Source organism: Populus alba, chromosome 1 (genome assembly GCF_005239225.2).
Source record: "Populus alba chromosome 1, ASM523922v2, whole genome shotgun sequence".
NCBI lineage: Eukaryota > Viridiplantae > Streptophyta > Magnoliopsida > Malpighiales > Salicaceae > Populus > Populus alba.
The window spans coordinates 20,327,622-20,399,710 of record NC_133284.1 but is presented as its reverse complement, the minus strand read 5'-3'; the positions used below and the strand labels follow the sequence as shown (position 1 = coordinate 20,399,710).

General features: G+C 32.1%; 4 protein-coding genes across 5 annotated transcripts; 2 read left to right on the top strand and 2 right to left on the bottom strand.

Moving 5' to 3' along the window:
- Positions 1 to 25,284: 25,284 nt before the first annotated feature.
- Positions 25,285 to 26,872, bottom strand: LOC118042570 (embryo-specific protein ATS3B). Its single transcript, XM_035050274.2, has 3 exons — positions 26,480 to 26,872; positions 26,080 to 26,190; positions 25,285 to 25,646 (listed from the first exon to the last, which is right to left on the bottom strand). The coding sequence occupies exons 1-3, from the start codon at positions 26,606 to 26,608 to the stop codon at positions 25,386 to 25,388; spliced, it is 501 nt and encodes a 166-aa protein (XP_034906165.1). The 5' UTR covers positions 26,609 to 26,872; the 3' UTR covers positions 25,285 to 25,385.
- An 11,404-nt stretch (positions 26,873 to 38,276) lies between these two features.
- LOC118042571 (uncharacterized) lies at positions 38,277 to 43,631 on the top strand. Of its 2 annotated transcripts, XM_035050276.2 has the most exons (9): positions 38,277 to 39,032; positions 39,246 to 39,396; positions 39,573 to 39,650; positions 39,929 to 40,292; positions 40,477 to 40,589; positions 40,777 to 40,941; positions 41,119 to 41,258; positions 43,103 to 43,195; positions 43,281 to 43,631. In XM_035050276.2, the coding sequence occupies exons 1-9, from the start codon at positions 38,941 to 38,943 to the stop codon at positions 43,438 to 43,440; spliced, it is 1,356 nt and encodes a 451-aa protein (XP_034906167.1). In that variant the 5' UTR covers positions 38,277 to 38,940; the 3' UTR covers positions 43,441 to 43,631. The 2 variants fall into 2 exon arrangements, with proteins under 2 accessions (XP_034906167.1, XP_034906168.1); XM_035050277.2 differs by lacking the exon at positions 39,246 to 39,396 and having other exon boundaries at positions 38,284 to 39,032.
- Positions 43,632 to 54,194: 10,563 nt separating this feature from the next.
- LOC118042572 (protein root UVB sensitive 1, chloroplastic) lies at positions 54,195 to 57,985 on the top strand. Its single transcript, XM_035050278.2, has 7 exons — positions 54,195 to 54,916; positions 54,982 to 55,257; positions 55,430 to 55,486; positions 55,670 to 55,868; positions 56,360 to 56,475; positions 56,568 to 56,744; positions 57,388 to 57,985. Exons 1-7 carry the CDS (start codon positions 54,278 to 54,280, stop codon positions 57,670 to 57,672), a joined length of 1,749 nt encoding a protein of 582 aa, XP_034906169.1. The 5' UTR covers positions 54,195 to 54,277; the 3' UTR covers positions 57,673 to 57,985.
- Positions 57,986 to 61,098: 3,113 nt separating this feature from the next.
- Positions 61,099 to 65,235, bottom strand: LOC118042573 (uncharacterized). Its single transcript, XM_035050279.2, has 5 exons — positions 65,059 to 65,235; positions 63,948 to 64,061; positions 62,455 to 62,534; positions 61,876 to 62,000; positions 61,099 to 61,391 (listed from the first exon to the last, which is right to left on the bottom strand). The coding sequence occupies exons 1-5, from the start codon at positions 65,109 to 65,111 to the stop codon at positions 61,320 to 61,322; spliced, it is 444 nt and encodes a 147-aa protein (XP_034906170.1). The 5' UTR covers positions 65,112 to 65,235; the 3' UTR covers positions 61,099 to 61,319.
- Between the last annotated feature and the right edge of the window lie 6,854 nt (positions 65,236 to 72,089).

The following is a 72,089-nucleotide window of genomic DNA, read 5'->3' as shown; positions in this document are numbered from 1 at the left end:
CTGTTTGAGATGGAGCTCCGATGGACGAAGGAGAACATCCTTCTCTTGCGCCACTAGATACATGTAAAGGAGCATTTTTCCACTTACCGAGCTGGTTAAAAACTACTCCAGCATGACAAAATTCATGAATTAAGTGTGTTGTTGATTCTAAATCCATGTTCAAGTTGCGAGTTGAAAACATCAGAATATAAAGCAATGGAGAGCATTTTTCTCGGAATAGCAACGATGAATGATTGATTTAATTTCTATTCACAGTATTCTAATTTTTCACAAGACTGCAACATCTGGATTGATAAATGGGTCCAGAATAGAACACACACCCCCTCGGGCTCTGGCGTCCTTCTATTCTACCACAAGAACTACGGATATTTTTACAATAAATATGCTGTAATAAACCCCCACCGATTACCTTCCCTGACATTAAGGATCCGTACGGTGCAGATAATGATCGATCATCTTTATGCCAAGGAGTGCTGTAAGATCCCACATCGGCAGGTGAGGGGTGTGTTGCTGGCCTTATAAGTGGTGCTAGTTGCCAACTTGTTATACGCGTTTTGGGACGTCAGGCTCAGAAGTGGGCTCGCGTCACCAGGAACAAAACTGTGAGGGCGGTAAGGCCCAAAACGGACAATATATGGCAAGTTGGGCCGGGCCATTACATTTGGTATCAGAGCACTTGGTATGGATCCTGAGGATCATTAATAAATGTGTTGTTGTGATGAATTTCAGGATGGTACGCACCCGACAAGTGACACGAACTGAGCCGCCCTCCTTAGAAAGGAGGGGCATGAACCGAGGTGCCCAAGGTTGGCAAGACGAAGATCCCTTGGATGATACGGCATCTCATGCTCCGATAATACCACCCGAAACCTTGCAGGGGGAAGATACGGTGGCGGGGGAAGGCCCGAGGCCTAATCAGACAGAGGGAACACCCCCAGTCGCAACTAAGCAGCGAGAAAGATCAGAAGCACAACCATCTACTGTTCCAACTGGTGTGCCCCCATAATATGTAGATGCAGGACTCCTTGTACAAATAGTTAAAGCAGTGATGGAAGACATGGCTAGTTCAGCGGCACAAACAACTCCCACCACGCAGATTCCACCAACAGCCTCTATGACTAACATGACCATGGATAATGTGGTGCCACTGGTGCGACTAGTCAAAAGTATGAGGGAAATGGGCCTCGAACCGTATATGGGGGAACAAGATGCAGAGATAGCTGGAAGATGGATTAGGAAGGTAGAAAAGACAATGATTCAAATAAGCATACCCGAGGGTTTGAGGGTAAATTGTGCAACCCAGTTACTGTCTGATAGAGCCATGACATGGTGGGAAACAGTTCAGCTGAGGCGTGCGACTAAGACACTAACTTGGAATGACTTCAAGATAGAGTTTGAGAATCAGTTTTATTCCAAGTATCATCGCAAGGTCAAAGAACAAGAGTTCTTGGCATTAAGACAGGGTGATATGTTAGTATTGGAGTACGAAAGGAGATTCCATGACCTCTCATTGTTCGCCCCATATTATGTGCCGACAGAGGAACATATGATTGAAAAGTTGAGAGATGGTTTATGACAGGATTTGAGACAAGGATTGATCGTCTTGCGATTTAAATCGGTGAGGGAGTTGATTGAGGCTGCACAAGCTCTGGAGGCGTGTATTGGAGAAAGCCAAGGGGGTATCAGGGTATAAGCAAAAAGAGAGATGGGGACTATTTTAGTGGCAGACCACCGCACCCGAAGAAAGGAAAAAGTGGAGTGTTTGAGCAGTACGGAAAAAAAGGGAGTTTGATATTACCGCCTCACCAGCAGTCAAGTGGGAGAGTGATGGTTGGACAGTTGCACTCGAGGGCAAACTCTTCTACTGGGGCCGGTGACCGCAAGGGTGTGGACTATCCTTTTTGTGTAAAGTGTGGACAAAAACACCTTGGGGACTACTCAGTTTCCCCTGGACGATGTTTTGTGTGCAAAGGAGAGGGTCATAGGTGGAGGAATTGCCAGTATCTTAGTCAAGGGTGTCATTACTGTGGTGGAAGAGGTCATTATAAGAGGGACTGCCCCAAAAGGAACACCAGACAAGTACAGAGCTACAGATAGCCCAGTTAGAGCCACCAACAGTCAGTCACCGTTAATAGGCTAGTGAGATCTTCTCAATCAGGGGCAAACTCCAGTCGAGGGAAGTCGAGGGCACAAAATGATCGGACCTCGGGGAGGGTCTTCCACCTGACACAAGAGGAGGCCAGGACTGCATCAGATGTGGTGTCAGGTACACTACTATTGAATGGTTTTAATGTGCATGTGTTGTTTGATCCGGGTGCCACCCACTCATTCATTGCTAAGAAAATTGTCACTAAATTGAGAAAGGAAGTAAAAATGGTAGAGAAGGGGTTTGTAATTGGAACTCTAATGGGAAACATGGTTGAAACAAATATTGTATATGTGGATGTAGGGGTTAGTTTATCCGGGTATGAAACAGAAGTAGACTTGATTCCCTTAGAGCTGCATGATTTTGACATAATACTAGGCATGAACTGGTTAAGTAAATACAAAGCACTAATAGATTGTTATGCTAAAACTGTTACTTTCCAAACACCTAAGGGCGAGAAAATGACTTTTGAAGGAGAGAGAGTTCTCAAACTGAAAGCTTTAATATCGGTGGTAACAACCCAAAAACTTTTAAGAAAGGGATGTATGAGATACCTCGTATACATCTTAAACTCTGATGATGAAGGTCTACGATTGAAGGATATTCCTGTGGTGAAGGATTTCCCAGATGTGTTTCCCGAAAAACTACCAGGACTACCCCCGGAGCGAGAGGTAGAGGTGTCTGACACTCTTCCTGGAGTCCCACCCATAGCCCAACAACCATATCGGATGGCTCCAGCAGAACTGAACGAATTAAAGACCCAATTACAGGAATTATTAGACAAAGGGTTCATACGGCCCAGTAATTCTCCTTGGGGAGCACCGGTCCTATTTGTAAGAAAAAAAGATGGAACCCATAGACTTTGTATTGACTATCGACAGTTGAACAAAATAACAATGAAAAACAAGTATCCGTTACCTCGGATAGATGATTTGTTCGACCAATTAAAAGGAGCGAGGGCATTTTCAAAGATAGATTTGAGATTAGGATACTACCAGATGAAGATTAAAGAAGCGGATGTAGCAAAGACCGCATTTAGAACTCGTTACGGACACTATGAATTTTTGGTGCTGCCATTCGGGTTGACGAACGCCCCAGCTCTCTTCATGGATTTGATGAATCGGGTTTTCCAACCATACCTGGATAAGTTTGTGGTGGTATTCATTGATGATATACTGGTGTACTCGAATTCTTTCGAGGAGCTCGAAGAACACTTGAGACAAACCTTACAAACCTTGAGAGATCACCGGCTATATGCAAAACTGAGTAAATGTGAATTCTGGCTGAAAAGAGTGACGTTTCTGAGACATGTCATTTCAGTTGAAGATGTTTTTGTTGACCCCCAAAAAGTCGAAGCAGTCTTGAAATGGGAAAGACCGACTTCGGTCACTAAAATACGTAGCTTCCTAGGACTTGCAGGATACTATCGGAGATTTATCGAAGGTTTTTCCCTGATTGCAACCCCTTTGACCCAGCTAACTAGGAAGGATAAGAAATGGGTGTGGTCGGAAAAATGTGAGGCAAGCTTCCAAGAATTGAAGAGGAGGCTCACCACTACTCCAGTGTTAACCCTTCCCTCAGGGACCGAGGGTTTTGTGGTATATAGTGATGCCTCGGGGAAGGGATTGGGGTGTGTTTTGATGCAACATGGGAAGGTGATCGCCTATGCATCAAGGCAATTAAATACTCATGAGGTGAACTACCCGGTGCACGACCTGGAGTTGGCAGCTGTAGTATTTGCCTTGAGGATATGGAGACACTATTTGTATAGGTCTTGAACTTAAATTTTTACTGATCATAAGAGCCTGAAGTATCTGATGTCGCAAAAGGAGTTGAACATGCGACAAAGAAGATGGATAGAGCTCATTAAGGATTATGATTGCGCCATAGAATACCACCCGAGGAAAGCAAACGTGGTTGCAGATGCCCTCAGTAGCAAAAATAAAGCCTCCTTGGGAAGCTTAACAGTAGGAAAGGAGCGGCAATTGGCAGAATTAATAGAGTTGGGTGCAGATTTGGGAATTGATGCAGGAGGTGGGTTAGTAGCCCAATTAGTGGTGCGACCAACGTATCGAGAACAAATACTACATGCCCAATTCCATGACAAGGTGGGGTCCAAGATTAGAAAGAATGTGGAGGCCAGGGTAGAAATGAAATTCCGAGTAGCGGATGATGGATCCTTGATGATGGGACAACGGTTGTACGTGCCTAATGACGAAACAGTCAAACGAATGGTTCTACAAGAAGCACATGAGTCCAAGTTCTCCATACATCCTGGCAGCACTAAGATGTATCGAGACCTGAAACACCTCTATTGGTGTCCTAATATGAAAAGGGAAATAACTGAGTATGTGTCAAAGTGTGGGATATGTCAACAAGTCAAGGTTGAACACCAAAGGCCTGTGGGACCATTACAACCATTACAAATTCCAGAATGGAAGTGGCAGATGATCACCATGGATTTCGTGTCAGGATTTCCCAAAGGGAGGAAAGGAAATGATGCGATATGGGTCATCGTAGATCGGTTGACGAAATCCGCACTATTCTTGCCTATAAAGATGACCAACTTGGTGGACAAGCTTGCCAAAATCTACATAAATGAGGTGGTACGACTTCATGGGATTCCGGTGTCCATTGTATCGGATCGAGATCCCAGGTTCACCTCTCAACTTTGGCCGAGCATACAACATGCCTTGGGGACATGAGCACTACGTTTCACCCTCAAACGAATGGCCAATCAGAAAGAGTCATCCAAGTCTTGGAAGACCTATTACGGGCTTGTGTGCTAGAATTTGGAGGAAACTGGGAGGAACACATGGCATTGGTGGAGTTCACGTATAACAATAGTCACCAAGCCACAATAGGGATGGCCCCATATGAAGCCTTGTATGGCAGGAGGTGCAGAACTCCTTTGTGTTGGGAGGAAATTGGGGACCGAAAGTTATATGGCGCAGAGTTGGTCCAAGTCACCATGGAGAAAATGAGAACTATCAGGGATCGCATCAAAGCCGCATAGGATAGACAGAAGAAGTATGCCGATGTGAGGAGAAGACCTCTCGAGTTCAGTTCGGGGGACCAGGTGTTCCTGAAGGTAGCTCCATGGAAGAACATGTTACAGTTTGGATTAAAAGGGAAGTTAACTCCCCGCTTCATCGGACCCTTCAAAATCTTACAACGAGTAGGACCAGTAGCCTACAAGGTGGATTTGCCCCCACAGCTAGCCAAGGTCCATAATGTGTTTCATGTCTCCTTGTTAAGGAAGGCTGACGTGGACCCCGCCCGAGTTCTACCCCAGGTCCTAGTAGAAGTCAAGGAAGACTTAACACTGGAATTGAGGCCCGTAAGGATACTAGATCAAGAAGTGAAGGAGTTACGGAGCAAAAAGATCCCCATTGTCAGAATCTTATGGCGAAATGCTTAAGTAGAAGAGGAAACTTGGGAGAGGGAGGCTGAGATGAGGAAAAAGTACCCCAATTTATTTGAACTACCAGGTATGGAGTGTGAAACTTCTGAAATTTCGAGGACGAAATTCATATTTAGGAGGGGAGAATGTAAACACCGAAAGGAAAATATATATGTGTGTGTGTGTGTGTGTGTGTGTGTGCGGAAATCGGCAGCGACGCAGTTTTCGCTGCCGATTCTGGATTTGGCAGCGACGCAACCTTCATTACCGATACAAAAATCGGTAGTGACACAGTTTTTTGCTGCCCATTTCTTGATCAGCAGTGACACAGTTTCTGCTGTCGATTTCTGGATCGGCAGCGACGCAGTTTGCGCTGCCGAAGCAGAAATCGGCAGCGATGTAGTTTTCGCTACCGATTTCTCAATCAACAAGTGACGCAGAGCTGGGAGGGAGGGGTAAAACCGGTTTTAGATAAACCAAAACAAGGATAAGAACACACCTAAACCAACCCCCAAATAACCCATTTCTTTTGATGGGGAGTATAAATACAAGGAGAAGAGAGAGAATGATCCATCTTCTTCCCAAACCAGCAGCTGCATGCCGTCCTTCCCTTCCCCTTTCACAACAGAAACTTAAATCAAACCAGTAGAGAATGCTTTGTGAACTTGTGAGGGAGAGATGAAACCTTGAGAGAGGAGTGGGCAGCTGCATAGAGGAGAGGAAAAAGAGAGTTGGAAAACGAGAGAGGAAGAAGAAGGAGCAGAACCAGCAGGAGTAGAGAAAAGAATAGTGTCAAACCTTCCTCAAACTTAGTTAAATTCAGAAGGTAGGGGTCATGAAACTCCCTTCCTCTTCCCCTTAAAATCAGAAATGAAAATGAAGAAGAAAAACCATAAGAAAAACATTGATCTAAGACCTAAGCCAGCTGTGAAGGAAACTGAAATTAACTAGGAGAACAAGCAAACAAAAGTGAAATAAAGCCAATTTCAGAACATCTAACAAATAAATTAAATGGAAATAACAAATCATGATAGAGGGCTGGCTTTAACTATGGGGTGGGCCAGTATGCATGTGTGTGGTTCTGCTGGGGTAATTAATGTGTTCTGCTGTGATGTTGTTGTGCTGAAATTAGTGTGTTCTGTTGGGGTAATTAATGTGTTCTGATGTGATGTTGTTGTGCTGAAATTAGTGTGTTCTGCTGGGGTAATTAATGTGTTCTGCTGTGATGTTGTTTGCTGAAATTAATGTGTTCTGCTGTGATGTTGTTGTGCTGAAATTAATGTGTTCAGCTGGAATTTATTGAAAGATTATATGCTGTAATTGATGGTTTTCCATGTGTGTGTTCTGCTGGAATTTTGCTGAAGAATTATGTGCTGAAATTGATGGTTCCGGTTTGTGAGTTGTGCAGCGAAATTTTGTTTCGCTGCCGAAACTGAGCCTTCTGCAGCGAATTAATATTCGCTGCCGATTTGTGTATTGTGCAGCGGAATTCTGTTTCGCTGCCGCAATTGAACCTCCTGCAGCGAAATTCTGTTTCGCTGCCGAAACCAGACCTCCTGCAGCGAATTGATATTCGCTGCCGATTTGTGTGTTGTGCAGCGAAATTCTATTTCGTTGCCGCAACTGAACCTCCTGCAGCGAATTGATATTCGCTGCTGAGTTGTGCGTTGTGCAGCAAAACTGTGGCACCAACAACGATGCAGTTGTCGCTGCCGAACTGGCAGCCTACGGCGAAACAGTTCTTGCTGCCGTATTGGGCAGCCCGCAGCTAACTAGTTCTCGCTGCCGATTTCTACAATAAGCCTCCTAGGCAGGAATGACTTAAATGCTAGTAACAATTTCATGATATGATAGTATAAAATATGGAACACTTGAATGTGAACATATGAACTCTTGAAATAAGTGTGATGATGAATATGATTCAAAAATAAAATAAATACAATTGTGCTGATTTATGACCATTGATGTCTTAGGTGGTGCGGTCGGGATTGGACCATCATTAAGACAGGAACAACCCACAGGTGGAGCAGGTAGGTGACTTGCACCTTTCTTTTTCATACGTTGAATCTTGAAATATTTTAACTTGAGTACTATCATATTGTTAGAACCGATATTAAATTGTTGAACACTTAAATGTTGATTAAAGGTTGATTAGCTTCGGCTAATGGCATCCGAACGGATGGCCGGGACAAAGAGTGATTAGCTTCGGCTAATGGCATCCGAACGGATGGCCGGGATAAAGAATGATTAGCTTTGGCTAATAGCGTCCGAATGGATGGCCGGGATGAAGGACTGATTAGCTTCGGCTAATGACATCCAAACGGATGGCCGGGACAAAGAATGATTAGCTTCGGCTAATGGCGTCCGAATGGATGGCCGGGATGAAGGACTGATTAGCTTCGGCTAATGGCATCCAAACGGATGGCCGGGATGAAGGACTGATTAGCTTCGGCTAATGGCATCCAAACGGATGGCCGGGACAAGGAATGATTAGCTTCGGCTAATGGCATCCGGATGGATGGCCGGGATAAAGGAATGATTTCGCTGCCGATGCAGAAATCGGCAGCGACGCAGTTTCCGCTGCTGATTCTAGATCGGCAGCGACATAGTATTCGCTGCCGATACAGAAATCGACAGCGACGCAGTTTCCGCTACCGATTCTGGATCGGCAGCGACGCAGTCTTCGCTGCCGATACAGAAATCGGTAGCGACCCAATTTCCGCTGCCGATACAGAAATCGGCAGCGACACAGTTTTCGCTGTCGATTCCTTGATCGGCAGCAATGCAGTTTCTGTTGTTAATTTTTGGATCGGCAGCGATGCAACTTTCGCTATGGAATCCGGATGGATGGCCGGGACAAATGAATGACTAGTTTCGGCGAATGACATCCGAAAACTTGTGTATCTATATGTACTACTAGCTGTTATATCAAATACATGAAGAAATTATAAATGTTAATGCTTTATTTAATTGCCAGACCGTTAGATACCATTATTATTATTATTAAGTATTTGCATTCTCTTAAATGTTTTGTACTGCTGCAGGGACGTCACACCAACGAGATGTCTAGGAAACCCGATACACGGGAACCTACTTTTGCAAGGAATTATGTAGATGCATTCTAAATCACAATGTATTTTGTATGGATCAATGTAATGAATGTATAACTTTTATTAGATCCTTTTTGTTTAAAATTGTGATGGTTATTAGTAGGTTAAAAATACAAACTCATGTCTATGTATATATTTTTAATATGAACTTCAAATCAAGCAACCTTAATATTACGTGTTTGTGTAAGATTCACTTTTAAATGAAATGTTGATTGTATGGATTGTATTTTCATGATGTGAGGATTCAGATTCACTGATTGCCGGCACCATGTGTATTAAGTATATATAAAATAAAATAAAATTTAACTGTTGTCTTGTGCTTGGAAATCCGGGTTGTTACAAATGCCCTCTTCAGAGATCATACAACTTTACTGAAGCACGTGAATAGTCATATGCTATCCTTGACTTCTACACGCACCCTTGATCAGACATGGCTTGAGCAATGGTTAGAAAAGCAGAGAAGACAGCTCCGTGCACTAGCGCCTGAGAAGAACAGAGGTTGAGAAGGCAGGTAAGGAAAATAATAGATCTCTGGTGATGCAGACTCAAAATAATTTCATGCATCGCATCATCTTGGCCTTTGGTGGTCTGTAGAATCTCCCTACAACGATACAAATAAAACCAAACACTGACGCGTCTAAACTAATTTCAGTGAATAGGCTTTCTAAACCTATCACACTTGTTACTCTTACAAAGTCACTAGACGTGTTCTCAATTCATGAATTTGTGGAGTGTAAACAACATCATGAAAACCTTCACGGATTCAACTTTTGAAGAGCGTAGTAGATTGAACCAAGTCACCAGACCATCAACTCTTCTAACCATGGCGTCTCAAAACTGTACTTCTTGTTAGACTCTTAACGGAAAACACCGCAATAACTAGTTTCTGATACATAGCACACCATGTGATAATATCATAAGTAAGAAACAAAAATCAGAAACTCATTGCATAATAATATAAATCGTGAAACATGAGCGCTCTCAAGTTGCTTTACGTTAGAATTCTCATTTTTTTCAACGTGTATTGAATATTTATGGCGCACAGGTTGACTGGAATAACCTATCCCTCCAGCACCAGTTTGAAAGTCATGAAGGAGGAAATATTAATTCCGTAAGGGATTACGCTGGTAACTCCTACCTTGTACAAGGATACGACAGCCTGAATTAACCAGATTAATGGCATCAGATTGATCGGTTTTATTCTGGTAACCACAAGGAAATGCAACATCACCCCCTTTCACTCCAAGGCTTTGCTTCATCATAGTACTTGGATCGAGCATAAGTCTTTGAGTAGTCTCTGCTGGTTCCACATTTGTAATAACACCATAAAATGTTAACAAATCACCCCAGCAACAAGATTAATGATGACTAAGGAAAACACACCGCAAACTTCTCTGCTGCGCTCTGATACCTCTCAGAAAAGATATTTTCATGTAATCAAATCCATCCTCATCCACCAAATATCCCTTTGAATCTGTCCAATATTTTGATACATGTTACGAGAGTTGCTGCTCAAATAATCCTCCGCAGCAAAACCTCAACTGCATTATGGCCATTAACCCCTAAATATCAGAACTACTGAAAGTGGAAGAACCAAATAAACAACATTGTGAAAAGAAATAGAAAGCTTTTTCTGTATTTTTATGCTTGTTGAATAGATACAAGATAAAAGACCTGCAAAACCTTGAAGGCATCACTCATCTTGCAAGTCTTCTACATAAGTTGGAAGAAACACTTTTGAGAGATGCAGTTTAAATAGAAGAACCTTACATACCTTATCAACTAAAACTCAAAGGTCATATAGATATTGTGACTTGTGATGATCAACATAGCTTGTTCTTGTTGAGATATTTTGACTTGGGAACTAATTTGACATGCTGGAGCCCATCACTCAATTTGATTGTATAAAATATTCACGGACAAACTAAATGTACCTGATACTGTGATTGGCCATAAGCAATAAGCTTCTCTAGAACATGCATTGTAATCTTTCCAGAACCACTTACAGCGCACATCTGAATGGGAAAATAGAAAAAAAAAAAAAAAAGGCAAAAAATTTGCAAAAGAAGCTCAGCATCAACTGAATGCTTTATGTAGTATATTAAGCAGCTAATAAACCTAATAAAGGTGAGAAATATTATGATATTTGAAAGAATCAAACGCAGTCATGTCTCAAACACAATACATCTCACCGTGCATTATGGAGAATGTAAGAATATATTTCTATTGGCCTATACTGTGCCATTGGCTTGAGGGATACTGTCATCAACAGCAACGAGTTTTTGGAGTCAAGGGAGGAACCTTAGTCCTTTGATTTCTTTATTAATGCCAGCAAGCATAAGATGCACAAAGAAAACCTACAAAAGCATGATGAATTTGTTGGATATTAAGATGCTTAAACAGGAGAATACAGTGAGCTCAATAAACTCATTAAGAAGACAAATATATAGTAAACCAGAGAATACAGAATTTCACACACAGGTAACAATCACAGACTATGGCAAAACAGAGAATAAAGAAGTTTACACATGGATGCACACAGCTAGAAAGCACAAAACTTAAAGGGAGAATCATTACCAGCCCATAGCCAGTAGCTTCAGTTCGAAGGCTAGAACCAGACCAAAATACCCTTGTCCCTGTAAGACTTCCCTACATGAGTCGGGCATGAATATGAAAGAGGCACAGATAAGTCTCTTTCCATGATGAATACTGACATAACAATAAAATTCAAGCACTGATAATACAAGGTGGAAGATACATTAAAACTTATGTACAGGAAGCTGTAGGAAAAACAGGAAAAAAGGCATCTCACATAACAAAGTGACAGTATGGCTAGATTATTTAGAACTAGCTACCTTCAGTTCGAGACTGTAAGGCTCTCTTTTATCCCAAGAAGAGCAGTATTGGCAATTTGATTTTAAAAGGAGAAAAGTAGCCTGTCTGAAGGTAAAAAACAAAGGACCAAGATTTTGAATCAATTAAAATAGTCATGGGCATGATATAAGATTCTGACAAGAACAATTCTCAGTCCCTGTTCACAGTGAACTAGAGCTACTAAACAAAGCTATGGGTTAGAGAAATCATTTCTTTCCTTTGCGCTTACACTTAGTCCTAGTTCAATGAAGTTCCAGAAAGAGAATTTTTTCAATTGAAACCTTTGGTCTCTCTCAATCTATTTTTGTTTGTTCTTTTTCCCTCAGTCTTCACAACCTCAGATTTCCCTTGCAAGTTTTACTTTACTTTTAGAGTCTAGAGACCTGTCGTGGATTTGAGTTGAACCCTTCCATCAAGAAGCTCTTGCGATTGAATCCCAAACAAATCTCATAAATCTTTTTTTATTATTGAGTTTCAGAGGACTCTTACAAATGTTTTGTGATGCAGAGCCTCAAAGGACCCTCATAGGTTTTTCTTAGAAGTCTCTTGTATTTTTTTTATGTGATTATATATTAGAGAACTCTCATAAATCTTTCTTTACTCTTGAGTCTCAAAAGACTCCATCATTTTCTTCTGCAATTAAGTCGGATTCTCACAACTCTTTCATTACTTTTGAGTTTCAAGGGAATTTCACAAATCTTTCTTTACTTTTAAGTCTTAAAAGATTCTTGCAATTTTCTTATATGATGTTTAAAAGGATTCTCATAAGATATTTCCTTACTTTTAAGTTTTAGAGAACTCTTATAAATTTTTATGTGTTTAAGTTTCAAAAAACTCTTACAAATTTTTTTATTTTAAAGTCTGATTCTTGTAAACTTAAGTCCAAAGCATCATTCCTGTGAATTTGAATCCCTATTAATTCTTGAGGTTGGTTACCTTTCTGTTTGAGCACCTTTCAAATTTTTCTCATATACACCATTTTCAACTATAAGCATTGTAAAAAAAAGATAGCTATCATAACTTAATTTTTATCCTCCAGTCTCGATCATATATTAAAAAAAATCTAAAAAAGTGCATTTTTGATGCAATTTGGCCAAAATCTCTGTCATTTTATTAATTTCAACAACCTTTTCATTCATCATTTTTATTTTAATGAGTTTTCAAAAATTGAAGTTTTGAAAACAAAGTAAAAAAGTAATGACAATCCAAGAAACAAAAAGCTTAGTGAGCATAGTAATAATTAAGGATGACATAAAGGACTAATATGAACATTTCTAATCCCTTCGCCAAGCAATTTAAAGATAAAAAAAATAAAAATAAAGAGAGAAAGGTGTGGAAGGTTTTAGACTGAGATAAGAGAAGAGAGAATAAAGAGTAAAAAGAGAGGATATAGGATAAGAATAATAATAATAAATTAGGTAGTATAAAAAAGGGGTGGATAATAGAGGGAAAAAAAGAAAAAAATTGAGTAAAAAAAGAGAGAAATGTTTGTGCAGGGAAAGAGAGAGAGAGAGAAAAAAGAGTAAAAAGAAAGAGAATTGTGACAACCCTCCCCTCTTATTTTTCTAAGCCATTAATACAACAACCATCATTATATACAGCGTTACTCACCCCAACACCATTGACAACCCATCCTTCACACCATGGCCATTATCCTTACCAATAAAAGCTCAACTCCCCACGTAGACAACAATAACGTCTACTCGGTAGCCATCATCACTTTTTGATTCGACCTGAACCAGACTTCTTCTGTAAACCAGGCAATGACAACACCTTCTCCATCTCGCTCAGCATAATAGCCTCCACCAAAAGCATTCAATAATATAAATAGTAGCCCAACCTGTGGTGGAGAAAGAGAAACGAAGAGAAGAGAGGACTAAAACTTCAAGTTACTTAAGCATTGCTGCTATTGTAGAAAGGAAGAGATGTTGACAATTATTTCAATTTGCTAGGTGATGCTCCTAAGCAGCATCAGTGAGTAGTACAATATGCTAACTATAATGACTTGACTTTTTCAAGACTAAAATCAATAATGATTTTTTTATGTGTGTATATAATATATGTATCATCAAGTTTTGGATGTGTTTCACCATATTATTCTGCAAATTTATAATTGTATTCTATTTATTAACAAGGCACAATTCATGTAGGATCACGTAAATCAACATTCTCATAAAACAAATTTGCAATACATATGCCTATAATATTATATTTCCATACTCATAGGTTTACATTGCATCACATTGACATACTCATAAATTCACTTTCCTGATCTAGTCTCGTTATCATCACGAGTTCATACAAGAGTGCCAAATGACAAGATACATAACTAGTATTTTTGTTACCTTGACCTCATGTAATTTCACGACATAACATTCTCATAAGAAGAATACCATATACATATATTCATACACATCATATCTACATATTCGCACATATACATCCGTGTTCCATTTCAATTTTTCGTTTCAAGTCTTTACAAAAGAGGTTGGATGAATAATTGAGCAATTAACACATCTATTCATACAGAACTCATATCACCCATAACATGCGAATATATAGTTCTTTTCAAAATATATGAGTCACGAAACCGATTTCCTCACTCGCCATGTTGGTATGATGTCCCTGTTATAGCATAAGATAATTTCAAGCATTATAGGAAATTTAAAAACATAATGAAGAAAAGTAACGTTACATTTCATTCATGAACCAAAAGAGCATAATTCTTTCATTTCTCTTTTCTTATGTAAATACCACCCTTAATAATTCGTCAATTTCTGAGGCTAATTACAATATTCAAACCCAATCATCCATCTCGAATACCATTAACCGAACTTATGTTATTCTCTATTTAAAGCATAATAATTGTAGTTATTTCATATACTTGGTATATACAAAACATAGTACGCATGAACACATCAATTCTTGAAACTAACATCCTAGTCATTCCTTAGGATGCCATTAGTCGAAGCTAATTGTTTATTCATCCTGATCATCCACTTAGGATGCCAATAGTTGAAGCTAATCATTTATCCATCTCGATTATCCACTTAGAATGCTATTAGCCGAAGCTAATTATTTATCCACAACGGTCATCCACTTACCACTTAGGTTGCTATTAGCCGAAACTAATCATTTGTTTATCCCAGTCATCCATTTAGGATGCCATTAGCTGAAGCTAATCATTTATCAATCTCGATCATCCACTTAAGATGTTATTAGCCGAAACTAATCATTTGTTCATCACGGTCATCCACTTGGAATGCCATTAGCCGAAGCTAATAATTCATCAATCCGGGTCATCCACTTTCGATTCCATTAGCCAAAGCTAATCACTTGTCAATCCCGGTCATCCACTTCGGATACCATTAGCCGAAGCCAATCATTTATTAATCCCGGTCATCCACTTAGGGTGCCATTAGCCGAAGCTAATCATTAACCAATCAAATGTTCCAAGGGCGGTTTATGAAATCACTATAACATGGTAATGTCCTTTAAATTGCTCATTCAAATGATTCATAATAATTTGACATTCACTATAACATAATAGTAGATCCTTCGTGATACTCGTACAGACGTTCCGTAATAGTTTAACATTCAGTAATTACGATAATAGATCCTTTGTAACATACAAACAAACATTCCATAACAATTTAACATTTATTATGACACAATAATACACTCTTTATATTACTCATCCAACCATTCATGACAAATAATGTTCAATACAATACAAGAATAGATCCCTCGTAATACTCATACAACCATTCGTGATAATTAATATTCAGTATAATACAACGGTAGATCTTTCATAATACTCATACAACCATTTGTCACAATTACATTCAATAAAATACAAGAATAAATCTTTCATAATACTCATACAACCATTCGTCACAATTACATTCAATAAAATTCAACATTAGATCTTTTATAATACTCATACAATCATTCGTCACAAATATATTTAATAAAATACAATAGTAGATCTTTCGTAATACTCATACAACCATTCGCCAGCAACCCAATTTCATAATAGCCCAATCAACATCTCATAGTCAGTCTAATATTCATCGCAATGCAATAATATTTCCACCTTAAATAGGTCATTTCAGAACATTAACATTTTTCATCATTGTTTCAACATCCATTAAGAACTCAATCGATATTTCATAGTCGTTTCGACAATCATTAAGAATTTAATAAAAAACTTCATCGTCGTTTCATCATTTAACAAGGATTTAATAATATATCATCATAAGTAAATCATTTCAAAACAAACATCATACGAGAAAAAGGTGGAAACCACTTACCTGCTCCATCTGCAGGTTGTCCTTGTCTTGATGATGGTTCGATCCTAGCTGCACCACCTAAGACATCAATGGCCACAAATCAATACATTTGCATCCTTAAATCACATTCATCACTATACTTATTTCAAGAGTCCATATGTTCACATTCAAGTGTTTCACATTTTACACCATCATAAAATGAAATTGTTACAAGCATTTAAGTCATTTCTACCTAGGGGTCTATTGTAGAAAATCAGCAGCGAAATTGATTCCCTTTTGGCCATACAATTCGGCAGCGAAAACTATTTCGCTGCAGGCCACACAATTCGACAGCGAAAGCTAGTTTGTTGCAGGCCACACCATTCGGCAACAAAAACTGTTTCGCTGTAGGCACTACACAATTTGACAGAAAATCACAAATCTGCTGTGGACAACACACTTTCGACAATGAATGTTAATTCGTTGCAGTAAACACACTTTCGATAGCAAATGTTAATTCACTACAGACAACTTAATTTCGGCAGTGAATCATAATTTCGCTGCAAATAATACAATCTCGATAGCGAATCATAGATTCGCTGCAGACAACATAATTTCAGCAATGAATCACATATTCAATGCAAACAATACAATTTCGGCAGCGAATCACAGATTTACTACAGACAACACCCTTTTGATAGTGAATGCTAATTCAGTATAGACAACACACTTTAATTAGTGAATGTTGATTCACTATAGTTGACACACTTTCAACAGCTAATGTTAATTCACTATAGATAACTCAATTTCAACAGCGAATTACAAATTTGCTGCAGAACACACACTTTCGGCTCTGAATGCTAATTCGCTGCAGACAGCTCAATTTTGGTAGGAAATCATAATTTCGCTGTAGATAATCCAATTTCAGTAGTGAATCACAAATTTTCTATAGACAAGACTCTTTCGGCAGCTAACACTGACTCGTTGCAGAAAACATAATTTTAGGTATAAACACATGCATTTCAATTCCAACATTACATTTATTCATATAACCTAGCAAAATCACACAATTTCAAGCATGAACACATGATTTTCATCACACAACATGTTTTGTTCAGCCCTCTTTAATAACCGATCATCTTTCCAAGTTCATGCATTTAAAATTTGTTCATTTCCTTTGTTAAGTATTCTAAAATTTAGCCCCTATTAAGTCCCATTTTCATCCCTCTTCCTAGTCCAGTTTTTCCTTAACAGCCAGTGCAAGAATCCTAGGCCATTTACTTGGGGTTTCCTTCTCCCTTTTGGTCCTAAGGTCACAAGAATAAGAGGAGAAAGGTTTTGGTTTATACCTTACAATTTTTAGTGGTTTTAGGAAAACATTTAATGGTCTTTCTTCCCCTTTGCTATTGGTTTTCTTCCTCTTTTGTTGTTCAGTTTTCCTTCATTTCATCTTTTATTCAACTGTCTGTCACAACCCTTCTCCCTCCATGGCTTCTAGTTATTAATCTTACCCTCTAGCTCTCCCTTTACTCGCACATGCAATGGAGTGAACATGCAGCTAGGCTGTGTGTTTTCTCTAGACAGAGAGAAGGGTCTTCTATAACTTTTGGGTCGATTTTGGGAAGAGAAGGGTCCACTTCTCTCTTCTTCTCAACTCTTTACACACTCTTCACTCAAGAAGGCTTGCATGCAGGTGGTCTAGTTGGTTTTTCTTGGGGGGGAAAGAGGTTCAGTTGCAGCAATTGCTACAGCTGTTTTTAAGGGAGAGGAATAGTCACCCTCTCTCTCTCTCTCTCTCTCTCTCTCTCTCTCTCTCTCTGTATTTACAACCCCTATAAGTATGCTGGGGTGTATGGGCACTAGACCAAGGCTGCCCTTAACCCTATTTTGGGTTTTCTTGGGTTGGTTTCTATTCCAATTCTTCTCTATGATAGGCCATTCCAACATAAATTTTTGTTAAGTTTTTACAGTATCACTGTCGATTTAGAAATCGGCAGCCAAAAACTTTGCCAATGTCGATTCAGAAATCAACAGCCAAAAACTTTATTGTTGATTCAGAAATTAGCAACCAAAATATGTCGCTATCGATTCAGAAATCAGCAACGAATAATTGTGTCGCTGCCGCTTTAGAAATCAACAATGATGATGGAGTCATTTTTTGCTTTAATTTACTTTTTTGTGTGTTTACACCAGTAGTAGTAACGACATGTGAATCCACACACCAACACTGTCTAGATTGATGTCACTATTCTAACCATTTTCCAGCTTCTCTCGGGTGATCCTAACAATTTTTTAAGATCATTCTTGAACCCTAAATGATTTGTTTTTATTTTTAATGCATTATTAATTTTTTTTTCAATGATTATGATGAATATTTAAAGTGTTAAGGCCCATATCTTTATGTTATAACCCTAGGGGTATGAGGTCGTCGGGGCTTTATTGTTTTAAGTGGAATAAAGTTAGAACCAATACTCTACAATAGGGTTAGGAGGATAGGTTGCAACAAGTTTATTTGAAACATAATGGTTTAGCCTCAATGTTGAAAGTTTTGTGGATGTATGTGTGTGTAAATATTTATTTTCAAACAAATAATGAAAAACAACATCGACGAGTTTTTATCAAGTTAGAGTCATGATTGTTTTATCGAACTTGGGTATTAAGAACTAGGTCAATGCGTCTCTTAGTTTTTATGGACAGACGTAGACCTAACGCATTTTAAAAATAAATTGAAATGAAGTAAGATTTTAGGAAGTTATTGAAATTTTTTTGATGAATTTAAATAGGCAAAATGTTTATTGACTTTTAGGTTAGAGATTTTAATTTTTTTTCTTGTAACAATAATAAATTGTGATGGAAAGAAATAAATTAATAACAAAAAAGGTAATAATTAGGGGAAAAAGTCCTAGAAATTTAGTTGAGAAATATTAAAATTTATTCATAAATCAATATGCAAAAATACTAGCGATCGGGAAAAACTACACGGAATAAAACAAATTATTAACAAGGGGAAATTCTATAAATAATGGCAAAATACCCCCTACTTTAAAAGAGTTGGTTAGCCCCACTCTTAGAGAAGAATGGTTTGATCTTCATTTTTCTCTAAATTGTCTGAGAGATTTTTTCTTGTAAAAACATGTTAATCCTGTGTTGGATAAATTATTAGGGGAAAACACAATTAATATATGAATTTAGGGGAAAGTTTAAGAGATAGAAAGTTAGAAGCATGAGAAAAAAAAAACATAGGGTTTTAAAGGGAGAATAATTAGAGGAGGAGAAACCTGCAAGAACAAACATAAATTAAACTCAAAATCAATTTTTAATGTGTTTCTCGCCAATTATTTCTCTTTGTTTCGGATTTGGGACAATTTTGGGTGAAAACTCTATCATTTCAAGATAGGGTTTTTGAATAAAATTTGGGGAAAAGTGTGTTTAATTGTAGAATTGTTATAATAACATAGAATACATATTAGCTAAAGTAGAAATTAGTTAAAATTAAAGAAAAAACAATAGATGATAATGATCTTTAGGGCTGACCAAGGTACATGTGGGGGGGGGGTGAGAATTTAGTGGAAAACTAGTGAAATCATGTGTTAGTTTGAAATAAATATGTGAAAATGTATTTTGAATCGAGTGTTAATATTCATTCTATAAATTATGTTATAGATATTTTAAGAAAAATGATTTACATATTATGAAAATAGTGAGAAGTGTTGAAATGATATATAAAGGTGATAATTAGAGTGTGTGGCATATAAAGACAGAAGTGTAAAATATAATTTTGAATGCTAGCTAGATTCTTAAAAGTATTGAGTTTAACTAGGTATGGATTTCAATAGTTGTTGGGTTGTGTGATTTTATGAATATGAGATTGTTAGATTCTATAATATTTTGTGTGTTAGTAATGTGCTAAGAAATAGTGAAATATGTTATTATTAAATGAAAAATTGTTGACTTGAATATGGACGAGTCAATTTAGGAGACATATTGACTGGTTTTGTATCTCTTTCTTGAATTGGGAGATACATAAGGAGTTGGGCCATCAGTTGGAGGAGGTAGGTCTATAAGAGGAGCATGTATGTGTTCGACTCCTCATTCTATTACTTGATTGAAACGAGAATATATAAATCAATTATAGAAGAGATCATTTGATATGAATTAAGTAGAAAATATTTCTTATTTATATTAATTGATTGTGTTGACATAACTAAAGATATGTTATGATACTTAGCTAATCATGTTATTAGCAACTAAGGATATGTTGTTCATATTAGTCGACCATGTTGATAGAACTAAATAGATGTTCTGATATGTAGTTAGCTGTGTTGATGGTAACTAAGGATATGTTGTTGATATTAGTTGACAATGTTAATAGAACTAAATAGATTTCTGATGCTAAGTTGACCGTGTTGACAATGACTAAGAAGATGTTTTGATACTTAATTAACCTTGTTGATGGTAACTAAAGAGAGATCGTTGATACTTGGTTGACCATGTAGACATTAACTAAAGAGATGGTTTTGATACTTAGTAGACTATGAGTGTGTTTGGTATTGCGGTAGCTGTTGTGGTTGTGGTTTGAAAAAAGTTGTTTTTATAAAAAGTACTTTTAGTTGAGGTTGATTTGAAAAAATAAGTGTTTGGTTAAAACTGTGGTTGAAATTGAGGTTGAACAAAAAGTAGTTTAATGTGTTTGGTTAAGAATGCTTTTGAAATTGAGGTTATAAAATAATTTAAAAATATATATATATATATATATATATATATATATATATTAATATTGATAGTTTTTAATTTAAATATTGTAGATTTAATTATTGATATTACATTATAAAATAAATAATATTTTATATAAAATATTTTTTATTATTCCATTAAAATATCTACAATTCTGCAAATGCTACGTCATCAAGTAATCTTTTTCTAATTTATATAGTTTTATTGAATAATATTAAATACTAATTTTTCAAATAAAATACAATTAAAATAATAAAAAATAATTTTTATTTTACTAGATCGAACCTGTTTTAATATATTTTAAGTTTTGGACCGAAACCGGTTCGACCAAAATAATACAGCACGCTACACTATTAACCCGAACAGTGCATCATGCTGAACTCTCCATGTAAATTAATTAGCTTCAACAGTGCAGCATGCTGCACTATTCATGCAAATTAATTGGCATGAACAGTGCAGCATGTTGCACTTTTCATGCTAATTAATTTGCGTGATGTGCAAAAGCATGGTGCAGAGAGGAAAAACGCGACAAAAGGCATGTAAATTCTGCTTCAGCAAAATCGTGTTTTTAACGCAGATAATGGTAGGGCCCACGTATAAAAATCACGGCTCATTTCTTAACCAAACACTATGTTGTCACTGTTGCATGCTAAACGCAGCCACAAACTCTTAGCCAAACGGACTCTATGTAGATTATGAATAAAGTGATGAGTAGGATACTTAGTCATTCATGTTAACAACAATTATGGAGATTAATGTAAATTTTAGTTGGTTATATTGGCAGTGACTTATTCAATAAGTATGGTTATGCTAATTATCAATGTTGTGGTGAGAAATTTTGAATTATTACTAATATTTAGTTGATTGTTTTTTGTTAATAATAATGAAAACTTCTTGATAAGGTTAGTGAATTTTTCTTGTTCAGGATATATATAATACTTTTAATGTTATATTCCTTAGAGGCCCATCTCATTTAGAGGACCGTGGTGACTTAATTCACTAGATTTTGTTAGGTATATAACGTATGTAGTTTAATTAGTTATGTTGTTGTAATAATTTCATTTTGAAATGTGTTTAGTTACAAAACTATACTTAAAATATTATGTACATTATACTCTTTTAAGTTAAATTCATTCATGCATCCATATTGTAGAGAATATAGTATACTAAAAAAAGGAAAAATTAGAATTGTTATAGTTGATTGTGCATAAACTATGGAAAAATCTCTAATAAATAAACTAGTAATATGCATAAGGCATATGTGTGGAAGTTACTAGAATGTGTTTTATATAGGATATAGCGAGATGAAATTTTGGACAGGGCCTATATAGGAGAGGCTCTACTAAATTTTTTTAAGATAAAAAAGATTGTAACTTTTAAATAATGAATGAATTGGTTGATTTAAAAAGTGAATGTAATGTTCAATGGATATGATTTATGAAAAGAAAAACTATGCAGATAATATCTAAAAATAGTGTGGATGAAATAGCCACACACACACACATTACATCATAAACTTCATCTCGCATAGAGTCAACATTAAATATTGAAGAAGTAAACCATTGAAACCGATGATGAATGATTGGTAATAATTTAAAGGAGAATTACCTCATCACTAGTTAAAATAATAGTTGTCCCTATTTTCATGAATATCATATGATATGTTGATTTTAATGCATATAAACTAACGAGATGTTACAAATATGTTCATCATATTAGCATCATGTTTTAAAAACTTGAATTTTTATAGTTGGGTTAACATATCTTTCAGTTTTAGAAATCGACATAGACCTAACATGACATCTCTAAAAAAAAAAAAAAAAGATTAATAATAATTTCATGAGTCTCCAAACTCTTTATGATAAATCCATATTTGTACTTAGACATCTTTTCCAAGTAACCTTTATCCTATAAATGTTTTTTATTTAAAACGGAGCAACATATGGAGAAAAATAGGCAACAAAATTGAGACAAATTTGCTATAAAATGAGCTTAAAAAAAGGCTTAAAACCAAGCCTAAATGAGGTGTTTGATGGGCTCAAAGTTGTACCAATTGCAACAAAAACCAAGCCCATTGCATCTAAACCAAGCCCAAACTTGAAAAAAGTGGTGCATATTCAAGCAAGAATAGAGACAAAGAAGGCAAAGCCAAAATTGTAATGATGCTCCTCCTCCATAGACTTACCATTAACACATGTCAAATAGAAAGGGTCATCCCTCCAAAAAGAATCTAATGCAACCACAACCTCCTTGATCAGCCACTAAAAGCTGCCACACCCACCTCAAGTATATAAGAACATTATTCCAGACGCTGGTGCGTGGGTGTCATGTATTTGATTTTTTTTTATTATTATGGTCCTAGATTCCACAAATCCTCTCCAAATTAATCCATGGTATTAGCCACCTATCAAAATCACCTTTAAAAAATATTCTTCATCCTAGGGGCTTTCTCAACCGAGTTCTCAACGAACAATCCTTTTTCCAATTTCTTCTAGTATAAGCATTGAACACGGTCCACTTCTTAGACCAACTTCTCTCCTTTGTAAATGATTCTTCTACCTACTTGACTTGCTATAACACTTATAACACCTTATAAAACTGAGCAATTATCTTCAACTTCTATGAACATAACTCAAGCGAGATCATCAACTTTTCAATAACAAGGACTCATATATAAAATATTTTTTAAAACTATTTTCACTTGCACTAACCCAAAGTTACAACACCTTATAAACAAGTACAATCATTAATATTGTATGATTTATGTAATAACTTGAAGTGAAAGAGATAAATTCCAAGAAATTAAAATTACCTATCCTACCCTTTGTGAGTATTAGTACTCTGATAATATATAATAATTGAAAGAGAACCTATTTGAAACTGTAAAAGAAAAAAAATAGACTTTCATAATTTGTATTTGTTATTAACAATATAAACTAAAAGAGAAAAGGGTTTTACTATATCCCTCCTCACAAAACAATATTAATTGGAATAATGCTTTGCTTTCCTTTTTTTTTCTTTTGATTTTTTAAATTTTTTTCTTTAATATTAGATTTTTTTTTTTCTATTTAGTTATCACACTCTCATGACACAGATTCTAGGTTTGATGGGTTAACCTGGTTGATTCAGACTTTTTTCTTTTTCTTAATTATTTTTTTTCTAATTTCATCATTTAATATTAATTTGATTAAGAATTGAATTTCATGATTTGTTTTATTTACTTTTCATTAAGTTATCTTGATCTTATGACCCAAGAATAGTGCTTAATGGGTTAAGTCGAGTTGACTCAGGTTGTTTTTCGTATCTTTTATTTAATAAATTTTATTTTTTAATTTTATCATTCAACACTGAATCGGTTGGGAATTGAACTTCATAATATATTTTGATTTAACTTTTATAAGAATATCATGGTCTCAAGATCAAGGTCACGAGTTTTGTTATTTTAACCTTGGTTAAATCAGGTCTTTTTTTAAAATAATTTCTTTCTAAGAGGTAATATCAGTCTCATGAGGTCATAGATCATTCAACATTAGACTTGCTTTTTATTATGTTGTTCGCATCCCATGACCCGGGTTGCGAGTTAACCCAATTGACATATTTTTTTTAATTGATTTTTTTTTTTTTTTCAATTAATATTGTATTTGATTGAGAATTATGCTTCATGAGTTGTTTTGGTTTTTTTTTTATTAGGTTATCATAGTCTTATGAACCCGTAATATTGTTTAATAATTAACTCAGGTTGACTTAACTTATTTTTTATGTTATTTTTTAATTCAGATTTTTATAAATTTCATCTTTCAACATTAATTCAAGCATGGACAATTGATAATCGAATTTTATAATTTGTTTTAACTTTCTCTTTATATGATCATTTCAATCTCAAGACCAAAATCCTGAATTTAATAGATTCACCTGAGTTAAATCAGGTTAGTTTGTTTTTGTGTTTTTCTATAAGATTATCTCAATATGATGACCAGGATCATTGATTTAGTGGATTGGCTTAGATTGTCTTTATGTTTTTTTTTAATTGAATTATTTTAATCTCATCCTTTAATATTGGGCTAGTTGGAAATTAAAATTCATAATTTATTTTGATTTATTTTGCATAAGGTTATCTCGGTCTTATGAACCGAGTTAAAAGTTTGACATGTTAACTCGAGTAGTTTTTTAATTTATTTTTTTAGTTAATTTTGTTTTGTTTTTTATAAGATTATTATAGTGTAATAATCCGGGTCACAAATTTAATACGTTAACCCGAATTGTCCAAGGTTAATCTAATATATTGTTATTTTAATATTAAAAAAATATAAATCTTGAAATTTTGTTTAGTTAAATATTATTTTTACAAGTTTATGAGTTATTTTTGAACCAATAAAATCAATCGGTTTATATTGAATAAATCCTCACATGATGAAAAAAAACATTAATAATATTTGAATGCTTTTTCTACGTACCCGTAGTGCAGGTCTATGTACAATTGCTATAACTCAAATGTAGCATCGTTTCGCAAACAAGCTCGAAAATTATTGGGGTTTATGTCATCTGGACCGCGCGATGAGCGCAAAACTTCAAAAAAACTTCACCAAATCAAAGTTCACCAAACAATTTTAGCGCTCTAGATACCACCAAATAATGCAGATATTTGTGTTCTAGTCCTTACAGTCTCCCTATTATGTCCCCCCTAACCCAACACAAATAAAAAAATAAATATACATTAGAGAGTATCATTATTAAAAACAAATGGAATGGAAGCAAACTAAAATGGTACATACAAATACCACATTAAACGGTTCAAATCAACTTAATTATTAATTAAAGATTGAAGTCTATTTAAGTGATAAGATTGTTCAAGCGGAAGAAGAAGCAGCATTACAATGATTAAAGCCATACCAAACAGCATTAGGGATGAATGTGTTGTAGTAAAATGTAACAGAAGAAGTGTAATAGCCAGATATGGTGATAGACTCAGGTTTCCAGCCATCGTAGCCATTTCTGTAGAGGTACACATAGCAGATCTGGTATGTACACGGCCCATTAATGTGAAATGTATCTGTTGAGCAACTCTCAAATGTTCTTGAACGTGGATCATCAAGCCTCGGAACATATACCTGGTCATTCATATATAAATGTTTTACCAAGAATTGAAAGCCAATGACCCAGAACATAAATTAAACCTCAAAGAATTAGGTTGTCTTTTGCAGCATTCATTGACAGTACTTTGGCATGAATAAGCTTAAATTATCTGTATCTACTGAAGGTGATCTGAGGCTAAAGTTCAATTAGAGCTGGTTAATTTTCAGTTTACCTTCTTATGAAAAAAAGAATTGTATTGATAAATAGATGATATATTAAAGAAGTATATTATTGAAGAATAAGCTTCGAGGGGTAAAATGAAACTAACCTTGTATATATACACACCCATAAGCATATGCTTCTAATAAACTAAAAATCACAAATTGCTTCTAATAAGATTTTGACTAAAAATTAATTATCATATGCTTCTAATAAACTGCTGATGTGGAGCCTTGTTTGGACACCAACCTGATACCCATAAGCATCTCCAAATGCAAGGCTGATCCGATCACGTGTATACCGACTTGAAGAACAGCTTGTTCTTATTGTCACCGTGTAAGAACAGCTGCTTGCAGTATTCTAATAATCATATACATTTACGCCATAAGAACAGATAGATAATTAACTAAAGAATTGATAATTAGAGTAAACAATTTCATCAGATCTCTTAATTTAATTATACATAATGTATAAGAAGAAGAATCTACTGTACAATTTACAGGTTAAATCCTTTAAATTTTTTGGACAGTATCTCTATGAAATAGTTATATGCATGCATATATGATATCAGTCATAAAACTAATTAACTTGTCTTGAAAGAGCAAAAATAAAAAAAAAATCCTTTAATTATCTACAGATTACTTCATACCTGCAGTGTAGTGTTGATCTTGAAGGAAGTGAGGGGCTGTGGCTGTGTAATCTTTGACTTGGCTTGTGGAGGTGTGAATACAACAGCCAAACACAGCCAAAAAATCACCAGCGCTTTGCCGGCGATCATTTTTTTCTTGAACTAGGTGGCCAGAAAGTGAGTGGGATGGGTAGCAACTGTGCTTTACAATTAATTTTGCCTACGTATTTTAGTGGCACAAAATAGATGAAGGGCATTCCAGAAAGAGATAGGGGTACAGCAGTCTTTTGCTTCTCTCGTGTATTGTGTTTGCTTTTCTGTTACATAATCCGAAACCTTATTTTCTAGATGCTTCTTTATCTAATTCGTTGTGTTTTTTCAATTTCAATTTATTCGGACTAGGTTGTTTATGAGTCAAGATTAAGCTATTTTTAAGTAATTTTAAAGACCAACTTTTAATTTTTAAAATTCTTAAATTTTAATTTAAAAATATAAAAATGAACAAATCTTAATGATAAAACCACCCTGGAGTTTATTATCCTATTACATAATTTATTAGTGTATTTAATATTGCAATACCTTTTAAGATTACTGTTTAAAAAAATAAATTTATAAAATTTATAAATTATAATTTTTTTTAACGAAGATTTTTAAAAAATAAATTTTAGTACAATTGATGAAAAATTATAATATATATTAATTAATTAATTAAACATTTTAAAAATTATAATTAAAATATAATATAATTTTAGCTGTCATTTATCACATTACTAAATAAATCATTTGTTATATTTAAGATATTGTAATTTGTGACAAGTCATTTGTCACAAGCCGCAATGATCTAGAATATGTATGTTTTATTTGTTTTTATAATTTTGTAAAATTTTAATTTTTTTAAATTAATGTATATTTTTATATTATTTTAGTATATTAATATCAAAAATAAATTTAAAATATATATATATATGTTATTATATTATATTTTTAAATAAAAAAAAATAATTATCATCACAGTAAATGCGATTTGTCTAACCTCTGTTTACCGGAAACACAGCTAATATGGGATCCATTGATTGGAAATAAATGAGTGACACGTGCCTAGACATATACCATCAATATCTACCAACAATTCTATACATAACATGGCCTCAACACATAAGCCGAGACCTAGTCAATAGCGCACAGCAAATCTATAAGAGACTAGACCCAAAACTACTAAACAAAGTGTCTGTATTACATTAGTATTTCTACGGTAATTGTTATTATTTTTTAAAATATTTTTTATTTAAAATTATATCAAAAAAATTAATTTAAAATAAGTAAAAATAAAAGAATTTCAAAAACACGATTTGCACAACCTACATTTCCCGCTGTTGCATTCATATTTGAATTTTGGTCATAACTTGTATTTTAAATTTTATTTTTTACTTAAAAATATATTAAATTAATATTTTTTAAAAATATTTTTTTGATAATTTTGATATATATAAAAAAATTAAAAAAATATTATTTTGATATATTTTTAATTAAAAAATATTTTTTTTTAGAAAAAACACTACAATATCAAACACTCACACAACAAAAAAACATCCCAGATTAATTATTATACTATACTTATGCTTGTGTTATGATACGGTTAGGATTCCATGTTAATTTTTTACAAAAAAAAAAATTTCTAATTAAATAATAAAACATGAATTCGTTATTTCTAGTAAATGTAAAAGATAGATGCAAATATAAATATTTGACATCAATCCATTTTCTTTTACACATTTTCATTTATTTTATGTTAGAAGTTTATTCTCATTCCTAAGAACAAATTATTTTTATATAAAATATAAGAGAAAAAAATTTGAATATAAATTATAATAATATCTTTAAAGCTTTGTAATATATATATATATATATATATATATATATATATATATATATATAACACTAAGTACTTAAAAAAGAAGAAGTAGTCGTAAAATATTATAGGTCGTGTGCCTAACAATATGTTTTTTGAATGAGCAGATGACTTATCGTAAACTATATTTTTTTTTCATAACCGAGTGATAGATCATCTTCTATGGAAGATAAGCTGTCACATGTTAGATATGAAGTGACCGAAAAATTAGGTTACGAATTTTTTAGCCATAAAAGCTATTGTTTTTACTTTTTTTTCCACTTGAAAACACCTAAAATCATCTAAGCAACCTCTATAAATCATTAAACCCCAAAACACCCTAAAACATTTACAAACCTCAATCTGCTTTTTTTGACATATAAAGAAACACCACCTTCATTAAACTCTTTTTAAGAAAACTAAAACACCATCTCCATTGACACAAATATTGAATTTTTTTAGTGGATGGAATGTGACCATATGAGAACTTTGTCTATCCTCAATATTTTCCAGGGATTTTCTCTATTCTCTCTCAACTCTTAAGGTCTAAAACATGAAGAAAATCAAGTTTCATACCAAAACATGATAGCTAAAATAACAAGAACAAAATGATAAAAAAATTACAACTTTAGGGACTAAACTAAAGTTATTTTTGATAGATTAGTAATTGAGCCTTTTTTTGTTCTTTTTCAAATTTAATTCTTCTTCTTTTAATTGTTATTTTTTACTATAGTTAAAGCTTGATTTCACAAAATTGATTTTCATTCAATCTTTGAATATTGTCAATATCTTTATACATACAAGGTAATGCAGATTGAAAGAATATAAACAAAAAAAAATTATATAGCAGCCTTAAGTGTTTCGTCCATTAAAAATCCTTTACTAGATGCGTCTAGTGTGCTCTTATCTTATCGATTAAACCCCTCATAAAATATTGAATGAGAAGTTTCTTAGAAATTTGATGTTAAGGGTAGCTAACACATAATTTCTTAAATCTTTTATAATAATTATGCAAGGATCCTTCATTCATTTTCCTTATTCCTTAAATTTCTTTTCTTATATTTTCAACTCTAGATGCAATAAAATATTTTTCAAAGAAATATCTTTGCATCTCTTCCCATGAGGTCATGGATCCAAGGACATATAATACAACCAATCTTTTATCAATTCCTTCAAAGAGAAAGCAAAGGCTTTCAACTTGATTTGTTCCTTTGTAACCCTAACAGGTTTCATACTTGAGCAAACAACATGAATTTTCTTAAGATTCTTATGGGATCATCACCTGCAAAGCCATGGAAAGATGAAAGTAAACAAATAAAACTAGACTTGAGCTCAAAAGGAACATCAATTTGTGAAAACTTAATACAAAGTGGTTGTCGGTTGAAGTTTGAAGCAACAAGCTCCTTAAGAGTGTGAGGTTATCAAATGTTGGCATGTTCGTTTACGAAATTTAATGGTAGTACTTGTTCAAGAATATATGGTATGAAGTTTTCTTGTTGATTCATGTTCTCCTCTAACTCATTTGTTAAAGGATGCGCATTTGTTGATGCATAAGTTATGCACATAACAAACTTGATGTAATCCCTTGTAACTCTTATCTTATCATCTTTTTTATCTTGCTTGGTAAAATTTATTTAACTCTTCCTTTTTAGGTTGTTATTTTTCTTTGGAGTTGGAGTTGGAGTTGGACATATAACCTATAACTTGTAACCTAAACTAAATAAAAACACAAGTTTGATTCAAGTAAACAATGATTAGCATCCTAACAGTAGTGCTAAAAATTTAGCAAGTGTTGAAGTCATGCAAATTTAAACCTTTAAAATTAATTATTTGTAACATAAACAGTAAATGTATCATCTCATATACATACTAGTGTTAAAACTTAATTATTCCATCAAAACAAGCTATTTAAGTTTAGATTAAAACAAATTAAGTAAAAATACATGAAGTATGCTAATATGATGAAATCAACTAATATGCATTTAAATGATAAGTAATGAAAAAGGATATTTTGTTTATGATCTAAACTAACTAAAAGCAACCTAGAACACTGAGAAAATAAAAGAAATCAATTCTAAAAATGAAAAGGCAGATTCGGTAGAATATAAAATATAAAGAGAAAAGCTTTTAATGTCAATTTTAAGAAAGTGTTCCTCAAGGATAATTAAAAGTCAATCATTTAATTAGATATATTCTCTAATTCGATTTAAGATTATAAATAAACTAACCATGAAAAACAAGCTTTTCTACCTATCCTTACATTTTAGTTAATCAAGCATTTGTGCATCAATTAACCTTAATCACATAATAACCTTTATTAAACATGCAAGATATAATTATGCCATAGTATTGAGATCAAGATAGGTGCATTTGATTCATGATAATTAAACATGTATGGGCGAGCTAATTTAATCAAGACTTGTGTTTTCTAAGTAACAAATAATTAAACTTGATTTTGAAAATTAAATACTTCTGCTACTTAAGTTAATTAGTCAAGAATCCATCATAAACCAATCACTAACAATATATTTAAAACTAAAAACATATGTTGGGCATCGTATAAAGTTTCAGTCATTAATCATCAAATTTAATAATAGAAAAACACAAGTTAATATATCACAATCAAATTTAGAATAATTTTAAGCACAAATCCTCATGATAATTTAAAATTAAGGAGTACTAACCTTTTAAAATTGAAAATTAAGCTTGCATGAAATTAATGATTAACGTAACTTTGAATAAGGAAAAAGAAAAATATTTTTTTATAACCATAGAAATCCTCTCCCTCTCTTCTTCTATGTTTTGAATGTCTTACCTCTTTTTTTGTTTTTTGATTATATGTATGTAAAGTAATAGGAAGTTTCCTAGTTAAGAACTAATTCGTAATCAAACTAGTTTTAGGTTTTCTTATACTAATTTTATTATAATGGCTTGCACATTAACTTTGACCTTTTAGAGAGGTTTCCTGGTAATATAAAACCCTTACCACATCATTAATGAGCTGTCATGTCATCATCCTAACATGGAAAGATTAAGCTGGACTTGTGCTAGTTTGATGGTAGGGTTTATGTTTGATTTCAAGGATGTAGTTCAATTTTATCTAGAGAAGTTAATAGGTCTATCATAAATGAATGGAAATGTAACATCCTCAAATATTTGGATACAATTTCCACTTGATTTCCTTGGTGATAGTTGCAAAATAGTGTGTTTATATATATATATATATATAACAACTCATTAACTCAAAGGATCATACAAATTCATTATTAATGAATCTACTAAAATTTCAGCAGAGTTTCATCTATAATTATATCGTATCAAGTTATCAACAATTTCAAAATAAATCACAATTCAACACAACAACCCTGTCCAACCATCTTGGACCAAATACCATAATGTTTCACACAAGAACAAACAACATCCATTCTCTCAATTCATTTTTGTGATATTGCACATTGATTATAAATTTATTTGATGCTTGGGAAATCATAAATAGAGAACATTCATATAAATAATAAAATTATCAAGAAAACTAAAACTCCTCTTGGTTTTATTGCTCACATAGACACAGATCATTGTGGATTGGAGTAGTGTAATAATGTGGTTTTCCTTGCCAAAGAAACTTGCTAGGCATGTAATTGGAGGTGAGGTTGTCTTTTTCATGGAATACATTTGGCGTTGAAAAAATAGTTCAGGTTGGGGACAGAATGGTCCATTTAGATTTTTTAGGGTATAGCGCTAGGGAATGACATAATTGCCAAACACCTGGTACTGGAATTAGGTATATCTGCCAGACCAATACGCCTAGGTCTAGCATCGCACATGGTTGTCAAACCCAAGCAAACATATCTTCATTATTATAAACAAATCATAAAAAAAATATAATTTAACATCTTAGATCTAAAATTTCAAATCATATCTTTCTATTAAAATAGTTCATATTTTATGTTTATGAATTTGTTATTCCTTCAATAGAAATTCTATCTTCTATTACTAGTATGATTATTATTGTTGTTGTTGATGTTGATGTTATTGTCATTATTGCGATTATTCAAGTAAAATTAGGTTAGACATGTTTGTCAAATCTAAGTAACGTGGGTCAAAAAATTATTTATAAACAAAGTATAAATAATTTATAAACAAAAAACCATCAAAAAAATCTAATTTAACATTTTTATATCTAAAAATTCAAAACATACATTCCCATTGAAATAGTTTTTTTTTTTTTTTTTTATGAATTTGTTATTCCTTCAATAGAAATTCTATTTTATGGTTGTTACCGATATAGTTTTTGTTCAAAAGTATTTTTTTTAAATAATATTTTTTTTTTATTTTTTAAATTTATTTTTAATATTAATACATTAAAATATTTGAAAAAATAAAAAAATAATAATTTAAAGCAAAGAAAAAACTAAAAATTATTTTTTTTCAAAAATATTTTGGAAATGCAATAACAAACATGTTATAGTAATCATGTTTTTTTTCTTATAAATCTATAATGAATAAAAATATTTTTTAAGCTATCATAATTAAATTAATTAATAAAAATATTTTTGAATGCAATAACAAGTGTCTTAGATCTAATATTGCCAGCTCTAGGGTCTGGCATAACAGCTAAACCCAAGTGTAGACACTTAAGTGTGGCTTGGCCACCAGACCTAAGTATCTTGGGTTTAGTATTACCACCAAACCCAAGTCTCTTTTAAAAATATTTTATTTTTATTTTTTTAAAAAAAAATTGTTATTGCCCATTGCGAAGCACATACCAATACACTAATTATAAGAGATAAACATGGATATGGTTCGATTATGATTTAACTTCATTTATTTAACTAATTATAATAAGCATGTTCTAATTCAGTTAATAAAAATATCACGAAGTTTAATGATATAAAATAGAATACATCCATATATACATGAAAATTTAAATCCAAAATATATAATGGTATGCCTATTACTAATCTATCAAAAGTAGTTATGCAAAGGACCAACTATTCTTCATGGGTTTATAAAGGAACTATAATAAATATTGTAGTTCCATTAATATTAATATAAAGACATTTATAATACATGTATAACAAGTCATGGAAAATTGTTTTTACATCGAGTCAATACTTAAATAATTCATTAATTAAAATACTCATGTTCTTCAAGAAAATATAATGTGCTTGATTCCAAAATATTGCTCGATAATCATAAATTAACTTAACTCAACATACATTGACACATTCATTACTCCTTCGAGTAACTAGTTGTTCAACTAATGGTCACTAAGCCACATAATGTCTCTAATGCCTCTAGTATCCCACATATATTAATCAACTTTAATTTCCCAATCATCAAATAAATTATATGCCTCTACTATCCAACAAATACTAGTTAACTTTAATGTCTTGGTCATCAAATAAATTTGAAACCTCTAGTATCCCATAAATACTAGGCAACTTTATCCTTTTCATTATACATTCAATATTTATTAACAAGGCAATACACATTTAATGAGTTTGTAAACATTTAAATTTAAACAAGTTTTAAAAAATTATGCAAAGGTGCGAAGCACCCACATGACGTTTAAGCTCCACTAGTCATTTTCTTTTGCAGTATGACAGTTGTGACCTCAATTGTTCCAATAGATGTACCATATTATTTTAATTTTTTTCCAAACAATAACCAACTTCTACATTTCCATTATAACAAAGTAAATTTCAATCCACAGTAATATCTTAAAAAATCCTTTTCTTATCATTATTTTTCAATTGATAATATCATCTCTAATCCCATATGCTAGACAACTATTGTTTTTTCTTTCTTTCTTTCTTTCTTTCTTTCTTCAACTTAATCAATTAAGTATATTTCTTTTTTAATAACATATGTTTTGCAAGAAAAGAAATCAAGAAATTTTCTTTTATCACTTATTTATCACACTTGAACTTACCAACCAATTCCTTTAAGTAGTACACTTAGATTTGATACACATTCAATCCAATCAAAACTTATCACTTCTTCCATTTTATACTTAATCGAATTATTCTTTAAGATGAGAATTTTTTTTTCTTTTAATTTACACCTTATTTCATTTCACAATACAAAGGCTAACACGTTTAACTATTACTAAATCTTCAAATTCATAAAAAAAAGCACTTACTCCTTTACCTACACATGTTAACCAAACTTTTCCCCCTTTTAAAAAATAAATATGTTTCTTTCAAAACTCTCACAGTTTAACACCTTAATTGTCATCCAACACTTTAAAGTGTGCTAAAAATACCCCATTTATTTTATTTTTACACTTTGTATTTTTATAGCATTGTTAAGTACAAAACAAGTTAAGTGAGATATTGTTATACATAAAACATGTAAAAGACTAAGAATAAGGTATTAAAAACATAGAATAATAATATATTTTTTAAAATCATTCTTAAAATATGGTGTCAATTGAATAATTGACACCATTAAAGAAAACTTTTAGGCATACCAAACTTAAGAGTGGTCTCCATGGCTCCCACTTTTTAGCAAAGAAAAATATATCATGTAGAATATAGAGAGTGGAGATGTGGAGGATTGGCCTTCGAGACAAATTTTTTTATGTCAGATGCTATAATTACCGTTCATGATTATTTTTACTTGTCTTATTGTATTTTTATTCTTTTTTTATTTATTTAGATTAGAACTTTCAATTTTATTAGTATTTTACTATTTATAAATCTTAATGCTAAATGACTTCTATTAGTTATGTAAGTTTTAATTAGAAATCTTTTTCTATAAAGGATTTTAGGTCTAATTAGTATATAAAAAAAATAACTAATTTATTTTAAAAACATTTATAATAAGACTTTAATAAAGTATACAAATTTTAAAATGAAAGAGTTATTGTAGATAGGTATCAAGCATTTAGTTTAGCACTTTAATTGAGACGTGTCATGTAATCATATTAACTAGCAATGTTGTTATAGTATAATATATAGAGGGACTCAAGTGATTCAAATAAAAATAAAAAACTCCATTAAACAAATTAGGATAAACATGAGTTTTAAAGAGACTTTTTTCACCAAGATTTTTTATTTGAAAAAACTAATGTCTATTTATAACACTAAAACTATCTAGATAGCTTCTGGAATAAGTTGTACTCCCATGGATGTCCCTAACTTCATTCCAAAGCCAATAGAATCAGAAAAACCTTAGTAAAAGGATGTCTACATTTCCTACATTAAATTATCCACAAAAAGAAAAAAAAAAGGAAAACTAGAGTGATGCCTTGGTTTTTTTTTTTTTTTTTTTTTTTTTTTTTTTTTTTTTCTGAAAAGCATTTGAGAAGTTGCCCAGGAAGATGATATCAATCCAATCCATTTGCAAGACTAGTGGGGTTAGGTGGGGTAAATGACAGGCAAGTTCCCGTTCTAAATTCAAGTATTTTTTATTTGTATCCTCGTCATCATCCGCTTTACTAGTAATTCTCTCTTAGAAAAAAAAAAAAAAAAAAAAAAAGATGGGAGAGGGAGAGGGAGAGGGGGGGATTATCATTTTTTACAATCCTTGGAAAGAATACCACTACTCCTAATTGTAGTGTAAATTATATTTGGTCCTTATTTTTTAAAGAAACAGATAAATTCATCCCTGGTTTTTGTATCCATTCATAATTGAATCCCTCTATTAATTCTGTGCTAGTGAAATGCTCAGACTATTGTGAGCTATTTATTCCATTAGCTTTCTCGTATATGACTTGGTGCAATCAAGAGATTATTGAAACTAGAGAGGTTAAATTACTTTTGTTAAGAAAATATAGGGATCGAGTTAGAAACTTACTCAATTATTATGATCACATACATACATACATACATGTCTCCATCAATGGATGCTGACACACGTAACCTTATCTAAAATGACTTCCACTTTAATGATTCAAAAAGAAATATTTGGATCCCTTTCTTAACTTTTTATGGCACTCCAATGTGACGTCTGCTGGCACCACTCACATTTCAATATTATCCGTCAGTTTGGCCTTCTTTCTTGGAATTTCTTAAAGTAACACAGTAAATTTTTTTTTTTTTTTAAATAAATAGCATAGTTAAATTTATTTATTTTTAAATAAATAGCATATTTTAAAGAGTAGTATATATTATATTTGACTCTAAAATCAAATATCTCGTTTGCAACTTCTTTTAGAAGCCATTTTATTATTTAAAAAAAATTAATTTTAAATTAAAAAATAAAAAAATATTATCTTTATCACAACTATAATAAATATAATATTTATTTATTTTTAAAAGATATATTTTTAAAATAAATAAATAAATATTATCTTTATTGTAATTGCAAGATTTTAAAGCAATTTTATTAACTTTTTTATTTCTAAAAATGTTATTTTAAATTTTAAATTAAAAAAATATTATCCTTATAACAATAAAAAAATAATATTTCTTTATTTTTTTAAAAATAAATAAATATTAGTTCCAATCTCAAGTTGTGATAAAGATAATATTTATTTAAATTTAAAAATTATTTAAAAAATTTTTTATTTAAAAATAATAAATATTATCTACAGCATAATAACTATAGTAATATATTAATTTTAGAGCATGTTTGTTTTTGCATTTTAAAAATATTTTTGAAAAAAATTAAATTTTTTTTTATTTTTTTAATAACTTCAAATTAATATGTTTTTAGTGTTTTTAAATCATTTTGATGTGCTGATGTTAAAAATAATTTTAAAAAAAATAAAAAAAATATCATTAGCATGTATTTTGGCACGAAAAATTATTTAAAAAGCAACCGCAACCATAATGTCAAACAAGCTCTATATAATAAAAATAATATTTATTTATTTATTTATTTATTCAAATTAAAATTTAAAATACCTTTTAAATTTAAATAAATATTATCTTTATCATAAAAGAGATAAAGATAATCATTATTTATTTTTAAAAATAATATTCTAAAAATAGTAAAAATAAATAATTGAGATAAAAATAATATTTATTGAAATTTAAAAAATATTTTTAATTTAAAAAATAAATCAATCTAGAAATGCTTGCATGGTCATGATTTTTCCACCTCGAGAACCACTGGGCATGGATATTTTTTGGGTGAAGAAGAATGGCTAAGACTCCGGTATTATGTTAAGAGTTTTTATTAGTATACCACACCAAATCATGCCACGTGATGTTTTTTTTTTTCATAATGTATAAAATCTTGGGATTACGCTTATTTTATACTATGCACTATTATTACTTAATTCTCTTTCCTTTTTCTAAATATTTGTTGCTATCTTTGTGTTTAATAAATTTAGAATTGAAAACAAAAAATGAGTTTTTTTAATTTAAATTCATCAATTGTTATGAAGAATAAATCTCAACTAATTGAAAAATCCCAATGAATTATTTTAATTTATCTAAAATAAAAATTGATATATCAATTTTTTTTTCTTGTCTTTTAAAACCCTAGCAATAGAAAAACACAAGAATACTGAATTTGTAAATTAACAATTATTAAAATTATGTGATTTTGATATGATTTTCAAGCATACTAATATAAAGCTTGAAGATATAAGCAATCTAATAATTGATCTACTAACAATAACTTGTATATATTTTTTTTCTTTAGAAGAAATTGTTTTAGAGATCATCAGTTTGAGTTTTATATATCTCAGGATCATTGGAGGTTTATATAATTGTTAATTTCAAGCTGACTTGGACACTTAATTAATAAAAAAAAAGAGAAGGAATTTATTTCCATTGATTTAACCTAAAAAAATAAAGAAAAAGAAGAATTACATTTAAAAAGAAACAAATATCTGAAAAATGAAAATAGAATTAAGCAATAATAATATATAACATAAAAGTTCATATCCCATGAAAGTTTCATTTCTATTTTGGTTGATAATTGGAGAAAAGTGTGTAAATTTGAAGAATTGTTTAGTAACATATGATTGGGGAAGAGAATGATGGAGTGGATTATTCTGATTCCAAATCCAAATACATGATAGATAATTTGGACAATCCTTCCCTACCTTACATATGCATATAAAAAAACAAGTCATGTAACTTTATGGTGTACTTGTATTTGAGCTAACAAGTAGCACAGGAGGAAGGAGAGAGTATATCGTCGTCGTCGTCGTCGTCATCACCCACCCAGGATTACCATATTAGGGAGGGAGCCACAGGCTCAGACTCACTGCCCTCCACTTCCTTTGCTTCTTCCTTTTCTTTTTTAGATAGATCACACCACCGCCACCGCCACCGCCGCCGCCGCCGCCGCCACCTATTAGACAATATCTTTAGCTAAGTAGCATGGATTTGTGCATTAACAGCTACTCATCTTCTACTACTAATTCCCACATGTTGTTGTCTTTTGGAAGTGAGATGATAATAATTACTGAGCCCAACACCCCCACCATGGCATCATCGTCATCCTTCTATCCTTCCTCTTTCTTCAGTGCCATAACAATCACTGCTACACAAAATGCTTTGATATAATATTAATACACATTAGTTCTCCTTCTTCTGTATATTTTCTTGGGTTTCTCTCCTTTTTACCTTTTTATTTCTTTGAACCAATTTCTCTCCTCAATCCAATAGTATTGGAAGCAAGCAAGAAAATGCTGTGTGATTCATTCATCACTGCCGTTACTTCATCAACAGCAACAACCATGCCAGCAGCAGCAGCTTCTTCTCATGTTTTGCCCATCAGGTAATAAATAACATCCATCATTCTTCTTGATTTGTTACTTAAGCTTCTTCTCTGCTGCTTGATTTATGGTTATATTTGTTGGCTATAAGCCATGTATGCATGTATCTATTTAATTGAATTAGTAATAAATTAGAGGTGAGGAAGAAGGATTTTTGTGGTATGCAAAACCCCAAATGTCCCTTTATTCTTTACACGATGATCATATCATATCAGGTATGATCATGATCAACATCAGCGGTGGAGGAGAAGAAATGGGACTTCTATTGTTTCAGTTTCAGTTTCAGCTTCAGCTGCAGCTTCCCCTCTTTCAATCAATCAGATGAACATGGACTCTTCTTCCCGTCGTCTCAAAAATTATCAGGAGGTTGATTTGTATACCATTTTTAACACCCTATCTTGCCTTTCTTATCATCATCATCATCATACTTTTTCTTCTATATGTTGTGTTTATGTTTTTGGTTGGATTAATGTTATTTCTTTACTTTTTCTAATCTTGCTACTTATTTGTCGATTTCTTGATCTTGAAACAATTGCCACCAGGTTATCAAGTCTGCGAGGGACAAGTTTACCCAGGAAATCTCCTTCCAATCCAAGGACAAAGACATTTCTCTTGCTAAGGTACATATGATTTTCTATAAATGATCTTGCCTTCTCCATTATTTTCCTGATTATAATTTGATATCTGCCGATTTACTCCCTTTTCTTTTCTGATATTTTCTCTTGTGTGTATGTTATTTCCGGCACGCCTTAGCCATGCTACTTGTTGCAGATCGAGTGCAAGTTGTTGCATTATTTATATATCTTTACATATCATTAAATTCATCTATTTCTTGAAATTAAATTGCTTAAGTTTGGGAGATTCTGAATTCCAGTGTGTTGTCTGCTGGCTGGTCTAGGCTTTGCTATACATTGCAGCAGAAGATGAGGCATTTATCTCTCTTAATCAAGAGATGGATGCTTCCTCACTCCTGAACGAGAGGAGAGATGTTTCAGCTGCATTGAATTCCCAGGAGTGGGATTGTGTGGAGCAGATGCCTTTAGCTGGAAAGACTACAAGTCAATGGGTCAGTGAGTTGGACAACATTACCAAGGATGTCGAAGCAGAGCTAGTTTCAAGAGACATAGGTTGCCATTTGGTTGAACTTTTGGATGCAGTGAATTTAGTTCTTTTTGAGTTGAGAGGCTTCAAAAGATCACCTGTTGTTGTAGATTCTAAGTATTCATACTTGCACACGGTATTAAGCACCAGATGTGGCAGTGGTAAAACTTCATCCTTTTTATTTAATACATTTGTAGCTAGTTGTTTTATTGCATTTGTTCTGGTTCACTTCATACATTTGGGCTCTTGAATAACTTTCTTATCTGTGATATATGCTTTATTGCCATCTTCTTTCATTCTGTGGGTATTCATGGCCATCTGATTATAGATTTGCTTTCTTGACAGCAATTTTGCTTAGTATAATTTACATTGAAGTTTGTAGAAGACTTGGTCTGACCATTGTGGGATCTCGAGTTGGGGAAGATTTTTTGATATGGCCCCAAATGGGAAACCTGGAGGTGCGTAAATTTTCTTGTGCATCTTTAAAATCTAGCTTGGCAACTCATGATTCTTGCTAAATTTTATTGTTTCTGATGCATCGCCAAAGAGTTTCTTCACAATCTATGGTTGATATCCTGTTGTCAAACCTTATTTTCAGACAAACTTCAATCTAGGCTATTCTAATTTGCCTTGTCCTTTCTGTAGGAGCTCTTCAAGGTAACTTCAGGACACAGCTTGTTTGCAATTGTCAATGGAAGGTGTGTTGAGGACCCTAGATCAAAGGCATCAGATTTGACTGGAAACTCTCTTTTGGGGCTCGAGATAGCTACGAAACGAGACATTATTGGCATTGCTCTGGCCAATTTGATTGTGAGTTCTAATTACTGGAATTTCATCCAAAATACTTTTTTGTCCTTTACATTTGCCAAGATAACCAATGCACTCATTTAGTTCCTTTTTTAATTCTTCCATCGATAACTGTTATTCAGTCTCTAAATATACTTGATTATCTCTCCTTAAGATAAACTAAATCTTAAATTTTGGCAGAGGCTTCACTGGAAACGTGCTTCAAGATCAAATCCTGGTTTGATGCTGACTTCACCACTTAGGGGTGCTCCTAACACTGATGAAAAACTTAACAGGATCCATAATTCAAGTATTCCTTTGGTTCGGCCACATGATCTTAGGTAGTTTTCTTATGCACCTATATAGCAGTGTCTGTTATAGTGTTGTCTTCATTTTCTTCAGTTTTTTTGTGGGCTCCGCTTCATGTAGTCCTTATGTTCTAGCTGTTTATTTTCAGATTAATGCAAAGAAGTTAAGCCATGTGGCATGATAGCAGTGCAACAGTTTGAATTATTGATTCTTATAATCTCGATAAATGCATTAGTTATGCAGCAACAAAAATAAAGTAATTACAATAAATAAATAAAAAGGAACGTACTGTCTCTCTGAATCATACCTAAGTAATTTGTGCCCTACAGCTTCTTAGCACCAAGAGTGTAATCACTTTCTTGTCCTATAGACCAATGCCAGGATTTTTGCGAGTTTTGTAACATAAACACCTTAGGACCATTGCTAGGGTTTTTGAGATGGGATTTTCTGTCCGCCATTGTCATGTACACTGTTTCTTTTGAGGATTTCCTATTTGCATATGGTTGTTTGAATTGGATGGCCTTCTTCTATGAATTTGGATTTGTTAGTTCAGGTGTTGTTTCATTCAAGAGTTTCTGCTGCCCATTTTCTTGTATTTGCTCCTGAGGTGGCTTTTCAAGTGGCCTTGACTGCCCTGTTTGGTTCATGTTATCTTCTCCAGTGATGGTTCCTTCCACCATCCTTTGCTGTGTTGTGCTCGTGTTTTCCATCCTGTCTTCTTCTGAATCTCTGCTGGTGCTGTTTTGTGTCAGTTGTGGGTCTTGGTGACTAGTCTCGTTGTTGTCCTGGTCTTGATGGTTTTCTTTCTATTCCTTGGGGTTTCTTCTGCTTCTCTATTGGTAGTCTTTCCAGTTGGCTTTGTGACTGCAGATGAAGGGAGTCTTTTCTGCTTTTGCTTGGTTGTTAGGTTCCTTTTTGTTTTTTGTGGCTGCTTGTTTTGCTGTTTGCTGGGGCTCTTTTAGCCATTTTTTTATTTGCTAATTTGCCTTTTTATTTCAGTCTGTCTTTTGTAATCTCTTAATCCTTAATTAATAAATTTGATCTTTAAACTTGTTATCCTTTTGTATTATTCAAGCCTCTTGCTCCTAAGTCATAACATGTAACTGCCCTTGTACCATGAAGAAATGCATGATTTTGTGACGTTCACGGTTCGCCCATTTTACTTGCCAATTGTTAGAACTAAAGAAACAATATTAGATACCAAGTGTCTCAACCTTTGGTTCTAGAGCAGTTATTATATTTCAGGTCTCCACCTTTGGTTCAGGCTAATTCTTTCTAGAATAGTTATTATATTCTATATAGGCCACTTTAACATATTCTTGCCTTCTATGTTTCAAAGATGTGATGTGCATATGCTTGTTTTGATTTGTACATTGCTTGTCTGTGAGTATGGGAGAAATTATTTTTTAAAGTGTTTTTCGTTTGGAAATGCATTAAAATATTTTTATTATTATTTTTGTAAAATTTATTTTTAATTTCAGCATATCAAAACGATAAAAAAAATTTAATTTAAAGCTAAAAAAAATTCAAGAATTTTCAAAATTATATTTGAACTGCAATGCCAAATACCACATAATAGTTTGGACAATAGTCTGTTTGAGATTCGTTGTTATTGTAATTTGTTACCTGCACGTTTGTTTCACTGTGATTGGTACTGTTAGGTTCAGACTGTAAAAAGTTTCGACACAAGATGAACTCTCTCTCTCTCTTATTAGCACAAGTTGTGCATGTAATTTTGGAGTTTAACTAGGAGCTGAGCTACCATCCGAGCATTTTAAATTGGAACATAAACTATCTAGCATTGTAATTGCTATGTTAGCTCTTGTAGATAAACTTCTTTTATGCATACCATGCTAAACTACAGAATTCTTTACAGGCTGGCTATCATGGCTTCAGAAAGGTCGTTGATTCTGCAACCACATAACTGGGCTTTGAGGAGAGACCATGGCATGATGTTGTACTATAATAGGTATAAAATTGTGAACTTCACGCCTTAACAAAAATTGTAATTCAGATCAATATGGTGTGATTGAAGGTATTGATTGCAATTGCAGGAAATATGGTCAGGCAGTGCAAGAGCTTAGCATTTGCATGGCGTTTGCTCCAGAAGAAGAGGCCAAGGTCCTAGAAGCATTTGTAGAGAAATTGCACCTGTTGCGGCTTGAATCGTCGTGGAAGTCTTTGGGACACACAGGTCAACTAACAGTTCCTTGACGTGTTTGTACATAACCCTCCCTCCCCCATTTCTCTATGTAACTTACATGGACAATCATACATGGGAATTGCCTGAATGCTCTTCGTCAAGAATATTCACGTTGCATGGTATCGAGCATAGTATTAAAATACAAATGTAAACATTTTTCATGCTATTGAATATAGAATGATCATTTAGCAAGGGTGCTTAATTCTCTTCTTCCTTTACTTTTGTTCTCTCATTTTCTGTTCTCCTGTACTGTACTGCTCGTGACAGACACGCCAAAATATGGATCCATTAATCGAGTGCTGTCAGACAACATATACCATGGCTTCTGTTTGTTACTTGGTGTTAGCAGACTAGCTGGAAGAATCACTCTTTGGTGTGTTCAGGAATGTTTCTATTATGTAGATTTACCCTTCAGGAATTAAGATATTGAATAATAAGAAAGTGATCACAGTGGTTAATGGGGTTTCATTTGTCTAAAAATATATTTTTTTCTGAATTATTAATGCAAAGTATTTGGAAACTAATTGAAATGCGTGGTTGATTCAATATTTTTGCCTCGTTCTAAATGTTAATAAATATGTCTGTAGTCAATAATTGATTTTATTTATATAAAATATATTTATTATTAATAAAAGTATTTTTATCTTAAATATTCAATTATATTTTATTAATAAATCTAGCGTAAATATAACATTTGTAGAACAAAAATATTTTTCATAAACAATTATAAAGTTGTTATAATTATGACATTTATTTTGTATCAAAGCATTATTTTTAAATATTCCTGATCAATGTTATATTAAGACTAGACATTAATTAAAGTTATTGAGACTGATGCATATTATATTTTTTCTTTTATGAAATGCTCTCATAAACTGAGGTATAATGGATACATGGAACTAATATGCATGTGTTTGTTAGATAACATGTACACTAACTAACCTGTAAAAAAATTTTATAGTAAGAGATCATCTATGTCTATGAAAGGTTCACATGGTAGTTATGTAAGTGATTTTTAGCCTTGAGATCACTAAATTATTTTATATAAAGAGTGTTATATTTTTATCCTAACCATATATTTTTTTAATCAATGATAACAAACGAGCAGATATAGGGTATAACATAAACTATATGAAAGTATTTGAGTAATCAAGAGACATTTCATCTCCCTAGGTGAATTCAAAAAAAATATTTTATTTGTTCTTAAAATAGTATTGATTATGAAATATCTGACCAAGATGGAATAAGATTTAAAAAGAAATTCAAATTTTATTCAAAAAATAAATGATTATTGTGTTAAGAACTAAAATGATTCAACAAACATGCTTTATGTTATAATGTCTAAATCAAAATATTCTTGATGAAACGATAATAATTACACCAAGAAATTGGTCACTGAAAGGTTAAATCAAACCACTTATGACTTTTCTAATATTTGAATGATCATAAGAGGTAGTTAGACATTATACTTGATCTTCAAATATAAATCAATTAATTATTAAATTGATAATAAATTAAATAATTTAATTTATTTAGAATTATGATTTATATTTAGACTAATTTGTTATAAAACCTAACTACACATATAAGAACTTGGTTAAAAATTAAAATAGGATGATTAATCAAGTATGACTTGATTGTAAATAAATTTTAGAAATTGAGTACTAGAATGTGATTAATACATGGAATTACAATTCTAAACCTAGAAACAATCAAGTAAGGACTGATTGAATAAATTTTTAAAATTAGCCAAAAATAACTTCTGTAATATTATTTAGTCATTTATAATGTTTTTTTTTAGGTTTTTCTATAAATATAAAGATATGTCTCCTACTTACTGTGAGTAGAACACTTAAACATAAAAGAAAAGAATTAGCACTCAAAGATATGACAATCTCTCTCTCTCTTCTAAAAGGGTTTATGAGATTTTTCATTGTTGATTTGTATGAATTACCATTAGAAATTGGATAGTTAAACATGTGGTTTGTGATAACTCAATCTTGAATTAATTATTCAAAGCCAAAATGAACATATTATCTCTAGGTAATCTCCATATAAACCCTAAAAAACTCTAGATCTATCTAATAGGATTCTTAGGGCTCTTGAAATATTTTAAATTCATCATTTTTGCTACGTATATATGTTTTGAAAAACCTAACAATGGTATTAAAGCCTTCGGTAGAGAATTAAGGTTGTTGATTGCATGTTTCAATTGTTATTGATATTAATTATAAATTAATTTTATGTCAATTTTTTTTTAATCTCTCAAGATTTTTCAAAAAAATAAAAAATTCATTTTGGCTACTATTTTGGTAAGATCTGGCCAAAATCTTTTAAAAAATATTGGTTGCCAGGGGAAGCAGCACCTAACGCAACTATAGGCGTTATGCTTAGCACAAAGGCTATTGCCTGGCACTACCATTAGCTGCAGTGGCAAAAGGAAGAAAAAGGGATATGGGTAGAATTGTGATTGCTACTAAATTATGAATTTAACACTGTATATATATAAATTTTTTATTTTATATTAAAAATAAAACTCAAAATTAAATTAATTTTTTTTAAAAAATAAGTTTAGGATTGAATTAAAATGTTTAATTCAAAATATTTTGAGTTTTGTAATATCCTAATAAGATTATTGATGCGAACCTCGTGATCACATGGTCACGCAACCCACACACAAAGACACCAATTCCCGAAAAGCCAAGTAAATCAAGTTTGATAGGAGTGTGACACAAAGATAACTTGTACCTAGGCACCAGCACTATTGAAAACGGAGACCCCCACTCAACGAATATTGATTCGCGAACAAAAAGTATAAGGATGACGCCACGAAGACAGTTGTTCTTCGATAAGTCGTTTCTAATTCTTTAAAGAACCATGGAAGGGAGATTATCTCACCAACACACACGCACACGCACACATAAAGTGCGACAAACAAGAAGTTTTATTAATATGAATTGTTTAACCTTACATGTCTGGTTATGCCCTTATTTATATTGACTGTAAACTAAAATAATGGACCCCTTATATGGACTTATATAATGCCCACTTACAATTAAACCCAAATAATATAAATAAACCCTAAACTAAGAAGAAAATAAAAATAAAATAAATAAATCCGAATTTAATATCGTAAATATGATAGGATTAGATTTGTTTCCTTTTAGAAGTCCTATATAAGCTAGGAGAATCAAATCTGAAAGTGGAATTAATTCTGAAATCTTCTTTTCTTTTTGTAGCTAGGATAAATAAGGGATTCTTGTAAGAAAAAGATTCTGAAATATTTATGAATCCTTGCCACACTTGGAAACTATGTTGCAGCCCATTAAAGATCTTTGTAGAATTAGGAGATTCCCAAAATAAGCTGCCACCTCCTTTTAAAAAAACAATCCTAGCCAAATAGGAAGTCCATAAGTCAAAAGGAGGTAAATAACAAAACTCGTACAGCCTTTGTTGACCTGTGTTTGGATGCTTTGCCGAACTCCGATTGACATGATATTTTAACCCAAGGTAGGAAAACATGTCATGAGACTCCACGTAAACTTTCAGCCCGATCCAATGGTAGGATTGAGAATTATGACTCTTGCCGTAAAACTGGATAGGTGCACATTTTACATCAAAATCCAAATTTAACCTTGTCTGGATCGTATCATTCCTTCTCTCTTCAAGATGATTCATCCTCGAATCACCAACAAGTTGAATGGACAATTCCTTAGCCTCATTTTGAAGCCTTTGGAGTTCTTTTCTTGCCAAAATCATCACCAACAACTTTGGATGAAAGTAGAAACCATTTTATTTCGTATTTCATCATTGCAACATTTTTTTCTCCTCTTTTTCTGAAGCTTGCTGCGCATTGACTGCTGTCGTTAGCACATTAAGTTCTTGGTTCATCTCCCCTAGAATACAAGATAGACTCCTAGATTCTTTTTTTAGAGCACTAATCTCTTTATTTCTCTCCCTTTGATACCACCTCTCCTTTTGAATCCTCATTTTTCTTTTGCCACAACACCTCATCAAAATACATGAAATCCCTTCAGTTTCTAGGCTGCTGAAAACCTTCTCGATAGCCTATGGTCTCATCCTTAAAACCACCATCACTATTATCATCAACGTCCTCCTCAAAATCCTCATTATCATCCCACTTTAGCCTTTCAGCCCCATTGCCATGGTTTGATTTCAATTCAGCCCCAACCTTTTTCACATCTTGGGTACATGTTCTAGCCACATTACCATGTTTTCCCACCCTCTCAAGTCTGTCACACACGTTCCCCATCATGAAATTCATTCTTTCCATCCTCTTTGTCATGACTTGCATTTGGAATTTAAGTTCTACATCGGGAGGGCGTGGTGTGTTGTTTCGTTCTGGCATGATAGTACCTATAAAAATTGGTTAGTGCTTAAAAAAAAAAATCCTCACACCGCTCGTGTTTCACTCAAACACTTTTAAAATCCTCACACACTCACACCGCTCGTCTCACCTTCTTGAGGTTTTTGCAGAACTAAAACCAGCACCAAATAGAACCAATCTTAGCAGCACAATCCAAATATGTATATATGACTCAAGAAGTAATAAAAACCATAAAAACAAACAAAAACGAAACTGAGATGATAGTCTCGCGAGTAGCAAGCAAATCTATCCGAAATACAAACAAAACTGAAGACTCAAATAACAATAGAAACAAAATATGCAAAATATGATGAAACAACACCTAGATATGCAGCAGAAAAAAAAATGAAAACAACAGAAAGAAAGCGAATTTCAAAACTTAATGCAAAACAGACTAGTTTACGACGAGTTAAGTCCGAATCTGGAACCTAAAGTCAATGAGGTCTAATTGAGCTAAACTTTAAGATATAGTGTGATATCAACCCAAATAGACATAATATGAAGTTTGAGTAATTTATGATAAGGTTTGATATACTGACGCAAAAACAATATGAATCATACGTGATTAGACCCGAAATTGAAAACCAAAGAGAATGATATTTCATGCGATTAGGGCCCCAGTAATAAGTGTATCAAATTTGAGCTAATTCCGAGTTGATTTGGTCCAATTTTCCCTTGTTAAGTTTTTTGCGGTAGAAACCAATAAACATTTTTTTGAACTATTGTTTTTTTCTCTTGTCATTTCTTTTTCCTTTTTTTTTTTTTTGCTACTGATATATTTTGGACTGTAACAAAATGAAATAACTAATTTTTTTTTTGATGTGCTGTAAAATCAAGGAGAAGAAGAAATTGGATACTAAGGAATATTTGCAGAAACAACCAAAAATGAAAATTTCAGAAGGATATAACCTGATTAATGGAGCCAAGTTCTAATACCAAATGATGTGAACCTCGTGATCACATGGTCACGCAACCCACACGCAAAGACACCAATTCTCGAAAAGCCAAGTAAATCAGATTTGATAGGAGTGTGACACAAAGAACTATTGGAAACGAAGACCCCCACCCAACGAATATTGATTCGCGAACAAGAAGTATAAAGATGACGCCACAAAAACAATTGTTCTTCGATAAGTCATTTTCAGTTCTTTAAAGAACCATGGAAGAGAGATTATCTCACCAACACACGCACACACACACACAAAGTGCGGCAAACAAGAAGTTTTATTAATATGAATTGTTTAACCTTACATGTCTGGTTATGCCCTTATTTATAGTGACTGCAAACTAAAATAAACCCTAATGGACCCCTTATATGGACTTATATGATGCTCACTTATAATTAAACCCAAATAATATAAAGAAACCCTAAACTAAGAAGAAAATAACAATAAAATAAATAAATCTGAATTTAATATCCTAAATATGATAGGATCAGATTTGTTGCCCTTTAGAAGTCCTATATAAGCTAGGAGAATCAAATCTGAAGGTGAAAATATATCTGAAATCTTCTTTCCTTTTTGTAGCTAGGATGAATAAGGGATCCTTATAAGAAAAGGATTTCGAAACATTTATGAATCCTTGCCACACTTGAAAACTATGTTGCAGCCCATTAAAGATCTTTGTAGAATTAGAAGATTCCCAAAGTAGGTTGCCACATCCTTTTAGAAAAAGAATCCTAGTCAAATAGGAAGTCCACAAGTCAAAAGGAAGTAAATAACAAATTCGTACAGCCTTTGTTGACCCGTGTTTGGATGCCTTGCCGAACTCCGATTGACATGATATTTTAAACCAAGATAGAAAAACATGTTAGGAGACTCCACGTAAACTTTCATCCCGATCCAATGGTAGGATTGAGAATTATGACTCTTGCTGAAAAACTGGATAGGTGCACATTTTACGTCAAAATCCGAATTTAACCTTGCCTGGATCGTATCAATTATGATTTAATTAAAATGTTTAATTAAATAATATTTAGAAAACTAGATTTTCTAAAGTAAAGAGTGTTTTTAAGCTTAGATACTTTTATTAAATTGATCCCAAAATAGTTTAGGGTATCACTAAGAATTCTAATATGATTAGTTTTCTTATTAGATTTTGAAAAAAATGGTTTTTCGATAAAAAATCATATTAAATAAAATTTAGTAAGTTTGGAAAATTATCATACTAGATTTGAATTTAATATTTTTAAATGTTAGAAATATTGTTTTAAATTGCACATACAACTAATAATTAGAATTAAAGCATGTATTATATTTATTTATGCATATTAATGCGTTATTATGCATGATAGATGATTATGGACATTAAAGACTAATATGATTGTGTTTTTATGGTTGAATGATTGTTATAATAAATTGGACATGTGTGTTTTGTCTTTTCTCTATTTTTCTTTTAAGGTTGTAAAATTATGTTCTCATCTAATTCTCCTTCAATGTAACTCAAGGCTTCTTATTCAATTATGTAAATATTATGTAATTTATAAAACTAGTAATTTAGATAGTAAAATTATTTTGCAATCTAAGAAGAAGAAAGAATAACGGGGAAAGATACAACCATGGTGCTCACAAATGACTTATGAAGATTTGCAACAGCTACCTAGGTCTTGACTGCCTAATTTTCTTTGATGGCTTGAGGGAATTAATTTAGATATGTCCATTATCATCTAATTATAAGGACATATTAAGGGTGTATATTAATATATAATATATCAATTATGCCATGAAATGACATCTAATTAAAAAATGATAATATATCCCTTTTTAATATATTAAGTATATGTTGGGAACATGATTTGTTGCCTTTTAATTTTATGTACATAAAACCAGAGTTCTATTCATAGATAACTTGTTGAGCAACTCAAGATTACTGTTAATCGAATATCTTTAATACTATAAATTAGGTCCTACTTAACTAAATTATATGATTTAGATGAGTTACTTATAATTATATAAGATTAGAAATAATAGTTAGACAAAACATATATAATATGTTTAAATAAAGAGTTGTCACCTAATTGATCTAAGAGTCACATTAAAATATGATTGAGATAAGCTACATTATCTACTTAATTTATTTTATTTTGATTTGTTGAGTTACTTAAGGTCATATAAATTAAATGAGATTTTATCCCACTAGAAGATCTAAACGAGATTTTCTGAATTGATAGGAATGGCTATTAATTTGTAAGAAACTAGTGAGAGATAAATTAAGATTAAAGGTTGTGTCTGAATTTGGTTTTAAATATATATGCATGAAACTAATACTAATTATCTTTACATGAATAGGTTGATAAATCAAAATAATTAGTAACATATCCCTATGTAGCATACTTGATGTTAACAAATTGAATGAACTAAATTTATTGGATTGGTACCATAATGTGAGAATTGTTCTCAAGTAAGAAAGAATGTTATACGTTCTTAAAAATCTAATTCCTATTGCCCTAATGATGATGTTAATGAAGATTTTAGGAATGAATATCAATGTCATATTGATGATGATGAGAAGGTTACATGTGTGATGTTAGCAAGCATGACACCTGAACTTTAAAGCCAACATGAAAATATTGATGCTCATACTATGATTATGCATCTCAAAAGTTGTTTGATGCAGCTATTAGAACTTAGAGGTATGAAACATTTAAGGAATTGCTTCACTATAAAATGGCAGATGGTTCCTTAGTGAACACCCATGTTTTGAAAATGATTGACTACATTAATAAATTAGACTAATTGGGATTTGTCATAAATCATAAGTTAAGTGTGGTCTATGTCAACAAGTGAAAGTAGAGCATCAAAACCCAGTAAGGCCCTTACAACCGTTATTGATACCATAATAGAAGTGAAAAGATATCATTATGGATTTTAAACAACGTCTACCTAGAGGAAAGAAGGGCAATGATACCATTTGGGTGATTACAGATTGATTGATAAAATTTATGCTCTTTATACCGATGAAAATAATAGATCTAGTGGATAAATTGACCAGGTTGTATGTGAATAAAGTAGTGAGACTTTATAAGATTCCAGTGATGATTGTTTCAAATCGAGACCACTGATTTATGTCTCATCTTTGGCCTAGTGTACAGCATGTTCTAGGTACAAAACTGAATTTAAGTACTACTTTTCATCCTTAGATAGATGGACAATCTGAAAGGACATGATGACGGTTTGCTAAAAACATGTGTATTAGAGCTTAGAGGAAATTGGAAAGATCATTTACCTCTTATGGATTTCACCTATAATAATAGTTAACAAACTATTATAGGCATGACACCGTATGAAGCTTTATATGGTAGAAAATATCAAAGTTCGATATGTTGGAAAGAAGTGGGTGATAGAAAATTAACAGGACTAGAGATAGTGCAAATTATCTCGGAGAAGGTGAAGATTATAAGGGACAGCATAAAGATAGCCCAAGATAAATATAAGAGTTATGCAGATGTCATGGAGGAGACCTCTCAAGTTTAATATTGGCGATAGAGTATTCCTGAAGGTTGCTAAATGGAAGCATATGTTAAGATTTGGAATAAAGGGAAAGTTACCTCTATAGTATATTAGACCTTTTAAAGTTTTGGAAAGAATTGAACTTGTAGTGTATAGATTAGCATTGCCACTGTATTTAGCCAAGATTAATGATGTTTTTCATGTCTCATTACTATGTAAAACCAAGATAGATCCCTCCTAAGTGTTTCCACATATTCCAATTAAAATCAAGAAGGACTTGACCTTGGAAGTGAAACTTGTAAGGGTGTTGGATCATAGTGAGAAAGAACTCAAAAATAAAAAGATTCCTCTAATTAAAATATCGTGGAGTTCTCAAATTAAAAAAGAAAACCAGAATAGGGAATTTGAGATGAGGAGAAAATATCTTAGTCTATTCTTGCAAACAAGTAAATTCAAATTTCAATGATGAAATTTATTTTTAGAATGGGAGAATGTAAACCCCGGGTTAAAAAAAATTAATAGAAAAAATAAAAGGACAAACAACAATTGAAACATGACTTGAGAAAAAAAAATTGTCTTCTTTATACATGGCATTGAATGTTTATTGTGAAAATGTTTAAGAAGTATGGTTGTTACATGCTTGTCTTATAACATGTTTACAGAACTGACCCACAAGAGAATTTTATATGGAGAGATCACCAATATTTATGAAAAGGCTCATATGATAGTTGTGTAAGTCATCCTTAAACTTAAGATCACAAAGTTATTTTATATAAAGAATGTAATGTTTCGATCCTAACCACACATTATCCTAATCAAGGATAACAAATGGGTATATATCGGCTATAACATAAACTATATAAAGGTATTTTAGTAATTAAAAGATGATTCATCATCTTAGGTGAATTAGAAAAAATAATTCATTTATTCTTAAATAATATTGATTATGAAATATTTGATTAATGTGAAATGAGATTTAAAAAAAAAATGATTTAACAAAGCAGACATACTTTATTTTATAATGTTTAAATCAAAACATTCTTAATGAAGAGATAATAATTATACTTAGAAACTAATCATTGAAAGGTTAAATCAAATCACTTATGATTTTCATAATATTTGAAGGATCATGAATGGTTTTTAGATATTGTACTTTCAAATATAAATCAATCAATTGTTGAATCGATAATAAATTAATTTTTTTTAAAAAAAATTTATAATCCTATTTTATTTAGGATTATGATTTATATTTGGACGAGCTTATTACAAAACTTAATGGGTCACACATATAAGAACTATTGGTTAGAAATTATTATGAGATGATTAATCAAGTGTGATTTAATTGTAAATAAGTTTTAAAAATTAAATAACTATAATGTAATTAAAATATTGAAGTAACCTACCAATGTGATCCTATTTTATTATTTTTACAAGTGGATTTGAGAAGGGTTAAGAACTCATTTGTTTTTACGTTTCAAAAATGTTTTTGAAAAAAAAAAATAATTTTTTTATTATTTTCTTTACATTAAATTAATTTTTTTATGTTTTTAAATTATTTTGATATACTGATGTCAGAAATAAATTTAAAAACAAATATTATTTTAATATATTTTCAAATAAAAAATACTTTAAAAAACTACCATAACCACAATTATAACCACGACACTAAACTGACCGTAAGATTTTAGAGAGATTGCAATTGAAGTCTTAGGGAGTGTTTGAGTGTATAGCCGTCGTTGTTTTTTTAAAGTTTTTTTAAAAAAAAATACATCAAAATAATATATTTTAAAAAAATTATTTTTGATATAAAACATCAAAACAATTTAAAAATATTAAAAAATTTTAATTTTAAAAAATAAAAAATATATTTTTAAAACATCAAAATAAACGGGTTATTAATCTACTTAGTAGTTTAGTACTACCATTGTCAAACAAGGCTTTAGTCGAGGGAGTGTTTTGTCAGAGCACACCTAATTTCAAGTTCAGACCTTCAAACAATACTTTGCAATTTCCATGGATTGCGCTTGCAGACCCTTTTTCCTCTGGGGAACATGGATGTCCACCACCCCTAGAACAACTTCTCCTCCCAACACCATCACCTTCACCATCAGCCCGCCACTTATTAACAGCAGAAGCTCTACTCAACCATCGCCACCTCGTCTCAAGGCTACCACTTCTCCTTTCAATTTTTCCTTGGACTTGCCAAGTGGCGGAAACAACAATCACGGTGGCCGGAACAGCAACAATAACAATAAAGGGTGGTGGTGGCGGCGGTGGTGGAATGATGGCAGTGACTCTTCCAATACCTTTTCCCTATTGTTCTTATTAAGCTCATCCATTGTGCTGCAATTAGCTTCTTCTGCAGCTGCAAGAACTCAACAAGAAGAGGGAGAGGAGGTTTGGGAAGTTAAAGGGAGCAACTGGGCTAGACTTGTTCCTGATTTCTCCAAGGATGAGTTTGTAGTGTCTCCAACATCATCATGGTCACTGTTTTCTGTTAATGATTTATGGTCGCAATGCACAACCTTGTTCGTACGCCTAATGCTTCCCCAAGGATTTCCTCAAAGTGTTACCTCTGATTACTTGGATTACTCTCTTTGGCGAGCCGTCCAAGGCGTCGCCAGCCAAATTAGCGGCGTTCTTGCCACCCAGGTATCTATCTATCATTATATGAATGGTTTGCTTTTGTTTCTTTTGATTAATATTTGTTGTGATAGGCATTGCTTTATGCTGTTGGGTTGGGGAAAGGAGCTATCCCAACTGCTGCTGCCATCAATTGGGTGCTCAAGGATGGAATTGGGTATCTCAGTAAAATCGTATTGTCCAAATATGGACGACATTTTGATGTTCATCCTAAAGGGTGGAGACTGTTTGCTGACCTTTTGGAAAATGCTGCCTTTGGTTTGGAGATGTTAACGCCTGCGTTTCCTCATCTCTTTGTTTTCATTGGTGCCACTGCTGGAGCTGGACGCTCTGCTGCTGCTCTTATCCAGGCAATTTCCTACTTCTGAATTATGTTCTGTTGCATTGCGATAACCATTTCCTAATATCGTTTTTTGGTAGGGAGGGAGGAGGAATTTTGGTGCCAAACTGATTTTATGATGCTCATACAAATTGTTATTTATTTGCTTAGAGTTGCTTAAAGTGGATGCTCATAATTTGCAGGCTGCTACAAGAAGCTGTTTTTATGCTGGTTTTGCTGCTCAAAGAAACTTTGCCGAGGTAAAACACTGTTTCTTTTGGTTTTTATTTATTCTCAAATTGGAATTGCTTTTATGGAAGCTTGGACATGTCTCATTTTTATCAGCCGGTAAAGATCTGTATTTGTGCAACATATCTTTTATTTTAACCTTAGTGAGTCCCAAGTTAATTTGATTTGTTTCTGAAAGAAATTGTTAATTGTAGGTAATTGCCAAGGGTGAAGCTCAAGGAATGGTGAGCAAGTTTATTGGTATAATGCTTGGTATAGCATTGGCTAATTGCATAGGCTCCTCGACACCCCTTGCCCTTGCTTCTTTCAGTGTGGTTACATGGATCCACATGTTCTGCAATCTGAAATCATATCAATCCATTCAATTAAGGACTTTAAATCCTTATCGTGCAAGTAATCAATCTCTTCTCCGTTTCCTTTTTCCCCTGATGGGACTGCTTACTAATGTCTTTATAACTGCATCGGTCGAAATGAGTTGATACAAATAAACAAATAATAATAATAATAATAAAGAAGCTTGAAATGCAAAACACGTAGAATTTCTGTTACTATATATAATCATAATTTAAGAATGATACTGAGGAAATAGATTTGCATCAGCTCAGATAGTTGGTGGACATAGAACATTGTAAACTGTAGATAGGTATTGCTGGGTATGTTCACATGCAATCTCTTTGGTCTTCTCTATTGAACAGGTTGATAAAATAGAATTTTTAGTTGCTAACACAACTATCTGCTGCCACTTCAAACTGCCTCCATGGAAATCTTCAAAGTGGCTGTCTAATGCCATTAATCACCCTTGAGTCTTGATATTGTTCCATAATCATCTCCACGGTATTCCAAAGTTGTATGATAGAAACCCCTTTTTTTCATTGCTCTAACAGGTTTAGTTTTTAGCGAGTATCTCCTCAGCGGCCAAGCACCTCCAGTCAAAGAGATCAATGATGAAGAACCACTTTTTCCAGCTGTACCATTTCTTAATATCTACTCTAAGGGAAATGTGAGTTGCTCTCTATTTTTTTTCCTCTGTGGTTAATGGAAAAGGAAAAGTTAAGAAAATAAATCTCGTTGTTTTTTCTTAATTGATTTCAGGTACAATCAATCGTTCTATCTTCAGAAGCGAGGAATGCAGCTGCTGAAATCGAGCAGAGGCTGCAGCTGGGGTCTAAGCTCAGTGATGTTGTCAACAACAAGGACGATGTGCTTGCATTGTTCAATTTGTATAGAGATGAAGGCTATATTTTGACAGAGCACAAGGGAAGATTCTGTGTAAGTATACTAGCAGCTTTATTTTGAATCTGAAACCCCCCCCCCCATCCAGTTTTTTGTATGTCTGTGCATGTGTATCTTCTTCTTTCCATACTTATTGATTTTCAGTTATATGTGTGCGCTTGCATGCATGTATGACCTATTCTTGATTTACATTTATTTTCATATAAAAAAGTCATCATGAAATTACTGGCAGTCCTTACTTGAAAGAGCTGCTGTCTATACTTCCTCATTGTTTTCTTGTCCAAAATATGATGTCATCCTGCAATTCAAGATCATATCTTGATGCTAACTTCTCTGTGTTGTTAGTTATCAATTCCTTGTATTGGAAGAGTTCTTTTGGTCATTTTAATCCACGCTGTCTCTGATGCTTGAAGTCACTAAATTGTAACAAAATGTGTAACTGAAAGAATCTAGCAAATAGCTTATGTTTTTTTTTTTTATGTGTATGGAATATCTTTCACGAAATAATGACAATGGTAATAATCTTGTTCCTCTGAAACTCTTTTCATTGTCGAAGAAAAAGAAAGGACTAGTTTTTTTAACTTCTTTTGGCTTTAATTGAGAAGCAAATTATTTATGGGAGGAAGTGAGCTTACTAATAGTTATTATATGTTGTATCTGAATTACTTGCCACAATCAGGTAGTGCTTAAAGAAAGTTCTTCACCACATGACATGCTCAAGTCACTGTTCCAAGTTAATTATTTATACTGGTTGGAGAGAAATGCTGGAATTGAAGCAAGAAGTATCTCTGCTGACTGCAGACCTGAGGGGAGGCTACAAATCTCTCTGGAATATGCCCGACGGGAATTCAACCATGTGAAAAATGATAGTGTATCAATGGGTTGGGTCGCTGATGGACTAATTGCCAGGCCTTCACCAATTAGAGTTTGTCCTGGAAACATAGCCTCTTCAATTGCAAGCTGATGCAACATCAAGTTGGATTCCATTGGACCACAGAGGTGGCTTTCCATGAGGGAAAGAATTGCTTTTGAGGGAGGGGGTTCTCGCTAGCTATATGGCCATTGGTGAACTATGCTTCTGGACATAAATCTATACTCCAATGGTTCTCAGACAAGTCCGTAGTTTAATGTTTCTCAAACAAGTTCAGACGCCCAAACATTGGTCGCTTGACTTGGTAAGAAGGCAAGGCAGACTAGGCACTTCTTCGAGCCATCACTGCATGGTCTGAAACTCAATAGGGATGATCAAAATTGAGGCAAAAGCATTTGCCCCGAGGTGCACAAATTTGTTCTTTTTAAGAAAACGTTGATGCATCTCAAGTTATTGATATGAATCCACCGGCTGTACTTCTTCCTATATAAAAAAATATAAAGGATAAAAAATAAAAATAAAAAAAGCATTATTGTAGTGAATCATGCAAAGTTAGCGGAGCGACAAATCTTATAGATTTTTAATATAATTCTGAGAATGCTGGCTACTAAAATGTTAAAATCATAATTTGCTAGACAAGATATATATAACGAGTAATCGACATAATTAAGAAGAATTTTCATTAACGTTTTTTTTTTCTAATATTGACAAATATGATTTAAATGACAATTATTAGGAAAAAGGTTCTTCCTCAGGTTCATCTTCATGCGTCAAGGAGCAGTGTTGTGAATCATCCACATGTACTAATAACTATCCCTGCAGATCGGAGGGAGTGTCATGATTCAAGCCCACAACTACAAAGCAGGAATTTCCTACTCGGTAAAAGAGATGGGTAGCTATCATGCCTCGAGCCCCCAACCAAGGTGCAGGCATCGCAGCTTCTTGGAGCATATTTTTGTATTCTGAGACACAGGAAAAGCAAAAAAAGAAGTTTCAAGCATGCTATATTAGATCATTGTCCACGTTGCGTTGTGGTTTAACAAAAAAATAATAATAATAATTCAAGCATTTCTAATAATGTGTTTCTTAAGTGGAAAATAAAATATAAATCATGAATTCAAAATCTAATTTTTTGTTTAATGATATATTTTTTAAAATATTGATGATATATCAAATGATATTTTTTAAAAAATATTGAGATAGCAGGATATCGAATCGGTTCGTGTTATCTTGGGTCAATCTACCAAATTAATGATCCGAGTTATGAGATAATGATGTCTATATAAAAATTAAATTAAAATAATACGAAAATAAATTTCTAACCAACCTAATGTTAAAGGATAAAATTGAAAAAAAAAATTGTTAAATTAAAAAGAAAAAAAATCGATTTACTTAGATTAATCTGTCAAATTCACAATTTAGGTTATGCACCCCAATGGGTTTAACATTTTTTTTTGTAAAGTTATTTTTATTTAATTATTCAACAAAAAATAGATGGTAGAAAAAACTTAGCACTAATAAAATATCAAGATGTTCGTCTAAAACAGCTATAATGTAACACCATATCTTCTATAACATATTAAATTCATTAATTATAATGACTCCTTTAAGAGAAAAAAAATTAGATTTATTTAGGAGTTTCATATATAATTTTGCAATAACCAAACTAAAACATACTATTTGTAAGAAGATCATTCGCACCAAGTAATGAGTATTTTAATTTTAAGGATAAATGGTTTAATCCTTGGAACATCTTTTTTATATCATTCAGTTATTTTCAACAATCAATGATTAAATATTTAATATCTTTGTTGTTTTTAGTTCAAATATAATATCTATTTTCTATATATGTTATTATACATGCTAGGATATTTATTGATTTAAATGCAACTTTAAATATTTTATTATTTGCTTAGTGTACCCCTAGTTTACCTCCCGTGTTTTTGTTGTGGGTTGGACCCAAAGTTTTTTGAACCATAAAAAAAAACATATTTAGATAATAAGAAATTTTTCATTATTGTTATTAAATTCAGTAAAGCAGTTCAAACTTGAAAAATCATAACCTGACTCTTTGATTAATATTTGTTAACCCATCAAATCCATAATCTAGGTTAAGGAATCCACTAGGTCAAATTAAGTTTTTTATTTTTTTAAAATGATAAAAATACAACAAGTGATTTATTATCGATCCATTGCTAAAGGATAAAACTCAATAAAAAAAAAAACTCACATTAAATAATAAAATTGAAAAACAAAAAAAGAGCAAAAGATATATAAAAATAAAAAAAGACCAGGAAATCTCCACCCGACTCTTTAATTAATATTTAGTCAACCTGTCAGACCCACAATCCAAGTTGTGGACTTCATTATATTGAATTTAATTTTTTAAGAGATAAAAAAATACAAAAATTGATTTACTGTAAACTCAAAATCAAAAAATAATAAAAAATAGTTGATACACAATTAAAAAAAAATACAAAATTTGACGACCGAGGATGAATCAGATTCAACTGCTTCTTCAGCCCCTTGTAACATATGAACTGACCTTTCCATTCAGGAAGGACTCTCTCAACCTCGTCGCGGAGCCTCTTTTGATACTTCATTTCTGGTGGTGAACAGGGCGAGGGGGGTGAGATTCATGCAACAACAATTATGCTAGTATATCCTTCGATGCTAGACCAAATATATTTGTTGTTTTTTGACAAGTTCCCTCAAATTAACCGAGACATCGGATATGTATATACGTACATGTTTAATTTAATACATGTCTCAGAAAGCGACTTCAGATATTGTCTCTAGTCAGCCTTCCATGTTGCATCATCTTCCTTGAAACAGTCGAGGAATAATTCTCATTACTTTAGTTCGTGTTGCTTACAAAGAATCCGGTTATGTTCGTGGAGAAGTAACAACGTTTAATCCAACAATCCCTTTGCGTTTTATTTGAGAACATAGATGATTCCAAACAATCAAGTTTCTGAAGACAAACCATTATTAGGACTTTTGTACCATCAGGCACATTCTGTCGTTTCTGCTGCCTATTCTATTATGGAGCCATCTATCCAACAGACAACACACAACCTTGAGACTCAGGACAAGGCCATTACAAATATGTCTCCCAATCTATTAATTTCAATTACCCTCCAGAGTGCAGAGTAAACTATGAAACTACTGTAATTGTTTGCTAGATCATCAAAATCGATTCGAAATCCAGAGTTATTTGTTTCTACTCTGGCTGGAATGCTAATTTCTACAATGTAGAACAGCCTCCTAAGCCCCTCCTCTTTCTCAATCAGATAACCATGCCTCACACTTGTCCAAGCATGCAGAAAATATGATTGTGCTAAACAATCACTGCGATCAACCAAAAATACAACTAGTCACCCAGAATTCTTTTCAATTTATTTAATACATTGTACAATAGGTATTCAGATGTCTTAGAACAACCAAGTTAACAACCATCCTAGTTTCAATCTCTTTGGACAGTTTTGTGGCATTCCCAGATGTTCAATGAAACATTGATCCTGAAAATTTTAAATAGTCACATCATAAAAAGGAATCTAACACACAGGATCCAGATCATACAATTGCCTCTCAATGGTTCAAAAGAAACATAGCAGGAATCAATAAGATGTTACCAATTTGTTACAAGCAAAAGTTTGAAGAGCGTTCCATGGGACAGAACAAAAAACCAAGACTTTTACAATCTCCATTTAGCTGGTTGATTTTTAGAGCTTTCAGACTCAGAACTCTGTTGGAGGTTTTAATCTTGTTAGCCTTCTAACTCTTTCTTTGTCTGTGTTCTCCAGCAGTCCCTTCAAAGAATGGGAATGAAAATAAGTGTAAGGATAACAGGCAGCAAAGTCTATATTTATTCATCTTAAATGAATACCACTTGCATTCTGACTTCAAATGGATTGCATGTATTTAATTTTGTTGAACCTCACTCTCCATTTCATCACGCATTAATGGAAAACACAAATTGCATTCATATCAGACTATTAACACAGCTGCCATGCCATGTCAAATAAATAAACAGTGTTGGGAATCTACTAAAACATAAGGTTCCCTTTTGCACTTTTCTCATATCAAACTTAGCAGTGATAGCAGGCTTTTAACCAAACAGAGACTTAAATATTGTACCGCAATTGCAACAACAAACATGCTCTTGATCAAGATTTTATGAATCAATATATTAAACTTCTTGTTTAGGATGAACAAACCCCTGAAATACACCTTAGAACATTTCAAGTTTCTCAAAAGTTTTAAGGATAAGAAAGGCCTGATTTAGAAGCTTACCTTCCAAACAATTTCATCCAGGCACAAGCATATCTTTCCATACTTGTCGAGGAAGAGGCGCTCCGTAGGGGGCTTCCCACATACATCCTTTAAAGCTGATGTTATGGCGAAGATGACTTCGGCCACTAGTAAGAAAGCATCCAGGGATGAGAAACAGAGCATAACATATCAGCCATACAATCAATCACATAAGAGGCTCAACACCTTCCCAGTCAATTGCTATTTCATCAACCACTTATAACACAAATTACATCCACAACCAAAAGAGATGCCACCGTAAACAGGGGAAACCAAGGTTTCATTTATATTATTTTAATTAGTTTTCAGGGAAAGAAAGGAACCAAACATTTCATTTTACTGATTTGCCAAAAAAAATAATACAATCTCAGACCCTGTCAGAAATTTTATGTCAAGAAAGAAGAAACTGACACAAAGATAGCAAGTCTTAAACTAAAAGGTGTAGCCAAGGGCTCACAAGCTGGATAGTATTCAACCTCAAAATGATCTCAGTATCAAGAAGAAACTCGGATCCTAGCACAAACAAGTATAGAATACTTGAAAGATATAGATTTAACTTACACGCAAGTTCATCATACTCATCTTTGCCAACAATGAAAATGCTGACATCCCCAAGTACCGTGTAAACAATATAAACTGACCTGGCAAGAAAATTATAACATCAGTGATTCGAGTATAATTCACTAAAAGGGAGAAAAATCCTTGGTCAAATTATCCAAAAAATTAGAAACTGGTGTTATGCAACTTTAAGGACATTACAATTCTATACTATCACAGAAAAAGTAGAAGAGCAAGGAATATTAGTCCATGGCATTGTGACAACACTGCAACTTAACTTTCTGGGATCTAATTTCCTCCATCAAGTAATACAACCATACAAAGGAAGGTTTCTGATACAACTGCCACGCTGTCTGAATAGTGAAAAAAGACTTTTGTTTGGCAAGTAACATCATTATTTTGGCATTTTAATTAGTTCTGCTTTCCTTGGTGAAACTTTTGAACTGCCTATTAGTACCCTAACCAAGATACTGGAAACAATTTGGCAAAGCTGACTCATCTGTGATATATTATGGATTGAATACTATAAGAAATATGGTATACCCAGCAGGCAACCTAGAAATGGATTGTTGAAGAATTAACATTAACTGATCCATGAGTCATAATTTGCAAGAGCAACCGTTGCCTATACTATCCTGCAGAACTGCCTTTTCATATTATTACAGGTACACAATTTGCGTTAAAGCAGACACAACTAGAATAAAATTTACGAACTGAATAGCAACAGCTATGGTTCCCCCATAGCAAACTGAGAGTAGATGCTATAAGATGAACAAATCCAGGATTCATAATTTGCAAAAACAAAAGTTTCATATATACATATATGCTGCACCACCATTTTAAGTGTTCAGTTAACATATATTATTCATTACATAGAAACCACCTCGAATAAATGTGAAATGCATGATCAAACAAACCATGAAAATGACAAGGAAGAAAGAAAGAAAACATGTTTCATTGAGTTCCATCATTTAAGATGATTTTTTATTGAAAGATACAAATGCAAGTGCTCATTTTCAACATAAATAAATCAAATTGGGAAAGCTCAATTATTATAGCATTTCAATTTTCAACTCCCAATTGACATTATTAGTAAGCAAACAATTTTGTTGATAGCAAATAGGTAACAAAATCTGGCAGCAGAGAGCTCAAACATATGATACTCAGCAAAACCAACATTTGTGGAAGCATCATCTTCTCAAACTGTACTGAACTAGCATTTTGAAGATAATGCAGACATCCAGCTCTTGTAATACAATTTGCAAGACTTTTAAGCAAACGAGAAAATGGGGCACCGAGACTTGGGAAATGAAGATCAATCAACCAGACAGTAAAACATATATGCAATCTATATTCAATGTAGAAGTAACACATGTCATGCATATTAAATCTACAACTCCATTTAAACATCAGAAAGGGTATAAAAAAAATTTCTAGAAACAAAAAAGTGTTATATATTTTGGGTACTTCTTGAATTAGAAAAAGATTATACATACTTGTGAGAAGCAACAAGGAGCTCCTCGTTTCTAACTCCTTTTAGATTATCTGCCCCCAGCTTAACCAAGAAAGATCTCCAATGCAGCCGTTCTTCAGCTGGAACTCCACTAAACCTGCAACAATGTTAGAGTTCAACACTTAAAAAAACTTAAATTAACACTAACCAAATTATCTTATGATGAAACTCCTACATAACTAGACCTATTATCCTGTTGATTGAAATTTGAAATCCACAAGTGCAGCTGAAAACACTCTTCTTTTTTCTCTTTAAAATGGTCTGATGTTATCTGAAAATGCAAAACAAGTGGGGTGCTTGTGCCCAAAACACTTTCAGAACAGAAGGTAGTGACTTCTCCCGTCTATGCATGAAGACAGACGTCTCTTATTAACTGTTGGCCACTATGGTTAGAGGACCTGATTAAAATGGATACTACTTTCAAAATGCAAAACAACAGTTGATGGCCTTGTTTGACTCAAAACTCATGTTTATTGTAGTTTTGTGCCCTGATGTCATCAAACACTGTATCACATCATCTAGCAGCCACAATTCGTATAAGCAAACGAGGATCTTCTATGGGATCATCTAGAAATGATCTTGAGCTTTCAAATTTCCACTTGAAATAGACTCTCTCAATACTAAAATCTGCGTAGTGTTACTTGGAAACCTAAGAATACATTAGCATTATGGGCTCATATGATTTACCATGTTTATTTTCCTTAAACAATCATGGATTTAGTCTACATTCAAATCAATTGTCTCACTCTCACTACAAGCAACACAAATATTCTCCGAGAACTAAATGCTCCCAATCATTTACAACTTCCCACTTCACAACAACACAAAAAAGACGCACATAAAAATAGACAAAAAAAAAAATCACACCATCTACTGGGGAAAAAAAAATGGAAACCCTTGTACGAAAATTAAATAAATAAGACATAAATCCATTCAAATTCCACCTAATCAAATATATATATATATATATATATATATATATATATTTATATATATACATAAAGCCCAGAGAAGAAGATCGATTAAATAAAAAAATGAAACAGAAGTTCAAAAGTATTGATCTGGCGAGAACGATTCCGATTTTTAACGCGTACCGTTCGATTAAGATGTTGCCTTCAACATTTGCGAACAATACTGCAAGGATCATCTTTTTTTTTCAGTAATATAAATTTTTGGGTCTCTTTTTCTCTCTCTCTTTTCTTTTGTTTTTCTTTTATTTTCCTTTCTTTCGGTTGCGAATCGTGTTTTGACGAGAACCAAGCTGCTGCGTAGTTTAGCATTATGCCCCCTGTATTTTAAATTGATTCACAAATTACGCTCTTTGTTATTTTTTTGTTTTATTGCCGTGTTTTCACAGCAGGTTGAATATAAAAGTTTTGAAGAGTTAAAAAGAATATTTAAAAAATTATTTTTGTATTAAACTCGTTATAATAAATTATAATAATATGTACTTGAGAAGTTCTATCTGAATCTTTAATTAATAATTAATATTTAGTTAATATATTAAACCTGTGATTTAAATTATAAATTTTATTAAATTAAATTAATTTTTTATTTTATTTTATTATATAATAAAAAAATATAAAAAATAATTTATTATCAACTTAATATTAAATGATAAAATTCAATATAATCAATCAATTCTTTTATTAATATTTAGTTAATTCACGACCCGAGTTATGGATTTTACTAAATTAATTTTTTTTATTATTTTATTATATTATAAAATATATAAAAATTAATTTATCATTAATCAAGTACATAATTGGATTCATAGTTTATTGACTATGTTTTCAATACAGTGGGATCCAAAGTTTTGGGAATGTAAAAAAATAATAACTAGAATGTTAAAAATATTTTGGCATTATTATAAAATTTGATATAACTGTTTAAATTTAAAAAATCATAACTTGGCTATTACTTAACTCAAGTTTTAAATTAAATTATATGAGAGTTATTCTAATATGATCTAATTCATTAGATAAATCCAAAGAAAAAAATCAATCAAATACTAAATAATAAAATTAAATAAAAAAAGCTCATATTAAATGATAAAATTAAAAAAACAAAAATCACAAAAACATGGTCCAAAAACCCAAAGGAATTAAAAATCTCATAGTAAATGATGAAATTAAAAACAAAATATAAAAAAATGAGGGGCCAAAAAATTTGTTATTAAATGATATAAAATACAAAAATTAATTGACTATCGACACAATACTAAATAAAAAAAAATTCAATGAAACTTAACATTAAAAAAATGAAAAAGAAATTAAAAAAAAAAGTTAATTAAAAAAATTCATGGGCATGTCATTAAAAAATAGTAAAAAATATTAACAAATAAAATTCAATAAAAACCTCAAAGATAAAATTGAAAAAATAAATCAAAACAAACAAGGCAAAAAAACGTATTCTCCTAATAAAAAAAAGTCAATTATTATAAAATGAATAAATCTTATGTTATAAAATCTATAATTTTATATATTGAATATCCATTAGAATTTCTTGAACTTCATAACTCTTGGATTTAGTCTCTTGGTTTTTCATTACACTTAGATTTTCTAGTATCCTTTAATGTTTTCATTTTCTTCTTCATGTATATAGACTATTTGTCATGTATTTTAAGTATTGAAAAATATATAATAAAATGTGTGAATTTTTATTTTAAATTTTATTCTAGAAATGTATGTTCTTACTTGTTTTTTATTTTTTAAAACATGTTATCACCACAATCACTCTAATTTATATTAAAATCTTAGCACACATGAACTCTTATGTTACATGACTTATATCAATTTCAATATTTTTTTTCCTTTCATTATTGTTCATAATTTATGGAATATATTTGGTTCTATAACTTATTTTGAAAAATTTTCTTTCCTTTTATTCATCAAGATTTAAAGTTCTTAAAGAACTAGTATTGTAATTTCCCAAAAAATTAAATAAATTAAATACAGTTCTTAAAGAATACTTCTAAAAAAACTAAATAAATAGTAGTCTTAAAAGACTAATTTTTTTTCCTTTTATATTCATGATTTTTTAATAAGTTATTTTCTTTTTTTATAGATAGATAATTTAAATTTAATGAAACTTAAATTTACTATTTTTGATCTCTAAGAATAATTATTTTTCATGGATTCTTGATGTTGAGATTTATTTGGAAGTTATGAATCTTAGGGGGGTCATCAAAGAAGAAAATAGTGTATTCTTGCAAGATCACACAAAAGTAATCATTTTTATCTGCCATCATCTTCATGAAGAATTAAAATTTGGATATCTCACAATAAAAGATTCTCTTGTTTTATGGTAAAATATAAAGAAAAGACATGACCACCAAAAATTTATTATATTTCCTCAAGCTCATTATGATTAGTTGCACTTCAGGTTCTAGAGATTTTAAAATTAGTTAGTGAATATAATTCTACTCTTTTTAAAACTACCTCACAGCTAAAATTTTATAGTAAAAATATCACAGAAAATCAAATGTTAGAAAAAATATTCTTTTCTTTTAATGCCTTAAATACTGTTCTGTAGCAACAATATAGAGAATGCAATTTCAAGAGGTATTCAAAATTAATATTATGTTTTCTTTTGGTTGAACAAAATAATGAACTTTTGATGAAAAATCATCAATCCCATCCTCCAGGTTCAAAATCATTTTCTAAAGTGAATGAAATCTTTGTCCAAGAGATAAGAAAGAATCAACAGTATAGATATAAAAAAAATAAATGAAAAAAGAGAGGAGATAATCCTTTAAAAGACAACATATCATACCACCAAAAGTGAAGACACAATAAACCCAAGCAAGAAAAGGATAAGAATTTGCATAAACCTAAATATAATTGTCATAGGTGTGGTATGCATGGTCAAAATGGTGGTAAATGCATACCACACCTATGACACTTCTCGTATATCAAAATATTTTATGGATTTATATCAAACCTCTCTAAAACAAAATGCAGTTGATACTCATTGTATTCATAAAGATGATATTGATGATCATAAGCATCATAATGTTTATCTTGATGCTAATATTTATATTGATGTTTCTGATTTTTTTGAAAACCTAGATAAAACAGATAGCATGCTTAGTGATGAAATTCTTGGGGTTGATTAATATTTTTTTATTTATATTAGGATATTTATTTTATTATATTTTCAATAAAAAATATCAATTTTATTTAATTAAATAATAAAATTTAACTATATTTTTAATATAGACGTGCTTTTCATGATGAATTTTATGTCTGGTAGATAGTACAATAACACACAAAATTCTTAATAAAAAAAATACTTTGAATATTTGATATTAACCAAAGTTAATATCGCTACAATATCAAGTCCAACAAACATGATTAAAGGCTCCGCAATGGCTAACATTTTGTTATCAAATAACACAAAATTGAGCATCAAATATGCATTATATTCACATAAGTCTAGAAGAAATTCATACAGTTTTAAAGATATACAAGCAAATGGTTATCATATTGAAACAATAGATGAAGATATAAAAGAATATTTTTATATTATTTCATGTATTTCAGCTCAGAAACTTGTAATAGGAAAATTTCATGCTTTCTTTTCTAGAATTTGTTATACAATCATGAAATCTATCAAAACAAATGTTGAAATACACCAAAAGTGTTCTGACAAAAAAATATTTATGCTTTGGCATGATTGATTTGGACATCTGAGATCAATAATGGTGCGATGAATTATTGAAAATTCATATGGGCATCCTTTAAAGAATCTAGAGATTATTTTACTAAGTGAAAATTCATGCGATGCATGTTCTCAATGTAAATTAATTACCAAACCATATCCATCAAAGGTTATTACAGAATCATTATCTTTTCTTGAAAGAATTTAAGAAGATATATGTGGAAATATTCATCAACTATACGAATTTTTTAGATATTTTATGGTATTGATTGATGCATCAAGTAAATGGTCACATGCTTGTTTACTTTCTAATTGAATTGATGCATTTTCTATATTAATGACATATTATCAGACCACGAACGTAATTTACTAACTATCTAATCAATAAAATTTGATTGGAAAATGCCGGTGAGCTTATTTCTCAAGCATTTAATAATTTTTGTTTTTTTATTAGAATTGATATTGAACATTCTATTGCTTATATACATACTCAAAATGACCAAGTATAATCATTTATAAAATGACTTCAATTAATTGTTAGGTCATTTCTTATAAAATTAAAATTACTTACATTTGTTTGGGAATATTATATTTTTAGTTAGAATTAAACTAAGTATTTATCATAAATATTTTTTCTTATAACTTGGTTTTAGTATACCATCAAATACATTTCATCTATGAATTTTGTAGCTCAAAAAAACAAATACTATCAAATCTTAATTAATATAGTTAAAGAGCCTCCAATATTACATTTTCCTTGGCGTGGGGAAAGATGCATTGACATTGAGCATTGAATACAGGTCATGGGGGACGCGGGGCATTTTTATCCTGCCATTAAGAAATAATCAATGGCCAAGATGGGACTTCTTCTCTCATCGTAACCCGTTGGATCTCAATTACACCACCACTTCTTGTCGGCAGTCTTGACTCTTGGGGTGATTGGCCTGTCAGAGCCTGACAAAGGCAGGACACGTGCTCGCTACACAGTTGTGGCTCTCAGGTCATCTAGGATGGAGCACAAGGGGGCTGATTTTCAATTATAACTGACTTTCAATATCCTATCACACTCACAACTACATCATGAAATGAAAATAATTCAATAAAAAAAAAATTATAAATTCTCTATGATGGCTTCGGAATGACGTATTGTAAATTCACTAATTTTGCAAGTATATAATTGGCCGGAATGGACAAGGATAAATTGGACACTAAACGTTTATATAAAGATAGATCAAGGTTATATATATATATATATATAAAACACTATAATTACTTTTTAGATGTTACTAGTTTGAGTTCCACAAACCTCAAGATCATTAAAGATTTATATAGTCCGTTAATTTTAAAACATGTAAAATTAGTCAAAATATATACAAATTGATCTGGATACTCACGTTAATTAAAAAAAAATCAAGTTTTTTTTTAATAAAAATTATTTGATTAAATGAAGAAGAATAGATTAAAAATCATCTCATTATATTTTATTTCTTAAAATATTCATAGGTAAACTAATAGTAGTTGGCAGCAGTTAATCATTCATAGCTTATGACACCAGGTTTACAAGTCTTTAATAAACCAAAATCTAATTATTTTCAATGAAAAAACTCCATGCCGACTAATCTACAAGAGATATTGACGTGACCTGTTTAGAAGTGATAATTAAACCAAGATATTTTGGCATTTGTTTGACACCAAGTTGTTATTATCATCATTGGTGCTAGGATTTGTGGATAGAATAAAAAAGGTGTATTTAATCCTTTTTCCTTGCCCTTTTCCAATTTTTCTCTGTTTCACTCATTACTTCCACTCCTGGTTTGTTTTTTTACTTGTCTAAAACGCCCCCTCCTCATGGCCCTTGATGGACGTCCACGTGAGACACAAGGAAGGAGAGATTCCAAGAGCCGACAATCAAATGCAATGTCAGAAGACTATTCGGCATCATCATCGTTGGTAGCAAGTTCTCGCATCCATGAATCACGGGCATCTCTTACAAAAGAGAAAAACAACGTGGGACTTGCAATTTCTGTATGCTGCCACGTTAGCCCATGATTTCTTGACGCTTTTCTATTTTTCTTAACACCAAATAGTGTACTCTTTTCTAATACGTCCCCACAGCTATAGGAGGACACTCTTATGGAAGAAGGAAAAAAGATATAACACTTTAAGCCAATATCTTTGGTGTAAAAAGGATGGTTAGATTGAAGAATCTTTTTTCCTTTATAACTTGATTCAATCATTTGAATGCATGTATTTACATCTAGTTGAACTTGAAACCATAACACCATAATTTTTTTTTTATTTAATCCGTTTATGGCTTAATTCTAGGAGATAAAATTTTCAATTATAAAAAAGATAATTAAAAATGAGAGGAACATGGCATAAAATATAGAGAAAAATCATAGCTAGTGAGTTTTTATTTTGGTATAAAAGTTGATTTTCTTCCTTTTTAATCCCTGGATTTCAAATAAAAAAAAAGAAACTCGTTAGAAAATAAAGAGGTTGTTGGTTGATCACATTTCAACCATAAAAAAAGAGATTTTTATGTCAATGGTGATGCAAACTCCATAGATATAAAGATCCAGAAACTCACAGTCAAATCGACTCTTCCTAAAAACACTAAGATCAGGTTTGGAATTGAGCTTGACACAACAATAACTTGTATTGAGCCACCAAGAGTATAAGTAACTGAACTCCTACTTAACACCTATAAAGAGATGCGAGCGAGAAGATGTGAAGATGCCTCGAAGCTTGGTTAATTCTTTGATAAGTCAAAGTAGTTCAATGAAAAACCAAAAAGTATGAGCAAAATCTCTTATGCATAATAATAATTGTTTAAAATTAAAGTTTTGTCCCTAAAAAAACATAAATTCAAGCTAAATAATCTTCTTTAAAATAACTAAAAATGTCTTAAACAATGCTAACAAAAATAATAAAAGAGTTCTAAATAAAATAGAAAAAATAATCACAAACCAACTAGAAAACTAATATAATTCTTGCATAATAGTTTTAGATGAGGGGCACAATTCACCCATAACTTCAGAGGACATGATGATGTAGATAGTGATTTAGATGCTATCAAGCTAAAAATACCTACTTTTCAATGTAAAAATGATCTCGAGATGTATTTAGAGTGAGAGAAAAAGGTGGATTGGATTTTCAATTATCGAAGCTATTCATCGGCGAGGAAGGTGATATTGATAATCGTTGAATGTATAGAATACACATTAATTTGGTGGAATCAGAATGTGATTAGTAGGAGAAGGAGTGAAGAAAGGCTAATGATGTTATAAAAAGAGATGAAAGTGTTGATAAGGAGGTAATTTGTGCCTAACCATTATTATAGGAATTTGTATCTAAAATTACAAAGTTTGTTTTAATGTTTTAAGTAAGTGGATAAGTATTATAAGAAAATGGAGATCGTGATGATTCAGGCCAACATAATTGAGGATAGGGAGGTCATCAT

Excerpts from the sequence above, each read along its gene's own strand:
- LOC118042570 (XM_035050274.2), bottom strand. The coding sequence starts at position 26,608 with ATGATCGCCGGCAAAGCGCTGGTGATTTTTTGGCTGTGTTTGGCTGTT. Across the intron at positions 26,191-26,479 it reads AGATCAACACTACACTGCAG|AATACTGCAAGCAGCTGTTC; the intron begins GTATGAAGTAAT and ends TATGATTATTAG. Across the intron at positions 25,647-26,079 it reads GAGATGCTTATGGGTATCAG|GTATATGTTCCGAGGCTTGA; the intron begins GTTGGTGTCCAA and ends ATGAATGACCAG.
- LOC118042571 (XM_035050276.2), top strand. The coding sequence starts at position 38,941 with ATGCTGTGTGATTCATTCATCACTGCCGTTACTTCATCAACAGCAACA. Across the intron at positions 39,033-39,245 it reads TCTCATGTTTTGCCCATCAG|GTATGATCATGATCAACATC; the intron begins GTAATAAATAAC and ends ATATCATATCAG. Across the intron at positions 39,651-39,928 it reads AAGACATTTCTCTTGCTAAG|GCTTTGCTATACATTGCAGC; the intron begins GTACATATGATT and ends TGGCTGGTCTAG.
- LOC118042572 (XM_035050278.2), top strand. The coding sequence starts at position 54,278 with ATGGATTGCGCTTGCAGACCCTTTTTCCTCTGGGGAACATGGATGTCC. Across the intron at positions 54,917-54,981 it reads GCGGCGTTCTTGCCACCCAG|GCATTGCTTTATGCTGTTGG; the intron begins GTATCTATCTAT and ends TTGTTGTGATAG. Across the intron at positions 55,258-55,429 it reads CTGCTGCTGCTCTTATCCAG|GCTGCTACAAGAAGCTGTTT; the intron begins GCAATTTCCTAC and ends CATAATTTGCAG.
- LOC118042573 (XM_035050279.2), bottom strand. The coding sequence starts at position 65,111 with ATGATCCTTGCAGTATTGTTCGCAAATGTTGAAGGCAACATCTTAATC. Across the intron at positions 64,062-65,058 it reads GGCAACATCTTAATCGAACG|GTTTAGTGGAGTTCCAGCTG; the intron begins GTACGCGTTAAA and ends ACATTGTTGCAG. Across the intron at positions 62,001-62,454 it reads TGAGTATGATGAACTTGCGT|TGGCCGAAGTCATCTTCGCC; the intron begins GTAAGTTAAATC and ends CTTTCTTACTAG.